Source organism: Geotrypetes seraphini, chromosome 8 (genome assembly GCF_902459505.1).
Source record: "Geotrypetes seraphini chromosome 8, aGeoSer1.1, whole genome shotgun sequence".
NCBI classification, from domain to species: Eukaryota; Metazoa; Chordata; class Amphibia; order Gymnophiona; family Dermophiidae; genus Geotrypetes; species Geotrypetes seraphini.
In genome coordinates, this window is record NC_047091.1 from 31722307 (window position 1) to 31794395 (window position 72089).

A 72089-nucleotide genomic window follows, 5' to 3' on the forward strand; every position below is an offset into this window, starting at 1 on the left:
ACGGAAGGAGTAGTGATGTTCTGCAGCCAGAGATATTCTTAGTGACTCAACAGTGTCGGCAGGGGCAACCTGGAGAAAGCAGCTGTAAAAAGGGCCTATGTGGTCTCCAAAGCTCCTATGCATTCAAGATCCTCTCTGAATAATTCTTAGGATCAGCCAGTGAAGGGTTTTGAACCCATACAAAGGTTAGCTTTATAACAGATTGCTTAGCTGGAGAGGCCAAAGGAACCACTGTTTTATATGGACACCCAGGTGCCTCAGTTGCTTTTATAAAACACCAGAACGTATACTGCAGAAGTCATACATAAGAAGGACTCAGGAGATGGTTTGGTTAGACTAGAATGAGCTAGTAGTTGGAACCTAAGGACAGGACTGGAGAAACTTCTGAGGTCTATGGCTCAGGAATAACAAAGAAAAAAGACTTTTAAATTCAATGATGAAATTGTAATACAGGGCAGACTGGATGGACCGTTCAGGACTTTATCTGCCATCATTTACTAAATTAGGTACATTTACACCCATTGTCCTTCCAAAATCCTTCCACAAATAATAATAACTTTATTCTTCTATACCGCCACAATCTTGCGACTTCTAGGCGGTTTACAATCAAGAGCTGGACATTCAGCGAAACACAATATGCAGATATACATAGGAAGTACAGATAGCATAGACTTTAAGAAAGCAAGAATATAGAAATACAATTTGCTTAGCAAGAGTATAAGATGTACATTTTGGTAGGTAATGTCCGAGAGGACCTGTTTGGAATAAGCCGCATGTTTTAGAAAATAACAACGAAAAATTACAATATTATAAAGATAATAGTTTATATGTATACAGTTCCGTGAGATTCAGGTGGACTAAGGAGGGGGGGATAAAGGTAGGGGGTGGTGGGAAGAGGTAAGGGGGGTAAAAGTAGGGGTAGGGGAGACCGTTCTTGGGGAGAAAGAGGGGAAAGCGGGTCAATTGTTTAGGTATTTCAGGAACAGGTATGTTTTTAGGCTCTTCCTAAATTCCCCTTAAGTAGTGGGCGAAAGCAGTTGATCTAGGTCTTTACCCCATAGGGCTGCTTGGTGAGAGAGGTGTTCGTGGTGTTTTTTCAGTTTGCAATTCATATATGAGTATGCCCATTTTTGTGTTCTTTTATGAGTGGGGGAGGGGCAGTTATATTATAAGCGAGATTTTACCTGTATATATAGGCCTTTATAAACTTGTCTCTTTAGGACTTAGACGCTGGAACTCTGGCTGCTCTGCACTAACCCCCTAATTCTAGATATAGCATACCCAGTGCCATACTGAGGGTAGGAGGCGTCCCTCTGCGTCTTCCTCTCTGACTCCCCCCCCATGCCACACGTGCACTCTCCCTTCCCCCATACCTCTTTAAATCTTCACCAGTGCAAGCAGCTTCTCTAGCCTACAACTCATGCCGTCATTGGCTTTCCCTCTGACATCACTTCCTGGTCCCGCAACCAGGAAGTGATTTCAGAGAGGAGCCAGGCCAGATAAGTTGCTTGTGCTGGCAAATATTAAAGAGGTACCGGGGGGGAGGGGGAGAGCACAAGCATGGTGTTGGATGGGAGCGGAGAGCTGCCAGCACCCCCCCAAGATGGCGAACGGGGCAGGCCACCCCACCCCCCTTACTATGCCACTGAGCACACCCAAATTGTGCATGCAATTTAATTGCCTAATGAGCCAATTAGTGATAATTGGGTGCTATCAATAATCACCGCTAATGGACAATAATCGGAATTTATGCACGCACCTTTATAGTCGCTGTTCTATAAAGATGGGTGCATAAATTTTTCCGCATGGATCTGACAAAGGGGAGTGACCATGGGAGGAAAATGGGCAGGTCGGGGGCATTTCTAAGATTCGGTGCAGTTTTATAGAATTTGGTGAATCTGCACCAGGGTTCGGCTGGCGTAAATGAGGGCGGATCCCAGTGCTCTCCTATAAACGATGCCCGACTCTGGAGCGCCTTTTATAAATTATTGTGCGCTTGCTCATTTACTTACAGCACTTATAACCTTGTTCTTGGCGGCTTACATAAAAACGCTCATAGAGACAAGCCAGACAATAAAAACAACAAAAAAATCTTAAAACTGTGCACATTATTTGGCTTCCAAATTTGGACAAACTGCACCACTACAAGCGGCAGGAAATCCCCATGGAAGTAATCAAATAAACAAAACAAAGTGGGAAAGTCGAGATGTTCCAGTCGGGGTTTTTATTTTCAGTGACATGAAAACATTCAATAACTCAGCACTGCATGTGTTTCACTACTCAGGGTACCTGCCTCAAGAGTCTTGAAAGTTGTTCCTACCATGGCTCAAACTCAGTGAAGCCCTCTACAACAGGGTGCCAGAAAATTTCATCGCACTGGGTTATTGAGAGCCAGTCTAAATCTTCTTTATAAGAGAGGGCAACCTTTTTTTCAAAACGTACCTTTAAAACATGACCGTTTGGGTAAGAACTCCAGCTTGATAAAGTTTGACGTGTTGATGTTAATTTTGCTTGATGTACATTTGGTTTGTCTTTATAATTTGTAGTCGCGTGACAAAATTAGGACACCCCATGAAATATTCAGTTCGTTCTTAAGAAATGTTCACATATCGATGTCAAATCTTTTTATTTATCTCTGGAAAAGAAAGTGATGTAATTGCAGGTATACAACAAAACTTTTCCTTGATTTACTCAAGAAAAAAGATATCCACAAAAGTGTGTATTCTGAGGAATAAATTAGGATACCCTACACTCTAATAACTGCCTGAAATAACTGCAGTGAGACGCTTCTTGTAGCCATCTACCAGTTTCCGACATCGGTCTGAGGAACGTTTGGCCCACTCCTCAATGCAGAATTATTTCAGCTATGAGATGTTTGAGCGGTTTCTTGCATGTACAGCCCGTTTCAAATCACCCCACAGTATCTCAATGGGATTAAGATTAGGGCTTTGACTCGGCCACTCCAGGACTCTCCATTTCTTAGTTTTCAGCCAGTCCTTGGTGGATTTACTGGAATGTTTTGGGTCATTGTCGTGTTGTAGGGTTCAGTTCTGTTTCAGATTTAATTTTCTTACAGATAGTCTCATATGTCCTCCACTTGTACACTATTTTCTGGACTATGGAATGGCTAATGTCAAATTCTTTCAAGATCTACAATCTTCTTTCTGAAGGCCTCAGACAGCTCTTTTGATCTCACCATGGTGTTCATTCTCACCGCAGCAGTCATGAGCACACCAAACTAAATGTCTGAGGTTTAAGTAGGGTAAGCCTCCTTCAAAATGCTGAGTAACAATGTGTTAAACATGCACCTGATGTGATACATGTGTATGATTTGAGCCACTTTAGTGGGAGGATATGTGGGGGGGGGGGGTCCTAATTTATTCCTCAGTTAGAATAGACATTTTTGTTTCATGAGTAAATCAAGGAAAAGTTTTGTTGTTTACCTGCAATTATATCATGGGGTGTCCTAATTTTTTCACACGACTGTGTGTTCTTTTATCTGTCAGTCCAGAGCCTGTCAAGTTACCTTAATCAGTTTTAACATGAACAAAATAATTCAGAAACTTCAACAGGTTACCTTCTTCCCCAGCAACCAAACCAAAGTACAGAAACTGGTTGGAAAGCAATTTCAGACGTTAGGGCCTCAATTCTGCAAAATTCCTGAGTCAAGCAAATGGGGAAGTAAGGCTTGACAAGTAACATGCTCTTGCTTATGCAATGGGTAAGGAGTTTGGGACCAGCCTGGAGGAGGGTAGATGATATTTGTTTCTGTTTTGCATTTCATATTAAATTTATAATTCCCATTGTGAGAGCATTTGGGAAATCTGCATGAGGGAATATGCAAAAAAAAAAAAATAAATAAGAATCAGAAGGTCTGTTGGCCTTAAGCCAACCAGGGACATTATCTTGGATTCTTAATTGTGGGGAACTGAAGATAAACCCAGAGCTAGGAAAATGGCCAAACATAGAATGGGAGGGGTGAAGATTGAAGAGCATCACTATAAGCTAGAGCTAAGTGATGTTTTGTTGGTTTTAAAATGACCATAAATATAAAAACAAAACAAAAATAAATAAAATTGAATAAATAAAGTTGGACTGACGAAAAGTATAACAGCCTGGGGTATGTACCCTATAGGTGGTCTGAAGGTCCATACAAAAGTATATAGGTTATACCATAATATTTTTATGCAACTTAGATCTATTTACTAGCACTATTTGAGCCATTTCTGTTTGATATCAAAGGTACAACTAAGGCACTAGTATTGTTTGGATCAAACACAGAATAGGACAGCTAGGACCTATTTCTTTTGGTGACCCGTCAAATGCGCACAGGACATTGGCATGCCGACAATCCCACCCTGACATTTGCATGCAGGACAAATGTGCACTGCCCCATTGCGCTCTGAGGGGGAGAACCCCCCAATATACTCACGCTCTCATTGAGGGGGGGTTGGGGGGAACCCCTCCTACACTTACAACTTGCGAACTCGCTTTCCCTTTTCCGCTTTGAGGAGGGGATGCCAACGCGCTCTCAATTACACCATTGCCGCAAACCCCTCCCCAATCCACTTACAATTTCGCCCTGGAAATGGGGCAGCGCACATTTGTCCTGCACGCAAATGTCAGGGCGGGATTTCGGTGTGCCAATGTCCTATGCGCTATTGATGTCGTACCATTTCTTTTATATACATGGACCAAGGAAGTGCTAAATGACTACACCATATTACTTTCCACGAGAATCATAAAGCAGCAGCACATGCCATCCGCATCAACCGAACATCGGGAACCACAATGAGCACTTCTTCAGCTTTTTAAAAGTGCTCATTGAGAACTGCTAGGGAGGAAAACCAAAGTGCTGGTTAGTAATACAATTCAATTAAAGGTAATTAGAAACTTCCTTTCAGACCGGCACTGCCTCAGGACTTTTTTTTTTTTTTTTTTTTAATAAAAGCTTTTAACACAAGATCAGAACCCACAGGCTCTCAAAACAATAGTCTTTGCCTGTTTGTGGCAAGGCATACACCTGAGACTCCCCTAAGAAAAAAATTGGAGAGGTGGGGGGAAATGGGGAAGGGGAACTTGGCTTCCCAAGTGTGGGACCCCCAAAAGGGTCCCCCAAGCTCTGTCCAGACAACAAAAACAGGGACAATAAGGCAACTAATAAGATCCAAGAGGCCCTAGCTAACCAAAGGAAAGACTGCACAGGCTTACCACCTCCACCTGGTGGAGACTGAGAACAGACTGGTTGTAGATGGCATGCACAGCCCACTTGTTCTACTGCCAAAAGTCAATGTGTTCTGTCTCCACCTGCTGGCAGAGGAGCATAAATCCATCCAAGTTTATTGTTCATTTGATGTACCATCTATCAATAATTTATCTAGACAGTTTACAATCATTAAAAAACACGTAAGAAGAAGAAAATAATTTCCACATGCAACTATTAAAATTTGCAGTTGGAGGGGGGCGGGTGGTTACAAGACTATTAAAATCAAACTGGACTGGAAGGAAAGGACAACAGGTGGTAAAAAAAATACATTGAGATTAAAAAAAAAAAAAAATTTAATGGGGGGGGAACCAATTGGGAGTGTTTCCCTTCGAAAGAAAGGCAAAGATAGAGGTTCAGTTATTAAGTGTTGTATGCGTCCTTAAATAGAAAAGTTTCAATTTTTGACCGGAATCATTTTGGGGATGACTCCTCTTTGATGTGGAGGGGAAGGGCATTCTAGAGTGAGGGTGCCATAACAGAGAAAATGGATTTTCTGATGGAAGGGACTACTAGTAAGTCTGTGCCAGCCTGGAGGGACAATAAAGACCAGCAGCTTTCTGCATTCTGATAGAAAAAGTTTCTCTAAACTCAACATAGGATCAACTGGCCAAAAAAAAAAAAAAGTTCAAAAAAACCGGTGTAAGGTTTTGACTTTTTAATACAAAAAGTATCTTTGCAACATAATGGTCAGCATTCACAGAAAGCAGATGCTGGGCCAACACTGAACATGGCATTTCCAGTGCAACCCTCACTTTGTTTCTAAAGAGCGGCTAAGAAATAAACCCACAGGACACCTGAACGACCCAAAGAAAAAAAGAACTATTTAGAGATGCCATTGGTCTAAAAATATTTGCTCCTTCTTCCACTTCACAGCAGCCCCTGTCGCTTCAGATCCTCGTATGTTTTTTTGTTGACAACGTTTCCACTGGAGTCTTCGTACTCCTCCTAAAATTAAATGCAAAAATTACATTTCGTGAAAATGGATTAGAGAGTCCCTTTGCAAATGCCAAGTGTAACACAGAATTTTGAGAAAACTGGTACAATGATTGTGATGAGTATTGGAGAACAGAGGGAACTAATGAACTAATGGCAGGAAGATAGCAATGGGTAAAGGAAAAGGATGTTTATTTGTTCCTGTCCCCGCAGTAAACCACGGGAAACCATCCTCTTATAATTCTTTAAGGAGAGGGTAAGAATCAGAGTCTGAATGGGCCCAGCCACTGACCCTCAAGCTTTGCATCGAAGAATACTGGTGCAGAAGGATTGAGGTTGACATAGACACTAAAGAATGACACGGGATGTTTTCCTGCGGTTATCTGCGGGGGCGGGGATAAATTCTGTCCCGTGTCATTCTCTATATGACTTCACATCATTCTCTTCTTGGTTGGGCTGAGAGCTTTTCAGCAGCCCCTAATATTGTGATATCATAATGCCTCATTCCACCAATGCCTAGGAGTCAAACTCATCAGTGATGTCACAATGGCTTGATTGTCCCTATACTTGACTTACATAAGAATTGCCATAGAGAATATCATGGGGACTGTTGTCCCCAAGGTTAACCACGGGAAACCATCCTCGTCTCATTCTTTAAGGAGACAGGGAAGACTCAGAGTATGAATGGACACAGTCACTGACCCTCAAAGCCATGCACTGAAAAATACTGGTGTATTTGAGACAGACACTAAAGAAGGACATGGGATGGTTTCCAGCCACTGACCCTCAAGTCTTGCGTTGAAGAATGCAGATGTAGAAGGACTGAGGTTCAGCTAGACCAGGGGTGCCCACACTTTTTGGGCTTGCGAGCTACATTTAAAATGACCAAGTCAAAATGATCTACCAACAATAAAAATGCTAAACATATATATATTTTTATATATATATATATATATATATATACACACCGAGTGTACTTTGTATTTATGTTCAAATATTTTTTTATTATACAGCCCCCCTCCCCCGAAGGCCTGACCCCCCCTGAAGGTCTGCACATTCCCCCTCAAAGGTTGACTCCCCCCCTGAAGGCCTGCACTACCCCTTGAAGGACTGCATTCCCCCCCCCCCCGAAGGCCTACCCTCCCCACATCCATTTCCCGAAGGCCTACCCTCCCCACATCCATTTACCTAATTCCAGCAGGGAGCAGTCTGCAGAGAGGATCGCTGGTACTTTATCGATCCTTGCAGGTTGCCATAGGCCTCAAGAGCTGTCTTCCCTCTGCCCCAAGCCTGTCTCTGACTTAGAGGAGGGGCAGGACCACGGCAGAGGGAAGACAGCTCCTGAGGCCTATGGCAACCTGTAAGAATTGCTAAAGTACCACCTGCCACCGGCCGTCTCCCATTCGTCCCCTTTGGAGATCCCCACAGGAATAAGGAAGTTAAATTAATAGAATACTTAGGCACAGAAAAACAAAGAAATACTTCCAAGAACTGCCCCATAAGAACTGCCTGTCACAATGCTCATTAATGGAACTGAACAAAAGACAAGTACAATGGATTTAGAAGGGGGACGATCCGCCCGGGTGCACGGCTTGGAGGGGTGCACAGCCGGCCAGGTCCGGGTCATCCTGCCTTTCTTTTCCCCCGGTCCGCACTCGAGGCTTGCGCCTGCCTGGTCCCGCGCTGACGCTCGAATGGTGCCGTCAACACCCGCGAGTCTCACGATAACCAACAGCACCATTTGGGCGGCGGGTGCGAGCCCCGTGCGCAGACCGGTGGAAAGGAAGGGCAGGATGACCCGGACCTGGCCGGCTGTGCACCCCTCCAAGCCATGCACCCGGGCGGATCGTCCCCCTTCTAAATCCATTGTACTTGTCTTTTATTCAGTTCCATTAATGAGCATTGTGACAGGCAGTTCTTATGGGGCAGTTCTTGGAAGTATTTCTTTGTTTTTCTGTGCCTAAGTATTCTATTAATTTAACTTCCTTATTCCTGTGGGGATCTCCAAAGGGGACGAATGGGTGACGGCTGTGCATCCCTCCAAGCCGTGCACCCGGGGCGGGGGCCGACTGCCCCACCTCGGTACGCCACTGATTGGGAGGCCGATTTTGGGGTTTTTAAAATTGTATATTGGGCAACATTAGGCCTCGCTCTTACCTCAATCATTACAGGCGCTTCTATTTCTTGTGATGCGCTGAGCTCCGTCCCCCACCGACCTTCACCCCGCCCTTCCAGCACTCTGATTGGCCAGCGTTCTTTAAGAGGCGGGCCAGTCAGGAGGGGGAAAAAAGAGAAGGGAAGAAGGGAACCTGCTGTGCGATCGACTGGGGTCGCCTGAGCGAACGACCTGTCGATCGCGATCGACGCGTTGGGCACCCCTGAGCTAGACACTAAAGGACACGGGATGGTTTCCCATAGTTATCTACTGGGATGCGGACAAATTCTGTCCCCGTGCCATTCTCTAATGGGAAGAAGCAAGATTCACTTTTAGAACAGGGAGCTGAGCAGTTTCACCTGGACAGACACTAAAGCTGTGAAGAAGTGAAACTGGAGGATCTGAAGGCAGGGACCTGATCAGGGGATGCCTAAGGCAGTCTTGGCCAGGTTTACTGGATCCTTTACTCTTAACCCACTACAGGCTGAGGGGTAAGGCAACAAAGAGACACAGTTGAATTTATCATCCAAGGGTAGTCCAAAAGGGCTGAAGGAGGAGCCTGATGATTGCTCCAATGACCATGATGATAAAAAATAAAACCAGAAGTTTACGATGAAAATTTCTAAACTTAAAAAAAAATAGAATGATAGATTTCACTTACAAGAGCATCTTCCCACAAAGAGCTCCTTCCTTTCAAAAAGAGATTCATGTTTCATCCCTTAAATGGGCAAGTTATTTTAAAAAAACATGTTACAATTCCTCATGCTGGTTTTCTTTTTTTTCTAATTTTGGGAGAATGTTTGAGAGCAAAGAAATGCAATAACTTACATAGCTCCAGTATAGAACTAAACCAAAAGCAGAAGCTAGCAAGAGCTAACAAGCCAGTAACCAAAACAGCAAATGACTCAGACACCAATACAGCACAAAATCTCCCATTTTTATCGAGTTTTGCATCTAGTTCTTTGAAATCACTTGTCAGACATTCTTCTACCGATAAGAGGTTTCTTTGCCCCCATGTGTCCTTTGGAAAACTGTGTTGTTCTAGGAGACTTTTGTAAGTTCCAAGTTTCTGACTGCTAACACGCTTTATTATGCTCAATTAAAATGAAACAACAGGGCACCAACCATTTCACTGTAACACTGCTCTCACCTCAGTGTCGGGCTGCCACCTCTCGGACGCCTTTTGCTGTTTCAGTTTCCCCCATACTGCAAAATAAACCCATATATTAACCGACTTTACTCTGAAAAGAAGATACATAAGAATGAATTACAGGAAATGCCTCAGGAAACCACATGACCTGCTGTTATTTCCTTGCATACCATCTCACGGCCCAATTGCAAACAGCATCTGACCTTGGTCTGAATTTAAAACAAGACAGAAACATTACTCACGTGAAACCGCATCTTCAATTTGAGTAACATTAGCAAAGTGAGCTGTGTTAGGAATGCCAAGACACCTCATTCCGTGAGCGTGACGCCACTCCTAGATGGGAAACACAAGCTTTGCATTAAAGAGCTGGTGGGGATACATGATGGAGCAGGACTCCCCTCTTCCATCTACCACCATCCCCAGCTACTCAGTGTACAGTTTTCTGTGTAGTGTAGAGGTCTGCACGGGAACGGGAATTGCGGGAATCCCGGGGGTCCCACGGGGATTCCCCCTAACCCAAGGGACTCCCACGGGGACCCCCCTCTAGCCAACGGAACTCCCACGGGGATGGAAGGCTTTAGAAGCAGAGTTCGTCCATATAATATAATGGACACGTCAGCCTTAGTAAAAGAGGGGGTTTATAAGTTAATTACCTGAACAGAAAACAAAAAAAGGGTTCCACCAAAGAGATTCAACAAGGAAAACAGCAGCGCAAACACAAAAGAAACTGTGGAATTGATGATCCTGTCAGAAGTAATTGCTGCTTTTTATGGGAACGGGCGGAGATGGAGGTAATTCCTTGCGGGGATGGGTGGGGACGGAGAGGATCCTGATGGGGATGGAGAGGATCCTGGCGGCAATGGGCGGGGACGGAGAGGATCCTGGCGGGGACGGGTGGGAATGGAGAGGATCCTGGCGGGAACGGGTGGGGATGGAGAGGATCCTGGCGGGGACGGGTGGGGATGGAGAGGATCCTGGCGGGGACAGGTGGGATTTCTGTCCCCGCGCAACTCTTTAGTGTAGTGCTGCTTGTCTCACTTTCAAGGCCACAATGCAGCTGGGTTTTCAGGATTTTCCCAATGAATATGCATGACATCTATATGCATACAGTGGAGACAGTGCATGCAAACAGATCTCATGCATGTTCATTGGGGAAATCCTGAAAGCCCAAATCAGTTGCCGCCCTCAAGGACTGAGGTTACCCACCCCCAATCTAGGCTGTAACTTGATGCTGGTGTTATCGCTTTTGCACTGAACACAGAACATTTTTTTTCAAGTGGATCTAAAATCCATCCCACACATACATAAATGCATCAAATTCTGTGTATGGAATCAGAATTTAGTGCACCTCCCGTTAAAATGAGTGGAAAGAAAATTACCCCTCTCTCGACCTGTGTTCGCTTTGCTCACTTTGTCTATTCATCTGCAGTTCACCAGCCCTTATTTCCAGCATGTGAACTTACGGAACGCTTCTTACCGCAAAGTGCCGCTGGAACGCTTTAGGTCCACGGTAGGTGTAATTCCCGCAGATCTCACAGTTGTAGTTGATGTTTAAGCCATGCAATTTATATAACCAGTAAGGAATAGGCTAAAAGAAACCCAGAGAGCATCAGCTGTGACATTCAAGTTTCATATAACTCATATGCAGATATATGCACAGTAATCATTTTCGCAGGAGTATCAACTACTGAATCTTGAATCAGAAATTTAAAAACAAAGCGCAGCAGAACTTTCAACTCAAGCCACGAGGTGATCCCTAGCAGAATGTTCAAATCCTTAAACTAAAGACGTAGACGTCAGTGAGGTTGTACTGCCTATGCTTGGAGCTTCTATTATTTGATTACAGAGCATTCTTCTACCGGTGCTCTGAAATGTTTTACTAAGACATGAGAAAACAGAAAACATTCAGCTAGTTTGGTGACAGTGGAAGAACCTGGGTTCAATTCCCAACTCTGATTTTCAGGTCAGCTGAGGCTCTGGTAGGGGGAATTGCCATACTGGGACAGACCGAAGGTCCATCAAGCCTAGTCTCCTGTTTCCAACAGTGGCCAACCCAGGTCCCAAGTACGTAGCTAGATCTCAAGTAGTAAAATAGATTTTATGCTGCTTATCCTAGGAATATGCAGTGGATTTTCCCAAGTCATTTAATAATGGCTTATGGACTTCTCTTTTAGGAAATCTTTTTTAAACCCCGCTAAGCTAACTGATTCCACCACATTCTCTGGCAACAAATTCCAGAGTTTAATTACACATTATGTGAAGAAATATTTTCTCCGGTTTGTTTTAAATCTACTACTAAGTAGCTTCATCGCATGCCCCCTAGCCCTAGCATTTTTGGAGAGTGAACAAGCGATTCACATCTACCCTTTCCACTCCACTCATTATGTTATAGACCTCTTATCACCTGAGCCCTCTCTTCACCAAGCTGATGAGCCCTAGCCGCTTTAGTCTTTCCTCTTAGGGAAGTCGATCCATCCCTTTTATAATTTTTGTCGCCCTTCTCTGTATCTTTTCTAATTCCGCTATATCTTTTTTGAGATATGGTGACCAGAACTGCACACAGTATTCAAGGTGCGATCATACCATAGAGCGATACAAGCAATTTTCAACTTTGTTTTCCATTCCTTTCCTGATAATTCCTAACATTCAATTTGCTTTCTTAGCAGCCGCCACACATTGAGCTGAGGGTTTCAACGTATCCTCAACAATGACACTTGAATCCTTTTCCTGGGCAGTGGTTATTGGTCAAAGGCGACAGCTAGTGGCCAGATTTCGGTCCCCATGATTGCAGGTTGTAGCAAAAGTCCTTGGCTGAGGGCTACACATGCGTGGTCTGTGGGAGCACATGTAAAATAAAAAGGAAAATTCTCATAGTGCAATTTCCCACAGGTGGAAACCCAAAAGAAAGAACCCGACAGGTCAAAAAAGAATCTTCAAAGGGGTTGAGACTGAGAACTTGACTGAACATGAAGTTTACACAGTAGTTCGAAAGTGTTTTTACACATTATGGAAACTGGGAAGTATTAGATCTTATTTTGACTTGATCTCTTTTACACCATTGGTTCAGTCTTTAATTCTAAGCACTCTGGACTATGTAACATTGATTACCTTGAAATACCAAAAAAACCTATACAGACTGCGTATTATTCAAAATGGAGAAATTAGGTTCTTACCTGCTAATTTACTTTCTTTTAGCTTCTCCAGACCAGTAGAGGTTAACTTTACGATTGGGTATATATCTAATCATGACCAGCAGGTGGAGACTGAAAACAAAACTTTGGGACAGTATATCCTAGCCCCTCCTCTCTATTTCCCTCAGTCTGCCGAATAGCCAAGCAGAACCAAGAACTGGAAAAACAACAGAGAGAAAAAACAATACTCCGAAAGGAGTAACAAATAACATACCCAAAAATGCTGTTGGAAAATGCAGAGGAGAAATTCCCGAAGGAAGAAGGTCCCCACAGCTCGCCAGCTAAGCCAGCCGAGCCACAGCCGCTGTTCTTCAATTCTCCCCGGCCCTAGAAAAATACTAGAACCCGCAGCAAAAACCAAAAACTGCCCGCGCAACAGCCCCAACAACAACAACAACAGACAGGGTGGGGACCTCTACTGGTCTGGAGAAGCTAAAAGAAAGTAAATTAGCAGGTAAGAACCTAATTTCTCCTTCTTTAGCACTCTCCAGACCAGTAGAGGTTAACTTTACGATTGGGACGTACCAAAGCAGTCCCTCTCACGGGCGGGACCCCCGAAGGGCCGATACCAGAACACGCTCACCGAACACCGCGTCCCGACGCGCCTGAACATCTACCCGATAATGCCGAACAAATGAATGCAAGGAGGACCAAACCGCAGCCTTACAAATATCCACCGGAGGCACGAGCGACGACTCAGCCCAAGAAGCCGCCTGACCCCTAGTGGAATGAGCCTTGAGAAACTCCGGAACCGGCTTCTGACTCAGAAGATAAGCGGAAGCAATCATCTCCTTGATCCAGCGCGCAATAGTAGCCTTAGAAGCGCCAGCCCCCCGACGAGGCCCTGCCAGAAGCACAAAGAGATGATCGGAGCTCCGAAAATCCCGGGTCCGCTGCACATAAGCATGGAGGACCCGACCGACATCCAACTTGCGCAGCTGACGTTGCTCAGAAGAACCCTCCCGACTACCCAAGACCGGGAGGACCACCGATTGATTGACATGAAAAGGAGAAACTACCTTCGGCAGAAAGGAAGGAACAGGCCGCAAAACAACCCGCTCCTTCGAAAACTCCAGGAAGGGAGCCCTACAAGAGAAAGCCTGTAGCTCCGACACCCGTCTAGCGGAAGTAATGGCCACCAAAAAGACCGACTTCAGCGTAAGGTCTTTTAACGAACAGCCATCCAACGGCTCGAAAGGAGGGCGCACTAGAACAGAGAGAACCAGATTGAGATCCCAAGAGGGAATCGAGGGCCTTATGGGAGGCCTGAGCAACTTGGCCGCCCTAAGAAAGCGAATCACATCAGGAATGGCTGACAAACGCTGACCTGTCACCAGCCCCCGAAAAGCCGACAGGGCCGCCAGATGAACCCGAAGAGAAGACCAGGCCAGGCCCCTATCCAGGCCATCCTGCAAAAACTCTAGAATGTTAGGCAGAGAAGCGCGAAAGGAGACCACTCCCCGCGCTCGGCACCATTCCTCAAAAAGACGCCAAACCCGTACATAAGCCCGAGAGGTAGAAAGCCTCCGGGACCCCAAAAGTGTAGAGATCACCTTGTCGGAATATCCCTTCTTACTCAGGCGGCCCCTTTCAAGAGCCAAGCCGTAAGACAAAAGGGAGACGGGTCGAACATGGGAATGGGACCCTGCGTCAGAAGATCGCACCCGAGAGGCAGAGGAAGAGGATCCGCCACCAGATGCCTCACCAGATCCGCATACCACGGACGACGAGGCCAATCCGGAGCCACCAAAACCACCAGCCCCGGATGGCGAACAACGCGAAGCAGTACTCTGCCCACTAATGGCCAAGGAGGGAACACATACAACAGCCCCTCCGTTGGCCACGGTTGGACCAGAGCATCCAGACCCTCGGCCAGACCGTCCCTGCGACGACTGAAGAAGCGGGGTACTTTGGCGTTGCCACTTGTAGCCATCAGATCCATCAGGGGCTGCCCCCAAGCACGCACTAGCAACTGAAACGCCTCGGCGCCGAGACACCACTCTCCCGGATCCAAGAAGTGACGACTGAGGAAGTCCGCCTGAACGTTTTCTACCCCGGCAATGTGAGAGGCCGAGAGGTCCAGAAGATGCGACTCCGCCCAAACCATGAGCCGAGCCGCCTCCTGCGCCACCAGAGTGCTCTTGGTGCCCCCCTGACGATTGACATAAGCCACCGCCGTGGCATTGTCCGACAGGACTCTGACCGACTTGCCCAACAAAAGGGAGTGGAAAGCCAACAGCGCCAGCCGGACCGCCCTGGTCTCCAACACGTTGATCGACCAGGAGGCCTCCTCCGTGGACCAGGTTCCCTGAGCTGAGTGACCCAGGCACTGGGCCCCCCAACCCAGGAGACTCGCATCCGTAAGGAGCACCGTCCACAGCGGAAGATCCAGACCCACCCCCTGAACTAGGTGAGGGGTCCGGAGCCACCAACGCAGACTGCAGCGCGCCAAGCCTCGCAGGGGAACCGGGACATCCATCCCGTGCCTCTGGGGAGACCACCTCCGGAGCAGAGCATACTGGAGAGGACGCATGTGGGCCCGCGCCCACCTCACCACGTCCAGGGACGCCGCCATCGACCCCAGGACCTGGAGGAAATCTCGCGCCCGAGGACACCGGGACGCCAAAAGCAGGCGAATCTGAGACTGCAATTTGCTCACCCGGGCCTCTGGGAGGAAGACCTTCCCCAAGGAGGTGTCGAACAGCACCCCGAGGTACTCCAGACGCTGAGCCGGAACCAACCGACTCTTGGAAAGGTTGACCACCCAGCCCAGCGACCGGAGAAACTCCACCACCCGAGCCGTAACCCGGGAGCTTTCCTGCAACGACTTGGCCCGAATTAACCAGTCGTCCAGGTAGGGGTGTACCAGGATGCCCTCCGCCCGCAAGGCTGCCGCGACGACCACCATCACCTTGGTGAACGTCCGGGGAGCCGTGGCCAGCCCAAAGGGAAGCGCACAGAACTGATAGTGCCGACCCAAGATCGCAAAGCGCAGGAAACGCTGATGAGAGGCCCGAATAGGAACATGCAAGTAGGCCTCCGTCAGATCGAGAGAAGTGAGAAACTCCCCCGGCTGAACCGCCAGAATGACCGACCGCAGCGTTTCCATACGGAAAGAGGGAACCTTGAGAGCCCTGTTGACCCCTTTCAAATCGAGGATGGGCCGAAAAGTCCCCTCCTTCTTGGGCACCACAAAGTAAATGGAGTACCTGCCCGTGCCCCACTCCGGGGGGGGCACCGGAACTACTGCCCTGAGATCTAGCAAGCGCTGAAGGGTCTGGCGAAACGCCAGCGTCTTCCCAGGAGTCTGACATGGAGAAGCGAGGAAAAAATCCGGCAGAGAGCGGGCGAACTCCAGGGCATAACCGTCCCGCACCACCTCCAGGACCCACTGATCGGACGTGATCTCGGCCCATTTGGGAAAAAAGTCACGCAGCCGGGCCCCCACCGGAACCAAGGGGGGCGCCGGCAAGGCGTCATTGTGCAGGACGGGAAGCGGGGGAACCGGCGGAGGGATTCCCTGCCCCCCGACGGGCCCCCCGAAAGGGCTGCATGCGCTGGAAGAACCGACCCCGGGAAAACCCCGGAGACTGGAAAGAAGCAGCCCCACGCCCAGGGCGATACTTGCGAAATTCCCGCAAACGCCCCCGGGCCGCACCACCCCGAGACGTCGGGCGGGCACGGTCCTCCGGCAAACGGGGAACTTTCGAGTCCGACAGAGTCTGAATCAACTTATCCAAGTCCTCTCCAAATAAAAACGACCCCCGAAAGGGAAATTTAGTAAGCTTAGCTTTGGACGCAGCATCCGCCGCCCAAGCGCGCAGCCACAACACACGCCTTGCGGCCACGCCAAAAGCCATGGACTTAGCCGAGATCCGCACCAAGTCATACAGAGCATCCGAGAGGAATGAGGCAGCCATCTCAATCTTCGCTACCTCCTGATCCACCAGAGACCAGTCGTCAGACTCTCGATCCAAGACCCGCTCCGCCCACCGAAACACGGCGCGAGCGACCAGTCCCCCACAAATAGCCGCCTGGACCCCAAAGGCAGAGACTTGAAAATTTTGCTTAAGGATGGTCTCCAATTTGCGCTCCTCAGAGTCCCGCAAGGCAGAACCGCCCTCAACAGGCACGGTATGCCGCTTGGAAATAGCCGAGACCACCGCATCCACGACTGGCGAAGCTAACGTAGCCCGATCCCCTTCAGGAATGGGATACAGGCGAGCCATGCTGCGCGCCAGCCGAAACGGCGTCTCCGGCGTTTTCCACTGCTCAAGAATAATATCCCGAATATCCTGATGCATAGGAAAAGAGCGGGAAACGGAACGGATCCCTCGTAACAGAGGGTCCCCCACACGCGGAGTCTCCGGCGGCGCGTCCTCAAAACGCAAAGCCGAAGAAACCTGTTGAATAAGGTCAGGCAGCTCATCTCTCTGAAAAAGGCGCACCACGGACGCCTCGTCACTGGAGAACGGGAAACCCGACAACCCGCCGCCAGCTTCCGTCCCCTCCAGAGGGTCCTGGAATTCCTCAGAAGGGTCCAGGTCCTCCTCCAGACCGACACGTTCCTCCGACCACAAATCCTCGTCCCACGACACCCGCGGACGCTTGGACAAGAGAGGCGGCGGAGGGGACGTCACGTCAGACGAGAGAGGCAAAGCCGCAGGGAGCGCGGAAGAAACCCCACCCCCCGAGACCCCCTGGGCGCAACCGGGACCCCCAGCCGCCTGAAAATAGGCTTTGCATAATGAAAAGAAAAAATCAGGGGAAAAACCCCCCGAGGGTCCCAAGGGACTCCCTGCCACAGCAGGGGACCCAGCAGAAACCTGCCCCTGCTTAGCCAAAACAGGGGGAAGGTCACCTGAGGTGGAAGACAAAATGGAGGGGCCAGACAGAGAAGATGGCGTCTTTCCCGCCAAAACAGCTCCCTCCATAGCCTGCAGCGGCTGAGAGACCTGAATAGTCTCAGCCGCTAAAACAGGCAAGCCGGCATCAGCTGTCAAAATATCAGCTGAGAGGGAATCCTCTAAAACCCGACCGTCGGCGGCTCGGGGAATCCCTCCGTGGGCGGACGGAGAAGACCGGGCTTCTCCACCGTTCCCTGCCGACTCGCGAGGCACCATCGGCGGGGAGCTCTGGGCGCCTGCAGCCGCTGCCGACGGAGCTCCTCCACCGCACCGGCCTGAACACCGCTTGCACAGGCCGGCCGCGAGTGCCTCGCGTCTGGAGCACAATGAGCACTTTTTCCCTTTAGAAGTGCTCATTGCTCCATACGCGACCTAGCTGTAAAAAAGTGCCGGTTAGTTGAAAAAAAAACAGTAAAATACAGTTTTCTTAAAGGGATACAACCCTCCAGACCAGCACTACCTCAGGATTTTTTTTTTTTTTTTTTTACAGAACAGACTCCACAGGCTCTCGAAGCAATATGCCTTGCTTGATTTAGGGGGCAAGGCTTACTGCTGAGGCTCCTCTAAAAAAATATGGGGAGGTGGAGGAAGTGGGGGGAGGGACCCCGCTCGTGACCCGCCGGGTTTGACACCCCCGAGGTCGGACGAACCCCCAAACAGAGTCCGTCCAAGCTCCGTCCGGCTAAAAACAGGGACAATAAACCCCTAAACAAATTCCAACAGCCCTACCAAGGGAGATGGGTACAGATCACTCAACACCTGCTGGAGACTGAAAGAAGACTGAGGGAAATAGAGAGGAGGGGCTAGGATATACTGTCCCAAAGTTTTGTTTTCAGTCTCCACCTGCTGGTCATGATTAGATATATACCCAATCGTAAAGTTAACCTCTACTGGTCTGGAGAGTGCTAAAGAAACAGCTATTTGCCGGATTTTTAAATTGAAGAAATCAGACCATATAACAGCTTCTCTTAGGTTACATTGGCTTCCTGTAGAGGCCAGAGTGGTCTTTAAATTTGAATGCATTTGTTACAAAGTACTGTATGGTCTCACTGTTAACTATTTTGTTGACCATTTTGCATTAGCTAATTCAGGATGCTCTGCGCTCTTTATGCATTGTTTACATATCTGACAAGGGCTGAACACATAAAAGATATTTTCAGGGCTTTTCTCATACCAAGCGGCAATTAGGGATAAAGATTAAGCGTCCAATTCTTGATTCTTTTAGGAAATCTTTGAAAATGTACTTATTTGCGTTCAATTCTGGTCTCCTTATCTCAAGAAAGATAAAGTGGCGCTAGAAATGGTTCAAAGAAGAGTGACCAAGATGATAAAGGGGGATGGAACTCTTCTCGTATGAAGTTAGGGCTCTTCAGCTTGGAAAAGAGATGGCTGAGGGGAGATAGGATTGAAGTCTACAAAATCCTGAGTGGAGTAGAATGGGTGCAAGTGGATCGATTTTTCACTCCGTCAAAAATTACAAAGACTAGGGGACACTCGAAGTTACAGGGAAATACTTTTAAAACCAATAGAAGGAAATTATTTTTCACTCAGAGAATAGTTAAGCTCTGGAACGCGTTGCCAGAGGTTGTAGTAAGAACGGATAGCGTAGCTGGTTTTAAGAAAGGTTTGGACAAGTTCCTGGAGGAAAGGTCCATAGCCTGTTATTGAGAAAGACATGGGGGAAGCCACTGCTTGCCCTGGATCGGAAGCATGGAATGTCATACTGTTTGGGCTTCCGGAATCTTGCCATTCCTTGGGAGTCTGTATGGAATGTTGCCACTCTTTGGGCTTCCGGAATCTTGCTATTCCTTGGAAGTCTTTATGGAATGTTGCCACTCTTTGGGCTTCCGGAATCTTGCTATTCCTTGGGAGTCTGTATGGAATGTTGCAACTCTTTGGGCTTCCGGAATCTTGCTATTCCTTGGGAGTCTGTATGGAATGTTGCTACTCTTTGGGCTTCCAGAATCTTGCTATTCCTTGGGAGTTTGTATGTAATGTTGCCACTCTTTGGGCTTCCGGAATCTTGCTATTCCTTGGGAGTCTGTATGGAATGTTGCTACTCTTTGGGCTTCCAGAATCTTGCTATTCCTTGGGAGTTTGTATGTAATGTTGCCACTCTTTGGGCTTCCGGAATCTTGCTATTCCTTGGGAGTCTGTATGGAATGTTGCCACTCTTTGGGTTTTGGCCAGGTACTAGGGACCTGGATTAGCTACTATGAGAGTGGGCTACTGGGGTTGATGAACATTGGTCTGACCAGTATGGCTATTCTTATTCTAATTTTTTGTAAACCACATAGATCTGTAAGGTGTTGTTATGTTATGTTAAGACTTCTAGGTGGAGTGTTAATTCATTTTATAATAATTACTGCCTTAAAAGTGCTGGTCCTGTTCAAAGGACTTTTCAGTTCTAAATACTCATTTTCAAGGAGGGAAGTGTGAACAGGAGTTTGGCAGCACCTTGCCATCCCACCCAAGGGGCAGATTTTTGGGGTTGTAAATGATTTCGTTTTCCTCGTCTTCACTCTCGCTCTCGCTAATCTGCTCCTCTTCCTCCTCTTCTCGCTCTTCTCCTGTGCGGGCCTGCTTTCGCTGCACGTTCTCATGTGTCAGGTGTCGCTGTTCCTGCAACCCAGACCAAAAACAAGCCGATCAAACTGGTAGAGAACATGCAGAAAACCACAGACGGAAGCATCTCGTGGGTCAAAAGCAGTTAGCTAACCTGACTACAATATCTAATATTGTCATGATTTGTGTGGAAATGGAAATTTGAAGTCACAAACTAGAGAATGACACAGGGGAAAAAAAAATCTTATCACTGTCCCCACCGTCCCCTTCACCACCCTGTCCCCGCAGCATCCTCTCGGCACTTCACTGCCCTTTGGCAACCCTCGCACGGTCCGTGGATCTCCTTCCCTCCCCCTTACCTTCGCGGTGCGTTTTTAAGGTTTCAGGTTTGTTAAAAGCCGCTGGAGTGTTCGTGCAGTCGCGTGCATGTGTGGGCGGAAGCTTCTCCTCTAACGCAACCGGAAGTTGCGTCAGAGGAGAAGCTTCCGTACGCTCTGGCAGCTTTCAAAAAGACTGAAACCTTAAAATGTGCCGCGAAGGTAACGGGGAGGGAGGGAGATAGATAGATTCGGTTGGGTAGGTAGGAAGGAGAGAGGGGGCCACGCACGATCGGTGACCGCATGCATTCCCTCCCTTAACTGCGTGGACAAGGCCATTCACTGCTCCATGAGGCGGTGGATGGCCTTGTCCCCGTACCTGCGGTGAGCACCTTTTCCCCCTCCACCGTTTTGGCGGGTTACCCGCAGCTACTTGCGGCTAGCCACAGGTAACATTCACCGTGTCATTCTCTATCACAAACCTATGTATGTATCCTTCATGTGGTTTAGACTAGCTATACTGCTCCAAGTTACTAACAAGACTACAGGAAAAGTACAGAACCCTAAAGAATTTGAACAGGAATAAAAACACTTACCCCGAGAATTTCAACATACTCGTATACCTGAGCCTCCAGAAAAGCAATATCTTTGTTCCGCTCTGTGTCCCTGAAAATACAAGAAAATCCCAGAGAGACCTAAGAATTACTCTGAACAATCGTATTAATTACTCTAGCAGGTACCGCTGTGAAAAGGGTGAAACAAAAGCGTTTGTGGATTACCTCTTGGTTCCTTTCGATTTGGGGTTCTTGGCAAACAGGGAGGGGTCAAGGGCTTCCAAGGATTTGCCTTTGGTGCTGAACAGTCTTTGAGCTCTTTCCTCAAGGGTCCTGTGAAACCAGGGTGAGCATACCAATCAGTCTGAGTTGCAGAAAAATATCTAGCTTGCTCAAAGAACATTTGGGCGTTGCTCTAGTCTTGTAAAATGAATGTTCGAGTCCGTTGGACAATTTGATCCCTGCTCTTACGTTTAACAATAAATAAATAAAGGTTGATTAATCATATGTGGTCAGGACATTTACTTCCTTAATAAGGGCAATAAATGGCGTAGGTCATTTCCTGGCACACAATGTCCTGATGTAGAAGTCTTACCCATCAACTCAAGGACTTCCTCAAACTGATAGTCCAGCAAATAATCAAGAAAAATAGGACAACTGTAATCGCAAAACCAATAGAGCAATCACAACTTTACCCTCCACATTTCAGGCCTAAAGCCATTAGAGCAGATTTCAGTCTGTCCAAGCCCAACGATGCCAATTCCTGGTGAGTAAATAAGAAGTAAATTAACCAGACTATCAGTCCGCATCGATCCATATTCTATGAGTATTCCTACAGCACAGAAAATGATACAGACCACCTGGCCTAGCCTGTCTGTCAATCCTTGCAAAATAATAAGTTCTACAATCCTCTCTCATGCTTTTTTGAGTTTAGGTACAGGGGCAAAAAGGTGGGGAACTCTGGATTCAGGCTGGGTAATGGCAAAAAGTGAATATTCAACAGATGGCAACCAGCACTGTTAACTTTTTGATTAGGAAAAGTAGACGATACATTTCCTAGATTAAAGCCAGGCAAATAAGAACATAAGAAGTTGCCACCACTGGGTCAGACCAGAGGTCCATCATGCCCAGCGGTCCGCTCCCGCGACGGCCCATCAGGTCTGTGACCTGTGAAGTGGTTCCTGACCATTTCTGTAACCTACCTCTACATCTACCTGTACCCCTCAATCCCCTTATCCTCTAGGAACCTATCCAAACCTTCTTTGAAGCCCTGTAACGTGCTCTGGCCTATCACGACCTCCGGAAGCGCGTTCCATGTGTCCACCACCCTCTGGGTAAAAAAGAACTTCCTAGCATTTGTTCTAAACCTGTCCCCTCTCAATTTCTCTGAGTGACCTCTTGTACTTGTGGTTCCCCATAGGGTGAAGAATCTGTCCCTGTCCACCTTCTCTATGCCCCTCAGGATTTTGAAGATTTCTATCATGTCTCCTCTAAGTCTCCGCTTTTCCAGGGAGAACAGCCCCAGCATTAAATCGATCGCAGAGCCTGGGTAGTCATAACATTAAAATACCCTGGAAAAATGGAATTCAATAAGGCAATCCAATAAAATAATAAACCATATAAAAATATGCATTGAACAAAGACCCCATAAAAAGAAAAAACAAAGCAGTCTAATTAACTGTGGATAGACGGTGAGAGTGTGAGCATGCACGCATACATATAGACACATCTGTTTTCCAAACAGATGTGTATATATGTTCATGCAAACACAGAACTGTGTGTATAGGTGCATGCATTTTTTATTAACAGATCAAAGCAAACGCACCTCCCAGGATGAGAACGCAGAGAGATCCAGGTGAGCTCCTGCATGAGTTAAAGCGCTACTTGTCTCTTTCTGCAAACATAAAAAGATATTTTTTCGTTGTTAGAAAATACTTTGATATATGCTTTACATATCCTCAAATATGTCTGTTGTTTTCAGGGATTCCCTGTCCTGGCATGTGGCGCAAACAGAGGAGGACTTTAGCTCCTGCATTAGAATTTGGATAGATTGCGTTTCTTTCTGTAAAAGGATTGGTGGGGTTTAGGTGAATTCTCTGAACCTTAAAGGATGAGCTCTGTAGCCAGGCCCAAATCGTTCTTCAAGCCCCTAGAAGTGAGACTGGCTATTGCAAAACTATCAAAGGAGGTGGTTAGACAGAAGAGCTCAAGTGTTTTCTACGATTCTGATCAACTGAACAATCTTCTTCTCGGCCAATGAGTAAAACCACAAAGGGGCCATTTTACGATTCTTCTGTATCTGTTGGCTTAGACAATATTCATGTTTTGTGGAGCAACTGTACCAGTGAGATTAAAGATAAAGCTAATTTCTTATGCCTCGTCAGCCTTGTATTTTCACTTTGGATAGCCTTCTTAGACCTCTTTCTTAAGAGGTAACATTCTTTAAATTTCTGTATTATTTGTTTCTATTATTATTACCCTGAGAGAATGGGAAGTTTCTAGTGATGAAAGGCTATTACAGGTACAATGAGGGATGCAAGTGTATTACATTACATTAGTGATTTCTATTCCGCCAATACCTTGTGGTTCAAGGCGGGTTACAAAAGAAGTTATCTGGCCATTTCCAGAAGAATTGAAGAGTAGAGCGGGTTGCTTCAGAGAATTGGGATGAGTCTTGCGGTGTTAGTTTGTCTTCAAGGATGTCTTGAATAGCAGGGTTTTTATTTCTTTTCTGAATGATTTGTAGTCTGGGGCCGTTATCAGTGAGTTGGAGAGCTGGCAGTCTAGTTTTGCTGCTTCTGTGGCTAGAAGGCCATCGTGGCTACGTGCAGCTAACAGAGAGGGTTAGCAGAGGGCAGAGCGGAGGAGACAGCAAGCCGGTGCAGCGAGGAAAACCAGAGAGAGAGCTAGCAGGGAGAGAGAGGAAAGAGCAGGCAGCGGAGGAGAGTGTAAAAGCAGAGCGGAGGAGGCAGTTAAAGCGGAGAGAGGGCGGAGAAGGCAGCGAGTGGAGTGGAAAGAGGAACGGAGTAACAGAGCAGACTGGGAGAGAGGCAGACGGTACACGGAAGGGGGAAGAGGCGAGAGTTAGCTCCGCCTACCCCTCGACGTCACCAGACTAACTCCCCCCATAAAAGGGGAGGAGCCAACGGCGCGCAGCCGTTCGGCGCGCGGCGAAGGCGAGCGGCAAAGGCGCTCGCCTTAGCGAGAGCGCCTTTGCGAAGGAGCCTTGCGAGGGAACCAGAAACGCCAAGTAATTCACTTTTCTCTTTTCTCGTTTCTCCTTTTTCTATTTTCTCTCTCTTACCCACAGCAGGAGCACACCAGCACTTCACGAGAGCAATGGAGGACCCAGGAACCCAGAGGTACTTTCCAGTATACTGCACAGAGTGTTATATGTACGACTACCTCCCCTTGGGAAGGCGGGAGTACATATGCAGTCGGTGTCAGGAACTGGAGAGCCTGAGGATGGAGGTCGGCAGATTGAGGGTCAAGGTCCAGGAACTCGAGGGACTAGAGGGACTGAGAAACACAGAGGAGACGAACTGGTCAACCAAGGACACAGACGGAGCAAACCCCATGGTGGACCAGGTGAGGGACCTCGAGAGATTCATCGAGGAGGCCTATAGGAGGAAGGTGGAGGAACAGGACCATCAGCTGCACGGACATATGTCGGCAGACGAGACCCAGGATCCACAAGGCGACACCGGGGAAGGACCTAGCGGAGGAATCACGCAAGAGGAGGAGATCGTGATCCACCGGGAACCCGAGGGAGAGACACCACATTACACTGAGGACACAGACCTGAGACAGAGGAGGTTGCTGAGGAAAGGGAAGTCTGCTATTGTGGTGGGAGACTCGATCTTGAGAGAGGTAGATAGTCACGTAGCTGGAGGAAGGGAGGACCGGCTAGTGACTTGTCTCCCAGGGGCCAAGACACGAGATGTCACTGATAGGATCGAGAGGATCCTGGACGGAGCAGAGACAGAGGAGACTGCGGTGATAATCCACATCGGAACGAATGATGTGAGCCGGAGGAACTTCAGCATGGCCACACTGACTGACCAGTTCAGGGCCCTGGGACGAAAGCTGAAGCGGAGTACCCGGAGGATAGCATTCTCAGAGATCCTGCCTGTACCGAGAGCAGATGCAAAGAGGCAGGCAGACCTCCAGGCTGTGAATGCATGGTTGAGGAGATGGTGCCAGGAGGAGGGCTTCCACTTTGTGAGGAACTGGACGTCCTTCTGGGGAAAGAGCCAGCTCTACCGGCGAGACGGCCTGCACCTGAGCACAGCGGGAACTAGACTACTGGCAGCAAATGTGAGGAAGGAGATCGAGAGGGCTTTAAACTGAGGAGAGGGGGAAAGCCGACAGCTGATCTGATGTTGACGCTTCGGACAACAGTATCCAGAACAGATGCTGAACGGGCTGACTGCAAGGAGGAAGTAGAGAGACCGGTGAATCTTATGATCAGACAGCGAGGGAAACACCAGGTAAAGGGAGCTTGCTGGGAGGAGACTAAGGGGCATAGAGACACAGGGGGACTGGGTGGCACGAGGGCGAAAACTGAGTGCAATATAGGGGTGCCACAAGGCGAGGGGGATCAAACAGAGACTCAAGGGATGATAGCCCAGGAGGAGACCGGTAGGGCTAGAAAACCCAGTGGAGAAGCTGGAGATAGGGGTGGCGGAAATGTGGGGAAACCGAAATCTGCGAGAGTAAAGGCTAAGGGTAAAGCAGAAGCACAGGGAACAGGAGAACTGCCCGAAATTCAAGGGGAGGCGGCCCAGGTAAATACGGAGGTGGAGGAAAAACGACGGGACCTGCGGTGCTTATACGCCAATGCAAGAAGCCTCATGGCCAAGATGGGTGAACTAGAGGTCGTAGCCAAGGGGGAGGACCTGGATATAATTGGAATTACAGAAACATGGTGGACAGAGGAGAATCAATGGGATGTGGCGCTGCCGGGGTACAAGCTCTACAGGAGGGACAGGACCCACAAGAAGGGGGGAGGCATAGCACTATATATAAAGGACTCTATCTACTCGGTCGGGATGGATATGGCAAAGAAGGCAGAGGGGCTGGAATCGCTATGGGTCAAATTGCCGGGAAACAAGGGTACAGGCATAAAACTGGGGCTGTACTATCGCCCACCTGGTACGCCGGAGGAAATCGGACACGACTTGGAAGCTGAACTGAGACAAGAATGCAGGACTGGAAGTGTAACAGTGATGGGGGACTTCAACTACCCGGGGATTGACTGGAGTACGGGTCACTCCAACTGCACCAAGGAAACAGGATTTGTAGAAGCTGTGAGGGACTGCTTCATGGAGCAACTAGTCAAGGAACCGACGCGAGGGAGTGCTACTCTTGACCTCATCTTAAACGGATTAGGGGGGCCTGCAAGAGGGGTAGAAGTGGGAGGACCACTAGGCAACAGTGACCACAACACGATCCGATTCACATTAGAAAGGGGGACACCCACAGTAAAGAGGACCGCAACAACTGCGTTCAACTTCAGGAAAGGGAACTATGTTGCTATGAGGGAAATGGTGGAGAGGAAGCTCAAAAACGTCCTTAGGATGGAGACTGTAGGAAGCGCCTGGACCCTATTCAGGGACACCCTGCAGGAAGCACAAAGAATGCACGTCCCAAGTTTCAGGAAAGGCGGCAAGAACAAGCGGTCAAAGGACCCGGTTTGGATCTCAACAGAAGTAAAGAGGGCATTAAACGACAAGAAAGTGTCCTTCCGGAGATGGAAAAAGGACCCAACGGAGGAAAATCACCAGGCGCACAGGAAATGCCAAAAGGAATGCAAAAGGGAAATATGAAGAGGGGCTGGCCAGGGAGGCGAAAAACTTCAAGGCATTCTTCAGTTACGTAAAGGGGAAGCGACCAGCGAGAGAGGAGGTGGGGCCGTTGGACGATGGGGATAGGAAGGGAGTGATCAAGGAGGATAAAGAGGTAGCTGAGAGGTTGAACACATTCTTCTCGTCGGTTTTCACGAGAGAAGACACATCTAACATACCAGACTCAGAGGAGCTCATGAGTGGGGAACAGGCTGAAAAATTAGAACACATAGAGGTAAGTAAGGAGGATGTCCTCAAGCAGATAGACAGGTTAAAATGCGGCAAATCGCCGGGCCCGGACGGGATCCACCCAAGGGTTCTGAAAGAACTAAGACAAGAAATAGCGGGCACAATCCAGCATGTTTGCAACCTATCCTTGAAAACTGGAGAGGTACCAGAGGACTGGAAATTGGCGAATGTCACACCTATCTTCAAGAAGGGATCGAGGGGTGACCCCGGAAACTACAGGCCGGTGAGCCTGACTTCAATTATAGGGAAGATGGTGGAAGCTATGATCAAGGATGGTATTTGCGAGCATATCGAGAGATATGGCCTACTGAGAACAAGCCAGCATGGATTCTGTAAGGGAAGATCATGCTTAACGAACCTTCTGTACTTCTTTGAGGGAATAAGCAGTCGGGTGGACAATGGGGAACCTATAGACATCATTTACCTTGATTTTCAAAAGGCTTTCGACAAGGTGCCACATGAAAGGCTGCTTAGGAAACTGTGGAACCACGGGGTGGGAGGGGATGTGCACAGATGGATCGAGCACTGGTTGTCGGGTAGACTGCAGAGGGTCGGAGTAAAGGGACAATACTCTGACTGGCAGGGAGTTACAAGCGGTGTGCCACAGGGATCGGTGCTAGGGCCGTTACTCTTCAACATATTTATCAATGACCTGGAAAAAGAGGCAAAGTGCGAGGTTATAAAATTTGCAGACGATACCAAATTGTGCGGCAGAGTCAGGTCTAGGGAGGAGTGTGAGGACCTGCAAAGGGACCTGGACAAGCTAGAAGACTGGGCAAACAAATGGCAAATGCGCTTTAATGTGGAAAAATGCAAGGTCATGCATATAGGGAAAAAGAACCCGTTGTTCAAATACAAATTGGGGGGGGCATTATTGGGAGACAGCAGTCTTGAGAGAGACTTGGGTGTGCTGGTGGATGCATCACTGAAGCCATCTGCACAGTGCGCAGCAGCCTCGAAAAAAGCCAACAGGATGCTGGGCATCATAAAGAGGGGCATAACAACCAGGACGCGGGAAGTCATCATGCCATTGTATCGAGCTATGGTGCGTCCACATCTGGAATACTGCGTTCAATATTGGTCGCCGTACCTCAAGAAGGACATGGCAGTGCTTGAGAGAGTCCAAAGGAGAGCAACGAAACTGGTAAGAGGGCTGGAACACTGCCCATACGCCGAGAGGTTGGATAGGCTGGGGCTCTTCTCTCTGGAAAAAAGGAGGCTCAGGGGAGATATGATAGAGACCTTCAAGATCATGAGGGGCATAGAGAGGGTGGATAGGGACAGATTCTTCAGGCTGAAGGGGTCAACAGGCACGAGGGGGCATTCGGAGAAACTGAAGGGAGATAGGTTCAGAACAAATGCAAGGAAGTTTTTCTTCACCCAAAGGGTCGTGGACACTTGGAATGCGCTACCGGAGGAAGTGATCAGGCAGAGTACGGTACAGGGATTCAAACAGGGATTGGACGGATTCCTGAGGGATAGGGGGATCGTGGGATACTGAGAGAGGTGCTGGGATGTAACACAGGTATAGAAAGCAAACCAAGTAATAAGTATAGAAATCCAACCAGGTCGTTCATGTGCAAGACCGGAGGGTTAGGACTTCGATGGGAAGATAAGACTCAATGGGAAACCAAGGTGGCAAGGGGGCCCCTTCTGGTGAATCAGACAGGCCGTGACCTGTTCGGGCCGCCGCGAGAGCGGACTGCTGGGCAAGATGGACCTGTGGTCTGACCCAGCGGAGGCACTGCTTATGTTCTTATGTTCTTATGTACAGTTTTTTTTCATTTGACGTCTCTGATTGGAGGATGCGTGAACGGTTCCGTGGGTTCTCCTGTGTCTGGCTGAAGTAGTTTGGATTAGGCGGGTGTTTCAGTAGGCTGGGCTGTCTCCGTTTATGGTTTTAAATAGTAGGCAGTAGAATTTGAATTGTACTCTTGCTTATATTGGGAGCCAGTGTGAGTCGAGGTATGCCGCCGTGATGTGGTCGTGTACTTGTGTAACCTAAGGGATGTTTATGTAAATTTCTTTAACATAAATTATCATCTTATCACACAACTACAAACTGGTTTGGGACAGAATTTGTTTTCCTTACAAAGAACTGAAGTCTTGAACGCTCCTCTTACCTTCAGCCCATTTTTTAAAATATTGCACATGTGCAACATATCACTTTTAGATTTTTACTGCCAAAGCGTTTGCGGTCGTAACGAGCACCAGGTTCACGAAAGAGAAAAACAAGTGTTTTGTTAACGTATATTTGTAATACTCATGACAAGTGTGCAGTATTCTGAGCTCTGTTTATGGCAGTAACAGCATTTTAACACTACAGAAAATGCAACACAAAGCTTTGCAACTCAGACTAGGAACCTAATTTACCAACTCCTATGATAAATACTGTTCTGTAATCCTCTCAGAATCGGTTCCTAAGGCATATCGGGGCTGATTCTATAAAAGGCATCTAACTTAATTGGCAAAATACCTTAACAGCCTCAATAATTGGTTAAAAAATAATTTAATTGGACTATAGGCACTTATCACAATGTGTTTAGCAGCGCCTAACGCCTAAATGGGCGTTTCTATGGGCGGAACGTGAGTTAGGCAGCGCTAAGCGCGATTCTCCAAAAACGAAGCCCTTTAAAACCCTCACCTACATTTCAGACACCTAAGTTTTTACATGGGCGCTGCTAGCCCAGATTCTGTAAACGGTGTCCAAGCGTGACTGACACGCAGCCAGCACCCTATTCTTAGGTGCCGTTTATACAATCAGCCCCACTGTTTTTCTGTTCCTTCAAGAACCGCAAAATGAAATGGATTTGTTATTTGGCTAGTCATAACAAGAAACAATTACCGGCCAGCCCGGAAATGTCCCAATCTCCCACTTCTTCTCAAAGTCAGTCTGTATCTTTCCAAACAATTCATTCTGATCCAGCAAAGGTTTCACCCTGTCCGTATAATCCTGTAGGTATTCTAGGAGCATCTCAAGGTACCTGAGGGTGTAACAAGCATCGAGAATAAACAAAGGGATTATACAGTTAAAGCTGTACTTTCATAGTAAAGTTTTAAAGGCAAGCACAGGATCCAGGAAGGCTGGTGCTTCCCGTGAGGTTCACCTGAATTCAGTGGTTAGAGCTACAGCCTTAGCACCCTGAGGTTGTGGGTTCAAATCCCTCACTGTTCCTTGTGACCCTCGGCAAGTCACTTAATCCCTTCCTTGCCCCAGGTTCACTAGAGTTCGAGCCCTCTGGGACAGATATGGAAATATGATAAAGTACCTGAATGTAAAACCACTTAAGATATAAGTAGTATATAAATAAATTAAATAGACAGAAATGTCTATTACTAACACATACTTCCCTCTTACTGCTACCACTATTGATCATTTCTATAGTAGCATACAATAGATGGGCCCTGATCAGAAGAGCTTACAATCTAATTTGGGCAGGCAGGGCATCTCAGATTGGGGAGTTTCTGGTAGAAGGAATGATACAATGGATAAAGGAACCTGACAGTGAGTGGGAGTTAAGAGTTGAAACCAGCTTCAAAAAAGTGGGCTTTTAGCTTGGATTTGAAGACTGCTAGAGACGCAGCATGATGTATTGACTCTGGCAGCCTGCTCCAGGCATACGGCGTGGCAAGAAAGAAGGGACAGAGTCTGGAGTTGGCAGTGGAGGTAAAGGAAACAGGTAAGAGGGACTTACCTGATGGACAGAGTTCACCAGGGGGGGAGGGGATGAGTGAGGAGAGATATTCAGTCAGTAAGAGGAGTTTGAACTGTATTCGGAAGCAGATGGGAAGCTAATGAAGTGACTTGAGGAGGGGGGTAATGTGAGCATGGCGGCATTTTGAACAGATTGAAGGCGTGAGAGATGGATGAGCGGGAGACCTCAGAGAAGTATGTAGCAGTAGTCTAAGTGAGAGGTGATGAAAGCATGCATGGGTGAGGGTTTTGGCAGTGTGCTCGGAGAAGTCGGATTTTGTTAATATTATAGAGGAGGAAGTGACAGGTTTTAGCGGTTTGTTGGATCCGAGCGGAAAAGTAGAGAAAGTAGTCAAAGATCACCCCAAGGTTGCGAGTTGACGAGACAGGGAGGAGAGAATTATCCACAGAAATCGAACTTTCAGGGTTTAGGATACCCCTAATAAATACACAAGAGAAAGATTTACACACAGAGGAGGCAACAGGCTTGCAAATATCTCCCTTGTACAATCATTAGGGCTATCCAGAAACCCCAACTGGTTTGTGACTCTGGGGGAGCGGAATTTCAGACCCTGTTTCTACCAACTGAAGGCTCTCAGCTCGGAGCCTCAGGGTACTGCAGTTCCATGCTCTGCCTGTGATCGTGACACTAACAGTCCATTCTATACCAAAGCACTTACCTCTTAAATTCTGCATTTTTTCTCTCCTTAGGAATATCAAACAGCTGATCAAATGTTGATAAATAAGTGATGTAATCAAGTTTCTAAAACAGTAAAAGAAATCATAGTTCAAACCTAACCCAGTGAACCTTCTGAAATGTAAGCACAAGGTAAAAATGAAAATCAGTCATTGTAGGCCTACAAACATACTTTGGTTTTGCTCTTCCTTGCATTTTATCTAGTTTCTAGCTTGCCTTTCATTGGGTTAGGTGAGGGAACCAGAGAAGGGGTCTCGGGGCTGGATTCTACATGAGAATTTGCAGTGAACATCTACCAAAATGTAGGAAAATGAGAAGACGACAATCCTCTATATAAGGCAACCACAGAAAAACAGCTGGAATTTGTTACCAAAATGGTTAACTACTGCTGGGCAGATAGGATGGGCCATTTCCGCCTTTATTTGCCATCTTGCATATTTTCTTCCACAATAATTCTTTTTCTTTTATTTTCCGCTAGTCAAACTCATTTTCTGATCATCTCTCTAGCTAGTATCACTGGAGAAGACAACCATGCACTCTCCCCACTCAACTTCAGCCTTACAGATGCTCACAAAAGCAGAGAACAGTAATAAAACTTTGTAGCATATGTCCAACCATCCAAAAATCTTGTCTTTCCAAATAAAAAGGAAAACGGAAACATGACGGCAGATAAAGGCCCATGCACGGTACGCATTATCTCTTTCTCTCTCTGACAGATCCCATTTGCCTATCCCAGGTCCTCTTGAATTCAGACACAGCTGGTAAAATGCACAAGCATGCGTGAAAGCAAACAGTGACTAACATCAGATCCCTTTAGGTTGATAAACTTGAGGTAACAATCGTGGAGATCCAAGTAGCGGCCGTATCCTTCTTCATCAGTGAATTCCACGAGATCTGGAAGTTGGAAGTACATTAAGACAAACATCAGACAAAATTTGCAACTGGGCTTTATACAGTCAAAGAAAGCTCTACACAGGGCGAGGTACAGTTCATTCTAGAAGTCACAATTGGAAATCACAAATATCAGGCTGGGTTAAGTGTTGCATACTAGGACGCTCGAATCCAGGTTGTGCCTTCTGTTTCTCAAGCCAGCTGTGGATACTAGAACCAATGTCCATGGTTCAAAGGTTCTGGCTGGGTAACTACATCAATGGAGCCAGGCTGACCTATGGCGCCTTTTGGAGCGTAATTAAAACCATACTGTTTGACAGATTCATCTCCTAAACAGAAGCCACACTAAATTTATAAACTTATATTTTCCTTCTGTCTATTTCTTGTGTAAAATGTTGTACCCTCACTTTTTGCATTCTGTAATTCGCCAATTGTCCAGCCCTCTTCGATGTGAACCGCCTAGAAGTTTTCCGACTATGGCAGTATAGAAGAATAAAGTTATTATTATAAAGTTATTAAAGTCAGTGGCCCAGGATAGTTCCAAAAATATCCTGAGTATGTTTGGAAGATGGTGGGGTGGGGAAGAGAGAGAGAAATAAAATAGAAGAAATATCCCCTAGTACTGCGAATGAAGGCGCCAAATCTTTGCCTGGTTCTGACTAAGCTGAAGAGAATAAAAGAACTCTCAAAAAGCAAGAGCTTTCCTAACTCCTAAAGCAGGCCTCTCTCTCTCTCTTGGACTAAAAACACACAAATGAAAGATAAGCAGGTACTCAAACGGTCATGCCAATTTCTCTCACATTCTGCTTCAGCTCTACAGACACATTTTCACTTACTTTGTGCCTCTTCACTGGAGTTCTCTCTTGCTTTCAGGAGTTCTTCAAACTCCAGCGACATCGGAACGCAAATCTTCATTATAGTAATAAAGAGGGAAAACACAGAACCTTAAATGTATTGAACATTTTAGAACAGAGACATGATAGAAGCAATAGCGATTTTCTAGCAATCCCCAAACTCTATTTTATACAGAAAAAACAGTCCATTGTCAGAGTAAATTATGCATGCCCAACCACACTTCAAAATAAACAACTGATGTCTAAGTGTTATGATGCACAATGCCGCAATGAAGACCTAAATTTGGATTTCCAGGCCAGGTTTGTACTCCTTTGACCAGTGTGCCTCCTGAGATTTCAGTTGTGCCAAGACACACTGGCAAGGAGGAGAGTCGATCACGCCAGCTGACTGGCGAGAGGCAGGTTCTGTAGGAGGTCAGCCAGTCCCCTCCACCGAAGCAGGTCATGGCCAGATGGGCCTTCGTGCCACACACTTCTGGGTGCCTTCCGGCCGGAACACTGAATTTAGTGTGCCGCCGGCCAGAAAGTTTGCGAGACACTGCCTTGGACCAACACAGGTACTGTTCACAGTCTTAGAGGTTAAAACGTCTCAGACATTATTTAACAACACCACCTACAGACTAGATAAGGGTGCATGGTATGCTGGGATCTAAAGCGGTGGTTCCCAAACTGTGGGTTGGAACCTCAAATAGGGTCACAGAAACAGGGCTGCTCCCCCTCTTTCTTTGCCTTCCACTGACCTATGCCCAGTAGCAACATTGAGCATGAGGCCTGTGAATCAATGAATATGCCCAGGCCTTACCCTTTTCTCTTCCCTCAGTGCCCTGAACTTCTCCCATGGTTTCCAGTATTACCTCTATGCTGATGACTCCCAGATCTACCTCTCTACACCTGAAATTTCACCTAAAGTCCAAGAAAAAGTCTCTGCTTATTTGGCTGACATTGCTGCCTGGATGTCCTACCATCATCTGAAACTAAGACTGAGCTGCTCCTCCTTCCTCCTATATCCTCTGCTCTTCCTCCTCCTCCTCCTTTCTCCATCTCGGTTACTAATACTGGCATTGTTCCAGTCTCCTCTGCTTGCAATCTTGGAGTCGTCTTCGATTCTGACCTCTCATTTTCTAAGTAAATCCAACCAGCTGCTAAGACCTGTCGCTTCTATCTTTTCAATATCACCAAAATCCGTCCCCTTCCTCTCTGAGTACACTACCCGGACCCTTGTCTAAGCTCTTATAACCTTACTAGATTACTGCAATCTACTCCTAACTGGTATCCCGCAGTGTCGCCTGTCCCCCTTGCAATCTGTGCAAAACTCTGCTGCACGACTCATCTACCAACTTCGCTACGCTCATGTCATCCCTCTCCTTAAGTCACTTCACTGGCTCCCTATCTGTCATCGCATAAAGTTCAAGCTCTTATTGCTGACCTACAAGTGTTTTCATTCTGCTGCCCCTCAATATCTCTCCTTATACACCTCCCAGAGTACTCCGTTCCTCAGATAAGCTGCTTTTAATGTTACCCTTCTCCTCCACTGCCAATTCCAGACTTCGTTCCTTTCATCTAGCTGCTCCCTATGCCTGGAATAAATAACCAGTTTGTCCGTCAAGCCCCTTGCCTTGTTTAAAAGCAGACTGAAATCCAACCTTTCTGATATAGTTTTCAAACTTTAACACTACTCCTCTACCCTCCAACCCAGCCCGTTGATTAACCGTTCCCCTTAACTGTATCCATGACATCCTGTTTGTCTGTCTTGTCTGTTTAGATTGCTTACTCTTTGTTACTCTGTGCAGCGCTTCGTGCGTCTGGTAGCACTATAGAAATAATTCATAGTAGAACACCTGGGTCTGTGAACACACCATGACAAATAAGGTCCAGTGCTAACTGCTGCCTTTGCTTTGGAGAAGCGGAGGTCTGATATTTTGTTCCATCATCATCTGGGGGGTCACTTGAATTTTTCAGTGTTTAAATAAGGTCAGACTAGATGGGCCATTTGGCCTTTATCTGCCGTCATGTTTCTATGTACTGGATAAAAGTAGAAAGTAGTGTTCTACAGAGAGCTATGGTTCGTGGGTCAGAGACGCACACTCTTGTTTTATTACTTAACTAGTATTTTAGCCTGTTACATTAACGGGTGCTAGAATATATGTCTGTGTATCTTTGTTTCTGTCTCTCTCCCTGACCCCCTTTGTCTGTCTGTCTTTCTGTGTTTCTCCCTGCCCCCGTGTCTTTCTTTTTTTCTTTCTATCTGTCTTTCTCCCTGCCTCCTATGCAGCAGCATTTCTCTCCCACCACTTCCCTGTGCAGCAGCCACAGCAGGATTCCCTCCCCCTCCATTTCCCTCCCCCCACACCACTTCCCTGTGCAGCAGCAGCGTTTCCCCTACCCCCCTTCCCTTCCCGTGGTCCCAACTAACCTTCCAATTCCAGCAGTGTCTGCAGCACTCTACACACTGCTGCTTCGGGGTCTTCTACTGCCCAGCAAATCAGGGCAGTAGAAGGCCCCGAAGCAGCGTGTGTAGAGTGCTGCAGACGCTGCTTGAATCGGAAGGTTTCAGGACCCGCAGCCCTTGCCGGACCTGAAGCGATCTCTGGGGGTTTTTTTTACGCGGGCCCAGCCGGAGCAGAAGCCTGGGAGGCAGCAATTAAAGTCCGTTCCAGCCCCCGCTGACATCACCCTGGCCAGTTCACATCCTTCAGACTGCAAGAGCCGCCGTGTCCGACAGTCTCCGCACCGCTGCACGCATTTGCACTCCTACCTTCGGCTCCCACCAGCTCACGGAAAACAGGAGCACGCAGGTGGGAGTGCGCATGCGCACTTAGGGCTTTATTATATTAGATTATTGTTACCCGCCTAGAGTTGCAAACAGCAAGGCTAAAACAGAGCTTTTCAACCCAGTCCTCAGGGCACACCACGTCCCATCGGGTTTTCAGGATATCCACAATGAATATGCATGAGACTGGCATAGCAAGGAGGAAGTGCAAGCCAATCTCTCTCATGCATGTTCATTGTGGATAGCAGCACAAGCAGCAGACCAAACAACATGGAAATACAAAGTTTATTAAATTGGAGCACCCGACGGGGCCATGTTTCGCCCTAAGGCTGTGTCAGGGGTCAAGACCAAGGGCTCCTTTTACTAAGCTACGCTAGAGGTTAGATGCTAACACCTCCATTGAGCTGGCGTTAGTTTTTCCGCGTAACGCGGGGGTTAGCGCACGCTACAAATGCTACCACAGTTTAGTAAAAGGAGCCCTAAAACAGGGCTCCAACAAACTTTCCCCTAAAAGCCGATTTCTCACACAAACACAGACAGCAAATTCCACAGAGTGGCAGCATGTTGAGGGGAAATGCCTTAGGGCGAAACGTGGCTACGTTGGCTGCTCAAATTTAATAAACTGCATTTTTCCATATCATAGTAACATAGTAGATGACAGCAGATAAAGACCCGAATGGTCCATCCAGTCTGCCCAACCTAATTCAATTTAAATTTTTTAATTTTTTCTTAGCTATTTCTGGGCAAGAATCCAAAGCTTTACCCGGTACTGTGCTTGGGTTCCAACTGCCGAAATCTCCGTCAAATCTCACTCCAGCCCATCTACACCCTCCCAGCCATTGAAGCCCTCCCCAGCCCATCCTCCACCAAATGGCCATATACAGACACAGACCGTGCAAGTCTGCCCAGTAACTGGCCTAGTTCAATATTTAATACTAGTGTTTAAGCCCGTTACATTAACGGGTGCTAGAATATATGGCTGGCTGTCTTTCTTTATTTATGTCTCTCTCCCTGCTCCTGTCTCTTTCTTCCTTTCTTTCTGTCTCTCTCCCTCCTGCAATTTTTCTCTCTCTCTCCCTGGCACCCTTTGTCTGTCTGTCTTTCTTTCTGTCTCTCTCTGGTCCCCTGTCTGTCTTTATTTCTATCTGTCTCTCTCCCTAGCCTCCTTTGTCTGTCTATATTTCTTTCTGTCTCTCTCCCCCCCCCTTTCCTTTGCAGAAGCAGCAGTGATATTTCCCTTCCCCTCCAGATCCCTGTGAAGTAGTAGCAGCATTTTTCCCCCCCCACCCCCCATTCCCTTCGCTCCCCCCCCACCACCACTTTCCTTTACAGAAGCAGCAGTGATATTTTCCTTCCCCTCCAGATCCCTGCTGAAGCAGTAGAATCATTTCCCCCACCTCCCATTCCCTTCTCTTACCGTGAGCTGCCCTGCTCCGTTCGGCCCCTCCCCCTTCCCTTCCCGCGTGCTGGCCTGCTGCAGGCTGAAGGTTTTTTTTTCGGCGGCTCTTCTCACGATCCCCATGGTGGCTGATCCTCCTGTTCAAAGCGGCCTGCTGAGGTTCGCGGCCGGCTGTAACGAACCTCGCAGGCCGCTCTCCAACTCAGTAGCATGTACGTGCTACCATGTGGAGAGCGACCTGTGAGGTTCGTTACAGCCGGCCGCGAACCTCAGCAGGCCGCTTTGAACAGGAGCGGTAGCGATTGTTGCGGGAAGGGGGGGAGTCGGCGACGTGCTGTGAACAGGAGCGCCAGCGGCGGCAGGACCATGAGCCCTCCTCCCGCCATCCGCTGCCAGCCGCGGGTTTAAAGTTAGCCGGTCAGGTATTCAGAGCGGCAGGGGGAGGCAACCGGGTAAAGCGCCGTGCCGAGTAGAGGAAGCAAACGCCGTGGCAGGAGAGCAGGGAGTGAGTTTTTCCTTTGCGTTTGTTGGGGGGGGGGGGGTTTGAACAGGAAGTAGAGCAGAGGCGTGAGTGAGCTGTTCAGCTTCCCCTATCTGGGCAAACCGCTCTGGCGAAAATGGAGTGAAGTGCCGCGTGGGGCCGTAGAAAGAGCGGGGCATGCTGCAGTCTTGGCGGCCACGGACATACGGCAGGGGGAGGCAACCTTTTATTCAATGTTTGCCGGGTAAAGCGCCGTGCCGAGTAGAGGAAGCATTGATTGAGTTTTTCCCTATGTGGAGAAACCGCCGTGGCAGGAGAGCAGGGAGTGAGTGAGTTTTTCCTATGCGGTTGTTTGGGGGGGGGTTGTGAACAGGAAGTCGAGCAGAGGCGGGAGTGAGCTGTTCAGCTTCCCCTATCTTGGCAAACCGCTCTGGCGAAAATGTAGTGAAGTGTCGCGTGGGGCCGTAGAAAGAGCGGGGCATGCTGCAGTCTTGGCGGCCACGGACATACGGATCACGGAAGCACGCTGATAAGACTGCGCATGCGCCGCCTACGGTTTTATTATATAGATTATTTTCTGATTCTAAATCTTCTGTGTTCATCCCACGCTTCTTTGAACTCAGTCACAGTTTTACTCTCCACCACCTCTCTCGGGAGCGCATTCCAGGCATCCACTACCCTCTCCGTAAAGTAGAATTTCCTAACATTGCTCCTGAATCTACCACCCCTCAACCTCAAATTATGTCCTCTGGTTTTACCATTTTCCTTTCTCTGGAAAAGATTTTGTTCTACATTAATACCCTTCAAGTATTTGAACGTCTGAATCATATCTCCTCTGTCCCTCCTTTCCTCTAGGGTATACATATTCAGGGCTTCCAGTCTCTCCTCATACGTCTTCTGGCGCAAGCCTCCTATCATTTTCGTCGCCCTCCTCTGGACCTCTTCAAGTCTTCTTATGTCCTTCGCCAGATATGGTCTCCAAAACTGAACACAATACTCCACGTGGGGCCTTACCAATGACCTGTACAGGGGCATCAACACCTTCTTCCTTCTACTGGTTACGCCTCTCTTTATCGTTTGGTCTGCTTCGTGTTCTGCTGAAAACCCAATGAGACTTGGTATGCCTAGATCACAGGCTAAGTCATCTTGTGGTAGTCTTCTCATTTGAGCATGGTAATCATTAACTATTTACTTTTTGGAGGGGGTGTGGCATCAAAGCATTATTCAGCTAGTGGGCCCAAATTGCCATGTGCTAACTAGTTAATGAAGGATTAATGCAGAAGCCTGTAGAATCTCCTAAACAGGAGGTGGTAAATACTCCTGAGTTATTTGCAGATGCCGTGTGCTAATGACATTAGTGCATGCCTTGCAAATTAAAAAATGTGAAAATGCCACATTTGATGGATGCACTTGAAATGGTCTTAGCGTGCAGTAAAGTCCTGCATTAGGACATGCCAAGCCCAATTCATTACATGGTTTAATTTTTATTATATAAGTAGGGTGGGATTGGGATATATGATATTTGTTTTAATTGGTTTATTAATAATGGATGGGATGGGTGGGGAGGGATTCTTTTTATGCTTTGATGATTATAAGTAAGAATGTCAAGTGATTTGTAAAATTTTTTTTGATTGAATATTATACACTTGTTGTAAGATATGAAAACGAATAAAGATTTAAAAAAATGGAAGACAAAAAAGTACTTGCAATGAAGGCTCATGGCATCAGATACCAGCCTTGATTTCACATGAGTCAGAGAAAATGAAAAACAACATCTAATACAATTTAGAAAACTCTGAAGAGCTGAATTACTAGGTTACTCTGATAGCAAGTGTGTACTCACCTCGTTGGGATGCTTTCTGTGAAACTCTTTTATCAGTTTAAGTCGATTATAAAACTCTCCAAACTCATTTGGTCCTGAAATGGCATTGAGCTCCTCTTTCCTTAACCTAAAATAAAATGAAAAATAAACAAACCAGTTAGAATTCTAGTCTCCTGTCTGTAGTTTTTCTTTTGTTTTATATGCTCAAGATGATGATATGCCCAGGAGTAATCTAAGAAATACCCTCACATTATCAGACCACCATACCTACGTCTGTGTCCGTGGAGCATGCTGTATTTGCCTTGAGGATCTCCATTCCTGAAAGAGAGGTTCCTCAACTGGAGTTTGATATTTCTTTCTAGAGCAGGGGTGTCAAAGTCCCTCTTCGAGGGCCGCAATCCAGTCGGGTTTTCAGGATTTCTCCAATGAATAAGCATGAGATCTATTAGCATACAATGAAAGCAGTGCATGTAAATAGATCTCATGCATATTCATTGGGGAAAACCTGACTGGATTGCGGCCCTCGAGGAGAGATTTTGACACCCGTGGCCTAGAGGATCTATAGTAGCATGGATAGTCAACTTCTGTGCTGTGTCTTAGAGCAATCTTTTTGGTTGGCATGGCTAAGGAAGGGACCTCATTAACAGTAACTTCCCCAATAGCCCAAGGATTAGAGAAGAGGCCTGAGATACATTAATGCATTCTTTCACTTCAAAATTTTTTCTAAATTTTTCATTAAATTGTATTTCTCCTAAAAATTATTTTATGGATTCCTATTCTGTTTCTGGAATACTGAAATAATAATAATAATTTAAAAAACGGGTTATGATTCAGAAGTGACCATGACCCAGATATATTTTAGTTTAAATTTATGATTTATTTTCTACATATAATCTCTTTTTATTTTTAATGTTGTTTTGGGTTGTTGTTTAACACTGTAAGTGGTTTTTATGCTCTATATGTTAATTGTAAGCCTGCATGAACCTTGGAGAGTGTGCTGTCCACAAATATTTGAAATAAAATATAAACAGAAAAAAATAAACCAGTCTTTATTTGGGTTAGAGAGTTGCGAGGGGACAGAAATGCCACCCATCCCTGCCAGTCCCCACCAGGATCCTCTCCGTCCCCACCCGTCTCCACCAGGATCCTCTCCGTCCCCACCCATCCCCATCAGGATCCTCTCCGTCCCCACCCGTCCCCGCCAGGATCCTCTTCGTCCCCACCCATCCCCGCCAGGATCCTCTCCGTCCCCACCCATCCCCGTCAGGATCCTCTCCGTCCCCACCCATCCCCGTAAGGAATTACCTCCATTCCCGCCTGTCCCCATAAAAAGCAGCAATTACTTCTGACAGGATCATCAATTCCACAGTTTCTTTTGTGTTTTCGTTGCTTTTTTCCTTGTGGAATCTCTTTGGTGGAACCCTTTTTTTGTTTTCTGTTCAAGTAATTAACTTATAACCCCCCTCTTTTACTAAGGCTGACGTGTCCATTATATTATATGGACGAATTCTGCTTCCAAAGCCTTCCATCCCTGTGGGAGTCCTGTTGGCTAGAGGGGGGGGTCCTCGTGGGAGTCCCGTGGGTTAGGGGGGATTCCCGCAGGACCCCCGCGGGATTCCCACGATCCCCGTTCCCGTGCAGACCTCTAGTTCAGATATCAGTGGGCTACTGCTGCTTGTAATTAAGATTTTACACACAGATTCATTTTCAAGCGTGTGGTATTCTCTTTGAAACCAAATTCTGAATTGAAATGTACAATACATTTTCTGATTTTCATTCCAGTCTTTAATCCCCCCTTTTATCAAGACTGCTGAGCAGCCCAAGTTAAATGCCAAGTCACTCATTCTAATCCTCTGGGTGGCTCAGCATTTAGCTCGTGATTCTTGGCAGCATGGCGTGATAGAAGGGGGGGGGTAAATTAGTAACTATCATAAGATGCCAATCCTTGTAGCATCATCTATTTATCTATAGGGCAGTACAAAATAGAAGAAAACTTTTGATTTGTTCCATCAATGCTGGGACAGTTATTTATTTATTTCTAAATTGAAAACAACAGAATGACACTGACTGTTCCAATTAATAGTCATCTTCTGGGTTGTATAACTAAAACCTACCCATCTTTGTCATCATAAAGATCTCTAAGGTTCCCACTCACTTCCATGTATCGCTGAAAAAGAAATCAAAATATTAAGAAATGAAAGATAGGAAGACAAATAAATATTCTCCACCTCTTCCCGCCCTGCTAAATCTAAACAGATATTTCAAATTTCACATGCTAGAGCAGACAAAGAATGTCAATGAGAAAGACGAAAGCTATAAATAGCTAGAGAAAAGTGAGCAGCAAGTGTGCGTTTTCTGAGCAAAACAAAGAATATGTGCTCTAGTTCTGTATTGTTCTTGCCACTTCTATTCTGCAGCTTGTATGAGCCCACCGCATACTTTAAAAATGGAAAAGAAGCCCTCTTGTCTATAAACCAATTTTAGTATTAGAAAATCCTGCAGAATTACAGATTCCCATTCATTTGTCAATAGCTGCACTGTGAGTGCTTCTCTTATGGCCCCTGGAACTGGACCATTTCACTTCACATAGGCCATCTTAGCTGGAAATTAAACCAGTGGCCTAGAGATGAAAAATGTTATAATTCTGTAAGCACTTCCTGGAGTCATCCAGTCCCCACTCCATATTTAACAAAAACATTTAAAGCTTCTTAAAAAGATAACCTAATTTATGCTTATATCTGAAAAAGGCTTATAATGTTACAACCACGTGAAAAAGAGGCTTAAGACAAAAATGGGGCAAAGCACAAGGACTTCCCAAAACACCTCTTACACCGTTTAACTATAGGAACTGATACAACTGTTGACTGCTTCCTCAAAATCCATTGTATGTTGCCTAAACAAAATATGTGATAATAATACAAGCTATAGTTTAGCATTTTGGTCCAACAAGGGCTACAATGTATTCTCAGACTAAGGGAAACAATTTCTCCCATTCCCTGCATACATTTGAATGCTTAAGAATATAAGAATAGCCATGCTGGGTCAGCCCAGTGGTCCATCTAGCCCGGTATCCTTTTCCAACAGCAGCTAATCCAGGTCACAAGAACCTGGCAGAAATCCAAATAGTAGCAACATTCCATGCTACCAATCCCAGGGCAAGTAGTGGCTTCCCCCCACGTCTTTCTCAATAACAGACTATGGACTTTTCCTCCAGGAACTTGTACAAACCTTTTTGAAACCCAGCTACACTAACACTGTTACCGCATGCTCTGGCAATGGGCTCCAGAGCTTAATTATTCTTTCAGTGAAAAAATATTTCCTCCTATTTGTTTAAAAGGCATTTCCATATTAACTTCCTTGTTAAGTATTACCACCACATCTAGCCCTCCCAGAAAAAAGGACAGAAGGAAGCTTACATCCTGCATGGCTCTTGTTCGGTGGTCAGAATTGATCTGGTCTCGCAACTGCAGAAAAGAAGGTAATCAGAGATAGGATTAGTTAGCAGAAATGCAATGGATTAAAGAACCACCCCCTGACAGATGCCACATGATTCCGTGGACTGTGCTAGGACTTCTCCTGCACCCTAATCGTATTAAAATCCATACACAGGGGTCAATACAATAAAATGCACAATTTTGTAGGTACCCAATTTAAAAATGAGCTTTGTGTGCAGGCTAACTGCACAAAATCTTAGGTAGACAAAATCCAGTGGTAATAAGGATATTAGCAATTCACTGCAAATGCAAAACATTCCAACCACAAGATCAAAAGCAGAAAAAAATGTTTTGCCAAGGAATCGATTTATGGTGATTATCAACTTAACGATCTGGCAGTGAGTCCAGTAATAATATTCCTCTGAGGCAGCCATTAAGCAAAACAAAGGACCAATTTCTGAGACATTATAATGAAGACCCTCATCTTAAATGCAAGTATGGCACAGAAGTTGTTGACGTCAGATAAGTACCTTTTTTTTTTAACTTTCAGAAAGTACAACTGGGATACCAGATAGTTTATTGTAGACAGAATGATCTACATTGCACCTTGCTTTTGATCATTTTGATTTTTCATATATATAATATAAACACTTTATAGAAATGTACCAGTTTTTTGATTGCAGCACATACGATAAAAAGTTTTTGGTAGTTTTTTTTATTTTTAATATAGGTACTGATGCTCCCTAACCCAGTGAGACTAAGGGCTCCTTTTACTAAGGTGCGCTAGCGTTTTTAGTGCACGCAGATTAGCACACGCTAATCCTGAGCTACGCGGCTAGAACTAACGCCAGCTCAATGCTATTCCGCACGTTAATGCCCTAACGCAGCTTAGGAAAAGGAGCCCTAAGGCTACCAATTTAGCTTAGCCTAGGTCAACAGAACCAGGTCATCGAGTTCTAGTTGTGGTTGGCTGGCATGCACAGGTAGTGTTTAAATTACTCAGTGAGCACCAGCGATACCACATTAGCATGTACTAACACACATTAACATGCTTCACACCAGACTAGTTTACTAATCACACATGCTAATGGCTGTGGAACACTTTAGAGAAAGTAGACCTTGCCTAATTCCCCTAAAAATATCAGAACTATGTCTTCATGCATGCAGCGGGTCGAACCCGGGACTGGACATTCCTGTGCAACCTCAGAGATGCAAAGTATTCCAGTTTCAGGCTGGAGATTTGGGGACAATCCTGGATTTCTGCCCTATGGGACCTGCAGCACTAATTTCAATGGGCAGGATCAGTTAGCACAGAACATAAGAACCATCATAGTGGTTCATCTAGCCCAGTCTCTTGTTTCCAATCGTGACCAATCCAGATCACAATCTAGATTACCTGGAGAAACTCAACAATAACAAAATTCCTCACTGTAAGAACAAATGCAAGTCTAAGAGGGAAACCACGTGACTGATCCAAAGATGGACACATGATCGAGCACCTCTAAACCAAACTAAAACTTAGGGCTCCTTTTACTAAGGTGCGCTAGCGGTTTTAGCGCGCGTTACAATGCCATGCGCTAGACGATAATACCTCCATAGAGCTTGAGTTAGTATTTTTTTTTAGTGTGGGGGAGCCCTTAGATTTGTAGACCGGGTCATCACCAGTCAGAGCTCGACTCAGTTAACAATAAGAAAAATAATACAAAAACGAACAAAGTAAAAAGGCAAAAGGATTAATATGACTAATTTCTATAGCTCCATTATCAACAGCAGTGTCACAAACAAAAGAAATAACATTATCATTTAAACTTATTTTAATATGGCACCCAAACCTTCAAAAAGCAATCACTCTTATACAGTACGATCCCGAAAGATCAGCCTTGCTGCCTGATTCACTGGGAAAAAAACTACTTCTATGGCTGATGATATGAAATGTCTTCGAGATTTGATGAAACAAAATTTAAAAGTGGCATCGGATATAAAACCCAATAAATGGAACGCACAAATGGAACTGGTAGAGGAATGCATGGCAATGGATGACGCACAATTCCTAGAAGTGCAAAGTCAACTTTAGAAAACTGATCTACCCAACATCCAAATTCTAGGGATTCCAGAAAATGCTCAAGGTAAAGATTCTGTTTCTTTTTTTTTTAAGTACTCCTACAACTGTTAGAATTTCAGCCTCCAGTGGAGACAGAAAGAGTGCAAAGGGTCTCCACTAAACACATAAGAGATGCAAAATATCCAAACCCCTTTATATTAAAATTGCTCAGATATAATCAAGCTTCACAAATTCTGCAGTCATCTGAATGAAGCTCGTGAAAAATAATTCCATAATCCATACCATACATTTTTCTTCTATACCGCAAGCTTTGACTAGGATTCAACGCGATTTACAATAAGCTTTTAGAGATCATGTACAATGATTAAAGCTTCTGTAAGACAGAGTAGAAGGGTTCAGGTTACTAGTTGAAGGAGAAAAGGTGGGTTTTTCAACTCTTCTTGAAGATATAGCATGTGCGTAGTTGCAGAAGGTGACATGGGAGATTACACCCCAAAACCCAGCAACATGGGGTCCTTTTATTAATGTGGCTAAAGATTAGCACGCGCTAAATGCTAAGATGCCCATAGGAATATAACGGATGTCTTAGCATATAGCGTGCGCTAAATCGGTTAGCACACCTTAATAAAAGGGCCCCATAGTAACATACAGTGTTTCCCCGAAAATAAGAGCTACCCTAAAAATAAGCCCTAGCATCATTTTCAGGGTAGGTCTTAATATAAGCCCTAGTCCTGGGATTTATAGCAACTCTTCAACCCCCACCCCCACCACGCAGCTGAACCCCTGCTGACCCTCCATCCTTCCCTCCTACCGCAAGTGAGCCCTACCTTCAACCGAAGTAGCGTCGGACCGGCAGCGCTCAAGCTGCTTGGTCTTGTCCGTCAGGGATTTCACTGATGATGTCATCAGTAACGTGGCAGAGTGAAATCCCCGCCGGACAAGGCCAAGCAGCCTGTTCAGAGCGCTGCCGGCCCGACGCTGCTTCGGATCAAGGTAGGGCTCGTTCGCGGTCGGCGGGAAGGATGGCGGGTCAGCAGGGGTTCAGCTGCGCGGTGGGGGCAGAGGGGTGCTCAAGGGTTTTGCTGCACAGGGGGAGGGGAGGAAAGATGCCGCACGTGTGGGGGGAGAGGAAGGAAAGAGGGAGGGAGAGATGATCATGTGCATATGCATACCCCGAAAATAAGACCTAGTGCCTTTTGGGGGCCCCAAATGAAAGACCTAAACCAGGGGTAGGGAACTCCGGTCCTCGAGAGCCGTATTCCAGTCGGGTTTTCAGGATTTCCCCAATGAATATGCATTGAAAGCAGTGCATGCAAATAGATCGCATGCATATTCATTGGGGAAATCTTGAAAACCCGACTGGAATAGGGCTCTCGAGGACCGGAGTTCCCTACCCCTGACCTAAAGGGTCCATCCAGTCTGCCCATTAGTTTTGCACATAGATGAGCAATTCAGGATTAAATAAACTTGTCCTTTTTGGTTTTTCTTTGCTATTTCTGAGCTATAGAGGCGACCCCCCCCCCAAAGTAAATCAGGAGGGGGCCCCAGGTCTCGCCCCCCACCGTGGATTTCTTGCCCAACATCTCCTTGGTCATGACGTCCATCAGCCGCTCCTTCTCCTCGTGGTAGCGCCGCTGCTGCTCCAGGATCGTCTCCATGGCCTCAACGGCGGCAGAAGACGCCGCGACCCAGAAGCGCTCGGCTCTTCCGGGGCGAACCGGAAGCGAAAACTCATTCTGCTCGTTGTCGTCGGCAAAAGGCCAGCCCCTCACCGGAAACCCGCCCCTCGGACCGACGCGCCTTCCTAAGGCTTCCGGGCCGACAAGCGCGGCTCGACACCAACGTTCCGCCTTCTTTCCGGTCCTTCTTTCCAATTCTGCAGAGCTACGCCCCCCCCATCCAATTCCCATCGCATGCTCACACCAGAAAAGACTCTCATGTGCATGCATTTTTTTGTTGCAATCGTCTTGAATACCACCAATCATTTCTAGAGCGGGATACATGAAAATGCAGAAGAGACCGTCCCTGCTCAGAAGAGCTTACAGACTAGTCAATACAGACAAACTGGGTGGGGGAACTATAGAGGAATATTGGTGCATAGAAGGTGGGTTGGAGACAGGATTTGAAGACTGCCAGAGACGGATCCTGAGGCATTGAGTCAGGATTCGGGAATGCTGCTATTATTTGGAAGCACAACGGCACTGCGGGGTGCTCTACGTCAGTGGTTCCCAACCCTGTCCTGTAGGGCCACCAGGCCAATCGGGTTATCAGGCTAGCCCTAATGAATATGCATGAGAGAGATTTGCATATAATGGAAGTGACAGGCATGCAAATCTGCTTCATGCATATTCATTAGAGCTATCCTGAAAACCTGATTGGCCTGGTGGTCCTCCAGGACAGGGTTGGGAACCACTGGTCTACGTCACCAGGACGGTCCTACCAACCACAGGAATGGGCCTAGGTACCACAAAAATCGGGTTGTACAAAAGGAATCCCCAAAGAGGAGCGACATTCCATGCTACTACTAATCATTTCTAGACCGCTACTAGACACGAATACGGGATGTCCGATGCGGTACTCGGAGAGACACCCCCAGGAAAGAGGCTTGGGAGTACTGGTTGACAAGTCGATGAAGCCATCCGCACAATGCGCTGCGGCAAGGGCAAACAGAATGCTTGAAATGATTAAGAAGGTTATCATGCTGCCCTCACCTGGAGTACTGCGTCCAGCACTGGTTGCCGTACTTGAAGAAGGACACAGTACTCCAAAGGGTCCAGAGAAAAGCGACTAAAATGGTTAAGGGGCTGGAGGAGTTGCCGTACAGTGAGAGGTTAGAGAAACTGGGCCTCTTCTCCCTTGAAAAGAGGAGACAGAGGGGACGTGATCAAAATATTCAAGATAATGAAGAGAATAGACTTAGTAGATAAAGACAGGTTGTTCACCCTCTCCAAGGTAGGGAGAACGAGAGGGCACTCTCTAAAGTTGAAAGGGGATAGATTCCGTACAAACATAAGGAAGTTCTTCTTCACCGAGAGAGTGGTGGAAAACTGGAACGCTCTTCCTAAGGCTGTTATAGGGGAAAACACCCTCCAGTGATTCAAAACAAAGTTAGATAACTTCCTGTTGAACCGGAACGTACGCAAGTAAGGCTAGACTCAGTTAGGGCTGTCACAGGAGCGGACTGCTGGGCACGATGGACCACTGGTATGACCCAGCAGCGCAATTCTTATGTTCTTATATGCAGTGCTACACATCAAAACACAGAAGGCACATTCCCTACTCAAAAGAGCTTACAATCTAGTCAAGACAGACAAACTGGACAAGAAGGTGCATCAGTACACTCTGCTCAGGTGGGGGAATTACAGAGGGAATGAGAAGGCAGATATTGGTGCTTAGAAGGTGGGTTGGAGTTTGGAATTGAAAGCAGCTTCCAGGAAGTGGGCTTTGAGTTTGGATTTGAATACTGCCAGAGAGGAAGCCTGACCTATCAAGTCAGGATTCCAGAATGTTATTGTTCTTTGAGATTCTGGAATGTTGCTATTATTTGGAATCCCCAAAGAGTAGCAACATTCCATAAAGAATCTCTAAAGAGTAGCAACTCGTCTCCATCCCTTTCTCCTTGCTGCGTGACTCGATACGTCAGGCTCCATCTCTGGCAGCATTCAAATCCAGACCAGGGGGCGTTTTGAGGCGTATTTCTACCTGGGAGCGGAAGAATCTGGCATGTACAGAGGAAGCTTAGTTGTCATGTAACCTGGTGCCATGTCGTGTAAGGGTTTGAGTGCTAGCATCAGGCCCTTGAAGACAGTGTTTAGCTACAGGCGATAGAGCTTGGGAGACAGGGTTGCAGGCATGGAGAGTTTTTAGAAGTCCGATTGCCACATTTTGTACACACTGGAGATGTTGTATGTTCTTCGCTGTGAGACCGTTGAATAGGGTGTTGCAGTATTCCATGCAGGAGAGGACTAAGGCATAGAGTAGTTGGGTGAAATCAGACTCAGAAAAGTAGATCCTTATTTTTCAGAATTGTAGGTAGTAAAATGAGGAAGATACCATCTGAGAGATATGGCTGGAAAGCGATAGGTTGGAGTCAAGGAGTATTCCTAGGCTGTGTGCTTGGTCATTTGCAGTTACAGTAGTTGAGTCCCAGTATAGTGAGGGACGGGTGCAGTTGCAGTGTTCTTTGCAGATCCAAAGGAGTTCCATTTTGGAGGCATTTAGTTTTAATTTCTTGACGGACATCCAGTTTTTTTTATTTCCGAATGGAATCTTGCTAATCGTTGAGATTCTGGAATGTTGCCAGGTACTTGTGACCTGGGTTGGCTACTGTTGGAAACAGGGTACTGGGCTATATTAGGGCTACCAGAAATCTGGATTTATCCGGATAGCTTTTCAAAACCCGGAACTTTATCCGGGTTTTGAAAAGCTTCCCGTCAAAGTTGCGTCGGGAAGGGGCATCCGCGCATATGCGGGAACAAAACGGTGATGACATTGCATCGCATCCGTGCATCCATGGATGCCATCTAGGGGTGGAGTTGGGGGACAGAATAGGATGTGACACAGGTGGAACTGGGTGGCCATGGGAACGTGGCCATCGGTCTGGATTTTCCTTCAGGAAAATCTGGTAACCCTATGCTAGATAGACCATTGAATTGACCCAGCATGGCTTTTCTTAGGGGGGGGGGGGGGTGTTGTTTGATTTTTTGCAGCTGCATTTGGTGATTAAATTGAGGGCTTTGCTTAAGCCACTAAATGTGCCTGCAAAGAAACACTATTTATTAGTGTGTTTTTCAGTGATGTGATTGTTTCAGTCTTTCCTATCTGCAAGTAGTGGTCCTTTCTCTCTAGATATTTTTTATGCATTGCCTAGACCAGGTTGGATTGTTTGGTCAAATCCTATTAAACTTAAACTTACTTCTACAGTGGAAAACTCAGTGAATGGCCTACTTTTGGGGACAGGATTTGGGTTGGTAGCGAAAGGATAGTCTGCACGAATGGAAAAGTATAGCAGGGAGAGTGAAATGGGGACTTTTTGCCATCATTTGGCAGCTTTTAAGGTATGAAGGAGGGAATTCAATGAAAGGTGCTCAACGTTCTATGCCCCCAAAAACCGGCACTTGGCAAGATGTAGGAAGGGCGCGCACATTTTCTAGAATCATGCTTAGGAGTGGATCAGCACCTAATGACCTATGTCTGCTAAAAGCAAGTGTAAATGCCGGCATCTAATTTAGGCGATCGACCTTATTCTACAGTTCTGTGTGCAAATTTGGGGACACCTCTAACACACCCCTGGCCACACCCTTTTCCATATACGCATTATAAAGTTGCGCTGGATCTATACAAAATAGCGTGCAGCAAGGCGTGCACACAACTACCAATAACCTCAATAATTGGTTAGGTTCAAACTGTTTTTTATTATCAAAAACAAACCATACACCAACAGAGTCATAAAGCCAGACATGAATGAAAGGAAGGAAGACTAGGCACTCCCCCTCCACCCCCCCCCCCAAAGAGGACTGGACTCTGATGTCCTCTCAGGTTACAAGATGCCTCAAATCCTCCGACCCCCCCCCCCCCAACAACCCCCCTCCCATACCACCCCTCCCCCCAACCCCTCCAGCCCCCATCCCCCCAAATCAGACAGGCAGAGTAGGATATAACTGCAATTTGTTCAGAATGCAACTACGAGTCCGGGGAGACAGACTGTCCAAATAAGGAGACCAAATACAAACAAAGTCTCTGCTCCTGCGTCGAGAGGAATAAGCCAAGTTGGCCTCCCACCCTAAAAGTTCATGTAATTTATTCTTCCAATACCAGAAAGAGGGAGGAACATCAGCCAGCCAGAAATTCAAAATACAATTTTTCCCCAGAATATAACATTTGCTCAAAAACAATTTCTCAGCAGAGGTATAAACAGAAAACAGAGAAAAATGAGCAAACAACATGTGAAATACAGAGACAGGGACAGGAACCCGTAACAGACCCTGAAGAAAGGAAGCCAAAGCCCCCCAAAAGTTCTGAATGCCCTCACAGCCCCAAAGGCCATGAAAGTAGGAATTCACTCGGTGTCGACACAGCCCATATGGTAGGCCCGACTCTGGGAGGTATATGCTCTCAACAGGGTCCGGAAGTGGCACTCTCGGAGCTCAGCACTATGCACCAGAGCAGGGATATGTTGAAGCACCTGAAGCAAAAAGTCTGCCCCAAATCCTTCTGCCAAGCCTCCAAGTCAAAGGAGAAATCCCGAGGGGATCCAAGAGTACCAAGCTGTTTATGAAAAAAGGAAACCGAGACCCGAGGCTCACGATCCTCCCCTCCCTCCAAAAAGGCACGAAAACGAAGCCCAAACTCCAGGGAAAGGGAACCCCCAGGAAGGGACGCCACATAATGCCTTAATTGACAATGAGCAAAGGCAAGGCCCGGAGAGGGCAGTTCTTCGCAGGAGAGGAGCATCCATTCATCCCGCATGACATGGAAAAGGAGTTCAAAACCCTGAGCCCGCCAGCGTCCAAAGACCGAGGGAAGCAACCCTGGGGGGAAAGAAAGATTACCAGTCAAAGGTAATAGAACACTAACATGGGGATCCTGCCGCCAAAGGGGCAGCAACCGCCTCCACACCTCCCAAAGCGGGCAAAACAAAATACTACGCCTACACGAAGTCGGCACCGTCACCAACCGAGCATGGAGAAGGGAAAGGAGGTGAGCGGGATAAAAATAATCACACTCCATGGAGATATCGGTATAAAGATCAGTACCCAAGACCCAGTCCCGGATATGCTGTAAAAGACACGCCTCATTATAAAGAGCAATATCCGGCACTCTGATAACTCCCTGATCCCAAGAGCCCACCAGCAACTGCCACAGCAGCTTAGGCTTCTGGCCCGCCCAACAAAACTCGGATAACAAAGAATAAAGGGCCCAGATGTCTTTACGTAAGAGACACAGCTAGTTAAGGGCTCGTTAATCAATTCCTGCATCTTGCCCAACTTTTAGCGCGATATATAGAATCCAGGGGAAGGTTACCAACAAGATGTTCTGATTTTGCATGGTTAAAATCTATTTCTTAATTTTTTATTTTTATTTTTTGGTCCATAGGTGGCAATCTCTGCACAGACAGGAACCAGTTTGGTATAGGAGCTGGGGTGAATGCAAAGGGAAAGGAGGCTGGAAGGATTAAGCAAGGGCTGAGATTCCATTCGGAGTGTGTGAGAAGTCTGGATTTCATTTGGAGATAGTACACAAATATAGATTAAAAGCCTCCATTGCACCTATGTGGCAGCAGCTTGTGCTCCCCTGTTACTGCTTCTTCACGTCCAGAAGTATTATTCCCAATTTACCGCATTGAAGGGTACAATTGAGTTCCAGGGGTGTGTGCATCAAGTGTAAATATTGAGGTCTGATGCTCATTCAGTCTACCCAGTGGGATTTGAACTGACTAGATTGTGATTGGAGATCAAAGACTATGACAATTTGCAGCTGGTGCACCCCTCATGAAGACTCAGTGAGAAACCTGTACTGTGGAACTCCTTTCATATGAGGAAAGACTAAATAGGTTAGGACTCTTCAGCTTGGAATAGAGACGGCTGAGGGGAGATGTGATTGAAGTCTACAAAATCCGGAGTGGAGTAGAACGGGTACAAGTGGATTGATTTTTCACTCCGTCAGAAATAACAAGGACTAGGGGACACTTGATGAAGTTACAGGGAAATACTTTTAAAACCAATAGGAGGAAATATTTTTTTTCACTCAGAGAATAGATAAGCTCTGGAACGCGTTGCCAGAGGATGTGGTAAGAACAGATAGTGTAGCTGGTTTTAAGAAAGGTTTGGACAAGTTCCTGGAGGAAAAGTCCATAGTCTGTTATTGAGAAAGACATGGGGGAAGCCACTGCTTGCCCTGGACCGGTAGCATGGAATGTTGCCACTCTTTGGGTTTTGGCCAGGTACTAGGGACCTGGACTGGCCACCATGAGAACGGGCTACAGGGTTTGATGGACCTTTGGTCTGACCCAGTAAGACTATTCTTATGCTCTCTTATGTTCTTATACCATGTGCCCTGTGCCAAGCAATGAAGAGTGAGTCCATGCAGTTTCTGTATTCACAATATCACATCTGCAGCACTATAGCTTGGCACTCAATTCAACAACTATTAGCTTGACATTAGTTTCTAAATCTGCTGAAAAATGTTATGATTCCTGAACTGATCTTACAGAAAAGCTCTGTCTATGGCTCAGTGCTTCACCCTTTCACATAGTATTATTTGCATTTTTTTAAAGTTTTCTACTCAATCATCTTATTCCACATCAAGGAATCTGTTGTCTCATATTGTAGAAAAAAAGGTAACTTCCAAGCTTTAAGGGGGGGGGGGGGGAATGAAAATGAGAGATCACTGTGTTCCTTTCAGGAATGTTCACTTTGGAAATTTAAGGACGCTGATTACTGTAAATGATGAGCCAATATTTCCCAACAGCTGTGGAATCAGAATGACTGCAATGGGAATATTTATTGCAGTGATCACTGGACAACTCTCCGCCACACGTTGCTCTTCTCACCACTGAAAAGGGATTCAGCGCTCTCGCAGAATGTGTGTCTCCCTCCAGACAGACCCCCACCTCATTATTTCTTTCTTTTAAAATATCTGTCTTCTCCTTTCCCTAATTTTGGTTCTGCTGGGAACACATACGCCCTTGCTCAGTATAAATCCAAAGTGAGATGATCTGCCAAAGCCTTAGGGCTGCCAACTTGGTTCTGTGCCATAGACAGAAGGGTGATCCAACCTAGATTTACTCCGGCATCTTGCAGGGACTTGAGTTCCATATGGAAATGAGAATACAGTGGGCAAAATCAGAACTATAAGTGGTAAAACCAGGTCTGGCTTGGTTTGTTCTTTATGACCTGGGGCCTTTGTTGCTCTGGACAACTGGAGTGTTGTCGAGTTGCACAAGAAATTCACAGGTTCTCACTTCACAGGCAAACTCCTTATTCCCCTGTCTTAGCCACTAAAGAAAAAGCAGGGGCAGACACCTAGTGGCTGAGAGGCAGAAAAGAAATTAGAATTTTTACTTAACATATTCTTCACTGGTAACCAGATTCTCAGTTCATGAAAAGTGTTGAAGACTAACATATGGCTCTACACTTTTGCAAGTGTTTATGATCATTCTCCATTCAGATGCAATCAGCACTCTGCCTAAGAGAAGCATTTGGATTAGGAGCTACATAGGAATGGGGATTATGGGAATCCTGCAGGTATGATTTATGGGTGTGTGGGATTCCCTTGTGGGATGGAAGAAGTGGAATTCCTGTGGAAGTGAGGCTTTGAATGCATTGGGAGAGGCTATTGGAGCAGCAGAATGAGGCTTGGAACAGTCACTGATGGAATAAAAGTCATTTCCAGGAACACAAATTAAAATCTGCATGATGACCATCTTTTTCTCCCAGCTCATCCTGGACTTCCAGTAAGGAATCTGCTTTCTGTGTTATCACAGTCCTTCCCTATGGAACTCACTTCTGTGGACGCTCTTATCTGGAGGTTTCTTTCCGCAGGTTTAAATCCAACCTCAAAACTCATCTGTTCTTCAGGTCTTTCCTTCTGCAGCTGGTGGTGAGCAATTCTCCCAAAACATAACATCTCTCTGTTACTGCTGTTCTCCCTTTCCTGTACGACAATGGTGTTCTTTGCTTCGTGATGTTTGTTTTATAAACCACTTTTCTGCATGTGACGAGGAAAAGCATCAAAATCATAGCATGAAAGCTCAATGCCAGAAGAGAATTTACCAAAACAATAAGTAAAATAAAAAGCTTTAAAGTTAAAAAAACAACAACAAAACCCAGCTGTGGAAGGAAAATTTGGCTGAGGATTTGCACGGGCCACAGCCCTGCATGTGCCACAGTAGAATGAAAGGAACTATTGCCAGTCTGTCAGCTGAAATTCCAGTCCTGTTAGCAAACATTTGTGGCTATATTTCTTTCCTTCAGTTGCTGGAAAAGGAGACTGACTGCAGTGTGGCTCAGGAATTTTATTTTGGTTTTTACAAGGCAGCTCCTGGTTTTATATCCATTATAATGTTAGACTGGCAATATCCTGATCCCTTCTTTTTGTTTACTATTCTTATTACCGTGTTTCCCCGAAACTAAGACAGTGTCAAATATTAATTTGGGATCTAAAAAACGCATTAGGGCTTATTTTCAGGGATAACATAGTAACATAGTAGATGACGGCAGATAAAGACCCGAATGGTCCATCCAGTCTGCCCAACCTGATTCAATTTAAATTTTTTAATTTTTTCTTCTTAGCCATTTCTGGGCAAGAATCCAAAGCTCTACCCGGAATTGTGCTTGGGTTCCAACTGCCAAAATCTCTGTTAAGACTTACTCCAGCCCATCTACACCCTCCCAGCCATTGAAGCCCTCCCCAGCCCATCTTCCACCAAACGGCCTTATACAGACACAGACCATGCAATTCTGCCCAGTACTGGCCTTAGTTCAATATTTAATCTTATTTTCTGATTCTAGATCCTTTGTGTTCATCCCACGCTTCTTTGAACTCAGTCACAGTTTTACTCTCCACCACCTCTCTCGGGAGCGCATTCCAGGCATCCACCACCCTCTCCGTAAAGTAGAATTTCCTAACATTGCCTTTGAATCTACCACCCCTCAACCTCAAATTATGTCAAGTTTCAAGTTCAAGTTTATTAGGTTTCTTGATTAATCGCTTAATCAGACTTCTAAGCGATGTACATATTAAAATTTACATTGGTTGGGAGACAATACAATACATAAAATACTTAAAAGGACAAACTTACACTCAATTTTACATATTCTTAACATTAGGTAAGGAGGGATGAAATACAATTCATAAAAGTAAAGAAAAGACATTAAGGGAAAATACAAAAGGGTAACAAATTAAGAAATATAAAAAAATAGAGTAATAAGATAATAAAGGCATCCTTAAAAAGAAATGTTTTTAAGTTACTTTTAAATTTCCAAAGTCCTTCTCATCCCTTAAAAAAATTGGGAGGGCATTCCAAGTTTGCGGAGCAGTATAAGAAAAAATAAATTGTCGTCTAGTGTTTATAATTTTCAACGAAGGAATAGACAATAAGTTTTGTTCGTTGGATCTTAATATTCTCCTAGTAGTATATGGAATTAATAACTTAAATAAAAAAGCAGGGGTCATATTATAGAGGGTTTTGAAAGTAATTATACATAGTTTATAGTTATTCTATGAATAACTGGAAGCCAGTGAGCGTTTTTAAGAAGAGGTGTTACATAATCAAACTTTCTGGATTTAGTTATTAATTTAATTGAAGCATTTTGTATTATTTGAAGACGTTTTATTTCATGTAATGCAATTCCTTTAAAAAGAGAGTTGCAATAGTCAATTTTAGACATCACCAAAGAGTGAATCAGCATGTTTAGTGATTTGGGACATAGAAATTTAGAAATAGATCGAATTTTACGTAACCTGTAAAAGGTAGTTTTCATGATGTTACTGATATGGTCGTGAAAATTAAGTTTGTTGTCAAAAATTACCCCTAATATTTTAGTATTTTTAACTGATTGCAGGGGGACATTTTGAATAGAAATAGGAGTAACAAGAGGGAAACTATCCTTCCACGGAAAAAGCATGACATTAGTTTTTTTGATGTTAAGTGCCAATCTGTTTGAATCCAGCCAATGATAAATTTGATCAAGTTTTTCATTGATCGCTGAGATTTCAATTGAATTGTTATTATTTAAAGGGTGCAGTAGCTGTATATCGTCAGCATAGGCAAAAACATGAAAGCCTACAGATTGGCATAAGGTCATTAGTGGTGCAAGAAAAATATTGAAAAGTAAAGGTGAGAGAATAGATCCTTGGGGGACCCCATGTGCAATCTGTGTAGGTTTGGAGGAAGATTCCTTTAAAAGAACAGTAGATGTGCGATCAGCGAAATAAGATGTGAACCAAGCCAGTACTTCATCTGTAACCCCAATAGATTGGAGTCTGCTAAGGAGAAGTTGATGATCAATCGTATCAAATGCTGCTGAAAGATCAATGGAGATTAACAGCACCGATTGATGATGATCTAAGAAATATTGAATAGAAGTAGTCATGCCGATTAGTGAGTGTTCCGTGCTATGGTGCTGTCTGAAACCAGTTTGATTCGGATGTAACACGTTAGTTTTCTCTACAAACTCTGAAATTTGGTTGAAGACAATTTTTTCTGTTCATTTTGCAAAGAAGGGGATGTTAGATATTGGTCTATAATTAGATAGATCATCGTGACCAATATTTTTATCTTTAATAATGGGACGGATATATGATTTTTTCCAATCCAAGGGCACAGTATGTTGGCTTAAGCTTTCAGTAACTAATCTATGAATCAAAGGTCCAAAGATGTCAAAATGTTGTTTAAGAATTAGTGGTGGAATTTGATCAGCTTTAGAACATTTGATATTCAGAGTTTTTAGAGTGGCTTCAATCTCATTTAAACTAGGTATTTTGAATTTTGAACATTTAGAGGATAGTGAGTCTAGATTAACCTGTTCAAGATCTTTTGTAAGTTGTATGTTATTTTTAAATGTCCTCTGGTTTTACCATTTTCCTTTCTCTGCAAAAGATTTTGTTCTACGTTAATACCCTTCAAGTATTTGAACGTCTGAATCATATCTCCCCTGTCTCTCCTTTCCTCCAGGGCTTCCAGTCTCTCCTCATACGTCTTCTGGCGCAAGCCTCCTATCATTTTCTTCGCCCTCCTCTGGACCGCCTCAAGTCTTCTTACGTCCTTCGCCAGATACGGTCTCCAAAACTGAACACAATACTCCAAGTGGGGCCTTACCAATGACCTGTACAGGGGCATCAACACCTTCTTCCTTCTACTGACTACGCCTCTCTTTATACAGCCCAGCATCCTTCTGGCAGCAGCCACTGTCTTGTCACACTGTTTTTATGCCTTTAGATCTTCAGACACTATAACCCCAAGGTCCCTCTCCCCGTCCGTGCATATCAGCTTCTCTCCTCCCAGCATATACGGTTCCTTCCTATTATTAATCCCCAAATGCATTACTCTGCATTTCTTTGCATTGAATTTTAGTTGCCAGGCATTAGACCATTCCTCTAACTTTTGCAGATCCTTTTTCATATTTTCCACTCCCTCTTCGGTGTCTACTCTGTTACAAATCTTGGTATCATCTGCAAAAAGGCACACTTTTCCTTCTAACCCTTCAGCAATGTCACTCACAAACATATTGAACAGGATTGGCCCCAGCACTGATCCCTGAGGGACTCCACTACTCACCTTTCCTTCCTTCGAGCGACTTCCATTAACCACCACCCTCTGGCGTCTGTCCGACAGCCAGTTTCTGACCCAGTTCACCACTTTGGGTCCTAACTTCAGCCCTTCAAGTTTGTTCAACAGCCTCCTATGAGGAACTGTATCAAAGGCTTTGCTGAAATCCAAGTAAATTACATCTAGCATATGTCCTCGAACCAGCTCTCTGGTCACCCAATCAAAAAATTCAATCAGGTTCGTTTGGCACGATTTACCTTTTGTAAAGCCATGTTGCCTCGGATCCTGTAACCCATTAGATTCAAGGAAGTACACTATCCTTTCTTTCAGCAAAACTTCCATTATTTTTCCAACAACTGAAGTGAGGCTCACCGGCCTGTAGTTTCCTGCTTCATCCCTGTGACCACTTTTATGAATAGGGACCACATCCGCTCTCCTCCAATCCCCAGGAATCACTCCCGTCTCCAGAGATTTGTTGAACAAGTCTTTAATAGGACTCGCCAGAACCTCTCTGAGCTCCCTTAGTATCCTGGGATGGATCCCGTCTGGTCCCATCGCTTTGTCCACCTTCAGTTTTTCAAGTTGCTCATAAACACCCTCCTCCGTGAACGGCGCAGAATCTACTCCATTTTCTCGTGTAACTTTGCTAGACAATCTCGGTCCTTCTCCAGGATTTTCTTCCGTGAACACAGAATAGAAGTATTTGTTTAGCATATTCGCTTTCTCCTCATCACTTTCCACATATTGGTTCCCAGCATCTTTTAGCCTAGCAATTCCATTTTTCATCTTCCTCCTTTCACTAATATATCTGAAAAAATTTTTGTCTCCCTTTTTTACATTTTTAGCCATTTGTTCTTCCGCCTGTGCTTTCACCAGACGTATCTCTCTCTTGGCTTCTTTCAGTTTCACCCTGTAGTCCTTTCTGCTCTCCTCTTCTTGGTTTTTTTTATATTTCACGAACGCCAACTTTTTCGCCTTTATTTTCTCAGCCACTAGGTTGGAGAACCATATCGGCTTCCCTTTTCTCTTGTTTTTATTGATTTTCTTCACATAAAGGTCCGTAGCCATTTTTATCGCTCCTTTCAGCTTAGACCACTGTCTTTCCACTTCTCTTATGTCCTCCCATCCTAACAGCTCTTTCTTCAGGTACTCTCCCATAGCATTAAAGTCTGTACGTTTGAAATCTAGGACTTTAAATATCGTGCGGCCGCTCTCCACTTTAGCTGTTATATCAAACCAAACCGTTTGATGATTGCTACTTCCCAGGTGAGCACCCTCTCGAACATTAGAGATACTCTCTCCATTTGTGAGGACCAGATCCTATATTGCTTTTTCCCTTGTGGGTTCCGTCACCATTTGTCTGAGCAGAGCCTCTTGAAAGGCATCCACAATCTCCCTACTTCTTTCCGATTCTGCAGACGGAACATTCCAGTCCGCATCCGGCAGGTTGAAATCTCTCAACAGCAGAACCTCCTCTTTCCTTCCAAACTTTTGGATATCCACAATCAGATCCTTATCAATTTGCTGCGATTGAGTCGGAGGTCTGTAGACTACACCCACATAAATAGAAGTTCCATCTTCTCTTTTCAGAGCAATCCATATCGCTTCTTCCTCTCACCAGGTCCCTTGCATTTCGGTCGCTTGGCTTTTTGACCATCTCTGTCCTTCCTAAAAAGATTATATCCCGGTATGTTTGCATCCCACCCATGTGATTCACTGAACCATGTCTCTGTGATAGCGACAATATCTAGATCTGCCTCTAACATCAGGGCTTGCAGATTATGAACTTTGTTGCTTAGACTGCGAGCATTTGTGGTCATCGCTTTCCAGCTATTTTTCAGCGATAATCTCCTTTTTCGTATGGATTTTTGTTTCATTTCACTTTCCATTGCAATACTAAGAAATGAGTTGCTGATATTGCTTATGTTGCAGTCTTTACTACTATCACATCTTTTCTTTTGCTGGGGGTGGTCTCTATAATTGTCTTTCGTACATACACCACCCCCACCTTCTAGTTTAAATGCCTAGAAAAATATTGTCTAAATTTCTCTGCAAGGTTTCTAATCTAAGGCTTGGCTTTACATACCGAGACTCGGTTTACAATAGTTAACTTAACAAATACAAACAATAAAGAGTAAGACTAAGTTTCGGAAGACTAATTTTCAAAATGTTTGGCAAATAAAATGGTTTTTAAAGATTTACAAAAAAGTTGAAGTGAACCGGAACTCCTTAAAAGAAGTGGAAGATCATTCCAAAGTACAAATCTTTACTCCTTTTATCCCTTCCTCTTCTCCACCCCCAATTCATCCTCTTTCCTTTCTCCCCCCCTCCCCCCATGTGCAGCATCTTTCCTCCCTTCTCACCCATCCCCTTGTGCAGCATCTTTCTATCCTTCCCTACCATCCCCCTGTGCATCAGAAATAGAATCCCATCAACCCTCGCACCGTGAGACTGACATATCTCCGCTCTGAGGCCTCCAAAAACAGCGGTGGCGGCAGAGCTCTGAACAGGCTGCTTTGTGGCTTTCTTCACTGGGGCCTTCCCTCTGCCGCATCACTGATGATGTCAGTCAGTCAGTCAGCCTTAAATGGGTGGGATGTGAATGTAGCCAGAAAGTATGAAGCATCAACCTAGGAAGGGGATTCTAAACATAGGGTGCAGCTGGGTGGAACAAAGGGAGAAAACAAGTGGGGAAGTGGGATTGAACACATCAACCTTGGAACCAACAGATTTTATTCATATAAACTCAAGTCAAAATGAAATACATGTATAAAATACATGAATATAGAGTTCTATGCCTTTAGTGACCCAACACGGTCCGTGTTTCGGCTTCCAATCGGAAGCTTGCCTCAAGGGCTTGGGAGTCAGTCCACTAGATGGCGGTATTGTGCTAGAAATACAAACTCCAAACTTGTACATAGAGCAGGGTAGAAAGCATGAAGCCTGGATGGGGCAATGGAGAAGGAGCAGCTTGCCTGAAAAATGTAAGTCCTTCAGGGGAAAATATGAAAGCGGTGATAACGGTAAGAGAAACTTGAAGTGTAGTGGATGGGATATACTGCAGAATATCCAAAATGGCATCACAGCGATTTACATCAAAAGCAGTAGTATACTTCAACACATGCAACCTCAATTTGCATCAAGAGCAATAAATTACAATAAACAACCAGCAGTATACATCAAAGCAAACGACGTAACTAGCAATAAGCAATGGTGTCAAGTCAACTAGGAGGGACTGAATACGTAAATTATCCAGAAAAAGATAAATGTGTTTTGAGTGATTTCTTCAATTCCAATAAATTGGAGAAGTTCCTGATGTGTGGTGGGAGATTATTCCAGACTTTTGCACCTATATAATGGAAAACAGATTGTTGTGACTCAAGGAGAGGGGTGGAACTGAGTTTTAAACAGACTGTAGTGAAGAGAGATGGTTCACTAGTGATCTTTAAGGAGCAGGTTACAATGGTCTAAGTAGGAGCTGATGAGAGAACTGAAAAGGGTTTTGGTAACAAATTCATAAAGTAGTAAGGGGTGAATTTTGATGGTGTTGCACAGGAACAGAAAGTGTCTGAGTGCGCGTAGAGAAAAGAGAGATGACCTTGAGGTTGTGCATTGAAGATACCGGTTAATGGAAGGATAACAGTGTTATCTACTAGAGAATGTCCCTGTCTATGCCCCATTCCTGTAAGATTTTAGTGTTTGAGGCTTGTGCAGATGAGGACGGAGCTTAGGCATTGGTAGAATGAGGCATTATGACATCACAATCTCTGCTCTAGAATTTTGCTACTTAGGATTTTAAAGCGTTTGAGGCTTGTGCGGATGAGGGCGGAGCTTAGGCATTGGTGGAATGAGGCATTATGACATCACAATCTGAGCTCTAAAATGTTGCTACTTATGATTTTAAAGTGAGGCTTGCGCAGATGAGGACGGAGCTTAGGCATTGGTGGAATGAGGCATTATGACATCACAATCTGAGCTCTAGAATGTTGCTACTTATGATTTTAAAGTGAGGCTTGCGCAGATGAGGACAGAGCTTAGGCATTGGTGGAATGAGGCATTATGACATCACAATCTGAGCTCTAGAATGTTGCTACTTAGGATTTTCAAGTGTTTGAGGCTTGTGCAGATGAGGACAGAGCTTAGGCATTGGTGGAATGAAGCATTATGACATCACAATCGGAGCTCTAGAATGTTGCTACTTAGGATTTTAAAGTGTTTGAGGCTTGTACAGATGAGGACGGAGCTTAGGCATTGGTGGAATGAGGCATTATGACATCACAACCTGAACTCTAGAATGTTACTACATAGGATTTTAAAGTGTTTGAGGCTTGTGCAGATGAGGACGGAGCTTAGGCATTGGTGGAATGAGGCATTATGACATCACAATCCGAGTTCTAGAATGTTGCTACTTAGGATTTTAAAGAGTTTGAGGCTTGTGCAGATGAGGACAGAGCTTGTAGGAATGGGGCAGAGACAGGAAAAGAACTCGCTGGGACGGGAAAATGAGTTCCCACGGGGAAAAATTTGTCCCCGTGTCATTCTCTATTATCTACATATACAGAAAGAAGATAAAGGAGGGGAGGGGGAGGGAGTAGGTTTGTAAGGAATGATTGAAAATTCTATCTTGGTCAAGTTAAGTTTAAAGTGAGGCTGAGATGTGAAAGTTCTGGTGCAGAGGTAGATTGGGGAATTGTCGATATACTGAAAGTTGGAGAACATCGGAGAGAGAGGGACCAGATCAGAAGGAGGGTTGCCCACTGGATCCCGATTCTTCCAAAGGTGTGATCCAGTCCCGATTTTATTCCACTGCGCATAGGGGCATTAGTTCTGATTTCTCCATTGCAGTCCCTAAGAAAAGCAAAAATACATGCAATAGGGTAAACCCAGGACTGGATCAACTCCACAGGGTAAATCTTGGTCCAGTTGGCAACCTTAGTTCTAGGGCATTCTGACTGATCATGAATGGGTATCCTTGGGTTTTCAGGATTTCTCCAATGAATATGCATGAGGTCTGATTGCATACACTACCTCCATTGCATGCATATGCATTGAAGAAATCCTGAAAACCTGACTAGGTTGCGGCCTTCGAGGACCAAGATTGCCCATCCCTAATCTAGAAGAAGCATTAGAAGTGCAATGAGGGAGATTAGAGGAAAGCCAAGTCTGAACAGCATGAGTCTGGAGCACCGGGATCAGAAGATGAGAAATGGAATCAGTCTCAACTATTTCTGGACCCAACAGACTGGACAGTCCTGCTTAACTGAAGCTGCGGTGTTGCATCTCTTTCTTAGGGCTGGTAAAAGGCATTGACTGAGAGTACCCAAGAAAGGGACTTGGGGGTAATGGTGGACATGACAATGAAGCCGTCGGCACAGTGCGCAGCGGCCGCTAAGAGAGCGAATAGAATGCTAGGTATAATCAAGAAGGGTATTACAACCAGAACGAAAGAAGTTATCCTGCCACTATACCGGGCAATGGTGCATCCGCATCTTGAATACTGCGTCCAGTATTGGTCACCGTACCTTAAGAAAGATATGGCGTTACTCGAGAGAGAGTTCAGAGGAGAGCGATAAGACTGATTAAGGGGATGGAAAGCCTTTCATACGCTGAGAGATTGGAGAAACTGGGACTCTTTTCCCTGGAGGAGACTTAGAGGGGATATGATAGAGACTTTCAAGATCATGAAGGGCATAGAGAGAGTAGAGAGGGACAGATTCTTCAAACTTTCGAAGAATAAAAGAACAAGAGGGCATTCGGAAAAGTTGAAAGGGGACAGATTCAAAACGAATGCTAGAAAGTTCTTCTCTACCCAACGTGTGGTGGACACCTGGAATGCACTTCCGGAGGAAGTTATAGGGCAGAGTACAGTTCTGGGGTTTAAGAAAGGATTGGACAATTTCCTGATGGAGAAGGGGATAGAGGGGTATAGATAGAGGATTACTGCACAGGTCCTGGACCTGTTGGGCCGCCGCGTGAGCGGACTGCTGGGCGCGATGGACCTCAGGTCTGACCCAGCGGAGGCATTGCTTATGTTCTTATGTTCTAACACCATTACGCAGAAACATAAGACGGGATGATAATAGTCTGGCCGTAAAGTTTCAATTTCACACAAACAGGATGCAGCAAGGACTCTGTTGATCTCCCTGACTTTTTCCTTGCCTCTTTCCCAGTGAGCCTGTCATAGAAAGTAGAGGCCACTGCCGGCTGAGTCACCCCTCTCTAATTTATTAAGACGCTCGTGGGTTTAGCGTGGTTTAGGAGCTGAAAAGCAGGGCTTGATGGATTGAGAGAACCCAGCTGCTAGGGAAAGAACAAACAGGCCTATTTCAGTGGACTTTCAGCACAGCTGAATTTTGCCAGCAGGATCGGCGCACACAGCCAAAGAGCATTGATACATGTCCAGTTCCTTCTTTATATTTTAATGTATTGCATCAGAGCACCAGGCACAGAGAGATTCCTGTAAACCACATGTTGGTAGCATTCAGAAGATCTTAAAAATGAGATTCGGAAGAGACGAAATCGAGTGACATATTCATTTACCATTTGAATAACTAAAAGCATCAGGCTATGCTTTGGGATCCTGAGGAATTGATCCAGAGGTCTTGATCTAAGCAGACTCTTGGATTACACAGATCACTTGATATTCAAACCACGAGTTTACTTTGTAAATTGGGATTTTCCCATATGACGCATCCCGCCAGGTCCTGCAGCTAGAGAAGGTATGATGAGTGCTGAAGGCTTTTCCTTGCAGGACACCTAGATTCTTTGTCTGACTGTCTTGTCTCGTACCAAAGCTTGCACTTTATATAAGTGGACAGGGTATATGTCCATCAGCTAAACTGGATTATATGAACTGGTTTACTTTAATGGTTCACAACATGTCACCAAAACTTGAGTTTTCTTCAGAGTTACAGGAGTGGTTGAGCTGCTAACCCCTTGCTGAGTTCTGCATTTTAAAAATTTGGTTACAAGTCACTGATTTCAGGGCTTCACGTTTTGCTCCACTTTACTCATTTATTGAATTTACCTGTAAACCGTGCCGAGCTCTATCTTTATGGAGATGATGCGGTATACAAACTTAAGGTTTGGTTTAGTTTAGTTTTACCTGTGAACTGTGAACATCGCTACCCGTATTATCTAGAGCAGGGTGTCAAAATTCCTCCTCGAGGGCCGCAATCCAGTTGGGTTTTCAGGATTTCCCCAATGAATATGCATGAGATCTATTTGCATGTACTGCTTTCATTGTATATTCTCAAATATGGAGAGATATCTAATAATCTTCTGTGATTTTATAATACCTATAATTCACCTCAATAATCACAGCTCTAAATGATATATAATATATAATAAATATTATTGTGAAAAACTCAGACCCTGAACCCGTGAACTGGTGATAACACCAACTGAGGTTCAATGGGGGACCATCGTTTCCACCGTCCCCTATTACCATCCAATTATTGCTACCATAAAGAAAGAAAAAAACTTATCTGATCTGGATGGAATAAAGCTGATGTTGAACCCCAGCGGCGTTGAAAGTGACTTGTGCAGTTTAAAACATTGTCTTTATTGATTGTTGTTTACTCCATTCTAATGACCCTGTCCCCTATTCTAATGACCCTGCTTTCATTTTATGCTAATAGATCTCCAGCATATTCATTGGGGAAATCCTGAAAACCCGACTGGATTGTGAACCTCGAGGAGGGACTTTGACATCCCTGATCTAGAGGCAATCTAAGCGAGTCACAAACAAACAAAAAATACAAAATTTGAAACACAACAATAAATCATTCTATAATAAACAGAAGTAACTTAAATAAAAAAGACTAAAATTATGAAATGAAGATAATTTAACTGCCATAACAAAGTCATCAAGTGAAATAAGGAAGCTCAGCTCATTCACCTAAGCAACCTAGACTAATTGACTCGTAGCGGCCATTCGGCCAGTGGCTCAGTGCTGGGCAGGAACACAAAAGCTCGCTTATGCCCGGTACACCGCTGGATCCGAGAACTCGAGGCGGCCATTCAGGGAGGGAGTACAGCACGGGACAAGAGTGCGGAAAACCCACTCCTGTCCGGTACACCGTTGGACCACCAGGGATTCAAAAAGGTATGCGTGGGGGGGGAGGCGGGAAGGAGGTAAAAAAAAACTGTCAGAGTTGGTTGGGACAGGAGAGGGGAGGGATCCCTCCTGTCCCAGCCCACCCCACCAGGTCATACGGTAGGCCCGATGGAGGCCTGCAATAAGTCTGGAAGGGGGGTGGATGGGCAGTGACCCGAATATAAGCCAAGACCCCCATTTTTGGGCTATTTTTTTTGGCCCACAAATCTCAGCTTACGGTATATTCGAGTATATACGGTATATCCCCTCCAATTCCACCTATGCTCACAGCCCGTGAACTCCATCGGGTAAGACCCTTCTCCTCCACTGCCAACTACAGACTCCATCCCTTCTGTCTTGCTGCACCATATGCCTGGAACAGACTGTCTGAGTCAATACATCAAGCTCCGTCTCTAGCAGTATTCATATCCAAGTGAAAAGGCCACTTTTTCAAGGCTGTTTTCAACTCCTACTCACTGTAAGATACCCATATCCACCCTATCATTCTCTCTGTAAAACACTCTCCAGCCCTTCTCTGTCCTAATTAGATTGTAAGCTCTTCGGATCAGGGACCATCTATTACTTGTTGAAAGTACAGCGCTGCGTATGCCTTTCAGCGCTATAAGAAATAATAAATACAGTAGTAGTAGTACAGTTCACATGTCTTAAATATGTCTTCCAAATGCCAATCCCTGCCCCACCCACCCCACTGGCTGTGAATACTGCCTCTGTGGCATTCCCAACCCTGGTCAACCTGGGAAGTGGGCGACTGGCCTGATTCAGGAATGAAAATCAGGTCCTCGGCAGAGCCACAGAGCTACCAAACCTACCCCCGAGGCTGTTTTTAAAGTGATTCAGACTGGTTTGCACAGAGATAAATAAATCAAGCCCTTGTTTTCAAGCTGCGGTGCAGTGTTTGTTTACTACTGGAATATTTTGATGGCTGGCACCCCGAGAGTTTGGTTTTCCGGGGGGGCTTTCATTCTATGCTCTCCTCTTTTCTCTTCCCAGAGTGGCCAGAACAGTTTGTTTATTTATTTTCAATGTGAATTGCCAAGGCTAAGCTCTCTGGCCTGGATGGGCTCCAAACCACCTACAGACCCCTTTGGATGAACTCTCCCCCCCCCCCCAGCCTTGTCCATTTGTGGTGCAACTGACTGCAGGGATCGATGCCAAGATCAAGGCTGATCCAACCCCTCCCCCTCTGTGTTTGACCTTTCTCAAGGAACAAAGGCTAGCAAAAAAGCAAAACCAAAGGAAAGGATAAGTCTTACAGGCATAACAGTGTGTGTGTGTATATGTAAAACATAATGGCTTTCATTTATTTTAGGCAGCTAACTGAAATGCAAAGGGTTGAGAAAGAGGCCGTGGCTCTGGGACCTGCTCTCCAGCCACCATGTTGGTTGAATTTGCATCCTGGTGCACCATGGGACCTATCCATACTTCACTATGAAAACACTGCTGCAGGTTCTGAAATGCACTGGTTGACTTGCCTTCTGCGCAGGGTTTCCCCACAGCCTGTTTTTTTTTTTCTGCTGCTGATACATAGACAGAGCCATTGTAAGGAGCAGGTGAGACATATGCCTGCCAGGTTGGGGGGTGAGGGTGAAGATGCCACTGCACCAGGCTACCACTATCGTTTCAGCAAGAAAAGATCTGTATAACTACTCCCCCCCCCCCCCTTTGCAGGGCATGTCTCGGAGACAGCATGACACTGTGACAGAATTTGTCACCCTCCCTGTAGATAGGGTTACCAGATTTCCTGTTTGGAATATCCGGACCCGCCTCCCCCCAGTTTCACCCATCCCCGCCCTGTGGCGCTCCATCCCCGCTCCCCCACTGCCTGCTCTCGTCGGGCAGGACATGCGCGAATGCCCTCCTGCCCGACGCGATGTGGAGGAAAGCTTTTCAAAACCTAGACAAAGTCCCGGTTTTTGAAAAGCTATCCGGACCCCCCGGATCCGTCCTCAAAACGACATGTCCGGGGAAATCCTGTGGATAACTAGGGAGGGGCCTAAGGCTCTAATTGGCCCAGGTTGCTTAAGGCCCCTTTTATGGGAGGGCCCTTAGGCATCTGGGTTAATCAGAGTCTAAGGCCCCTCCCCAGCACATCCAGTGGCCTGGAGGACTGGGTTTGATCCCTGCTGCAGCTCCTTGTGGCCTTGGGTAAGTCACTTAACCCTCCATTGCTCCAGGTACAAAATAAGTTACCTGTATATAAAATATAAACTGCTTTGACTATAAGCAGAGAAAGGTAGTGCTTGCATATCAAATCCATCCCCTTTCCCCCCCACACATTTCACACAGGTATTTGTAGGTATTGTGTAAGGGGGCAGATGTCCCCTTTCCATCCGTTTTTCTTCAATAACATTTATTTATACAAACCATGTTCTTACTGTCAGCCCCTGACAAGGCCTCCCCGCTCGACAGTGGGTTGCATTGTATGCTTCCTAGGTCAGATGGAGGACAGCAGGGTCACCCTGCTCAGGCTGAGTCACCAGATTTTCGAGCAATTTTGGCTCATGCCTTGCAACTGCTCATTTATGATTCCTTCCCTGTCATCTTTTCCTGCTGAATTAGACAGAAAAGGATTCTGGAGGCGATGGTTATACAGAGTACACGGGGCCAGCTCAGCCAATATGCAGACTAGGCGGTTGCCTAGGGCAGAAGATTCTGGGGGGTTGGGGTGGCAAAGAGCAGCTGCAGTCAAAGATCGACAATAGGTCCTGACATCTGGACAAACTCAGGGGCCAGTGCAGGAAAGTACACTAAGCTTTACACAATGATTAGTTCAGCTTTTTGTCTCCACCACCTCTACTGGGAGTCTATGTTATGGATCTACCATCCTTTCTGTAAAAAAGCATCTCCTTATACAATATATATAAGATTAGTCATCAGGAAGAAAAGTGCCCCCTAATTTTTGAAATTATAATTTAGAGGTGTCTATAACCATGTATACAATAACTGCAAAATCTATTGGCAACTGGATTGAGGCCAACTCAGATTTTTTTTTTCCTAAATTGAAGTCAAATCTGACCCAGACCAGAGAACCTTCCATTTCTCCAATGAATGTTAGAAGTACAGAGAGAGAGTTTTGGCTGATATGATTAACTGTGCACCTCCAGCCTCACCCCACACTCACACGGAACAGGCGGCCTTCACATATCATTGGAATGACATTAGGTTGAACAATAACCTCTAGAGCATAGCTGAACTGCTTGTAATAAATGAGTCACCAGAATATGTCCTGTTTGGGTTGATCTTGCAACAGAAATAGAGAGGTTGGGAAATCACGGAGAAGAGAAAGAGGCTGGTGAAGCAGTCATTTCGGCAACAAGAGGAAGACAGAGAGAACATGTAAAACTCTCAGGAGTCCATTTTGCAAGACAAAGCCTTTTATGTCTCCTTGCGTGAAAGGTACATGAACCTTTAATGACCCAAGGTTTGGCTACTCCAAGTTTAGGTTTCTCCAAGTCACAAACCAGGACCACATTGGATTTTTTTTTTATTTTTATTTTTTGCAAGGATAGAATGAAGTCATTAACAGCACGAGGGCGACAGGAACAGATTCCATGGAAATAAAAGCAATGGGTTTTTTAAAATTTTATTTTTTTACAAAAATACATATTTTATTCACCCAATATTAATGATGTTAATTACCCAGTTCCATGTTGGACATAAGTCTGGCCAGTCCTTGTTTTAAATTTACCTCCCACAGCAGATTTCTAGTGCCTGATCCTACCGTGTAGTGCTGCAAGTCCCATCATGCATCAGGGCGGGATGCTCAGAAATCCAGGACTGTCCCAAAATCTCCAGCCTAGGATTGGGTAATTTGGCATCACTGCAGTGTAACTGTGCTGTTCCTTTCTACCCTGCAACCTCAGCTCGTGACCTTTAAGTTCTACCACTTACCTGCCTCTGAAAAAGATTAGTTTGCACATTGATACCTAATGAAAACTTGCATCAAAAGAAAATAAATCCAACACTTGTACCGTAACTTTGTAAAATTGTAACCTGTTAACTCAGGGGTCTCAAAGTCCCTCCTCGAGGGCCGCAATCCAGTCGGGTTTTCAGGATTTCCCCAATGAATATGCATGCGATCTATTTGCATGCACTGCTTTCATTGTATGCTAATAGATCTCATGCATATTCATTGCGGAAATCCTGAAAACCCGACTGGATTGCGGCCCTCGAGGAGGGACTTTGAGACCCCTTGGTTAACTGCATATTATGTATTGTATGTCAGTGTTTTTCAACCTTTTTACACCTATGGACCGGCAGAAATAAAAGAATTATTCTGTGGACCGGCATCGGTCCGTGGACCAGCGGTTGAAGAACACGGGGCTAAGTTGTGGGCCAGACCCTGCCCATTTCTACCCCATGTCCACCCCAGACCTCACCCACATAATAGTACTAATTGCACCTTGCACGTCCCTTGCCTCATCTAGAAGCCTTCCCTCTGACGTTGCAACATCAGAGAGAAGGCTTCCGGTTCAGGCGCAGGATGCCCGTAGGAGCCACTGCCCGTGGCTTTGTGCACTGAATCAGATAGGAAGAGGGAGCTGGCTCGAAGATAACGCCGCATCATTTGCACCGTGGATCGGCGGTTGAAGAAAACTGTTTTGCGCCTGATGCACGTGCTGGCCCTGTGGACCGGCAGGAAATTTCTGTGGACCGGCACTGGTCCATGGACCAGTGGTTGAAGAACACTGTTCTATGTCAACCTGTTACCCATTCTGAGCTCTTTGGGGAGAACGGAATAGGAAACAAATTAATTAAATAAATAAATATACCTCCTGCAATTTTACTCACTCCCTTGGTCATGGCATCTAAGCACCAAACAACCCCCCTCCCCTGCGCCCCCATTAGTGACTCTAGTTCAGGGGTGGGCAACGAGGGCCGCAATCCAGTCGGGTTTTTAGGATTTTCCCAATGAATATGCATGCGATCTATTTGCATGTGCTGCCTCCATTGTATGCAAATGGTTTTCATGCATATTCTTTGGGGAAATCCTAAAAACCCAACTGGATTGTGGCCCTCATTGCCCACCCCTGCTCTAGTTATAGTGCCATTTTTCCCAATGTGGTCTATCACTATTAATTTGACACCCCTGTTCCATATTATCTGGGTAGGTAAAAAGAGTGGGGATTGGAGACGATGGCATAGCAAGGGGGGGGGGGCGAGGGGGGTGGTCCACACGTACGCCCCCTTCCCTTCCCCCATACCTCTAGCGCAGGGGTGTCAAAGTCCCTCCTCGAGGGCCGCAATCCAGTCAGGTTTTCAGGATGTCCCCAATGAATATGCATGAGATCTATTTGCATTCAATGAAAGCAGTGCATGCAAATAGATCTCAGGCATATTCATTGGGGAAATCCTGAAAACCCGACTGGATTGCGGCCCTCGAGGAGGACTTTTGACACCCCAGCTCTAGTGGAAGTTGTCGTTCGCGGCGGTCAACCACGTGCTCTTCGTGACCCCCGTAGC

At 45.8% G+C, this 72089-nt stretch overlaps 1 protein-coding gene across 1 annotated transcript; it reads right to left on the reverse strand.

The window, feature by feature from the left end:
• Window positions 1-5906: 5906 nt before the first annotated feature.
• Window positions 5907-46968, reverse strand: SF3A3 (splicing factor 3a subunit 3). The gene is made up of 17 exons (XM_033956108.1): window positions 46800-46968; window positions 43158-43205; window positions 41856-41908; window positions 39763-39868; window positions 33252-33324; window positions 32327-32418; window positions 31508-31590; window positions 29979-30117; window positions 22864-22932; window positions 21734-21801; window positions 21264-21371; window positions 21081-21150; window positions 20060-20224; window positions 10982-11092; window positions 9747-9837; window positions 9505-9560; window positions 5907-6211 (listed from the first exon to the last, which is right to left on the reverse strand). The coding sequence occupies exons 1-17, from the start codon at window positions 46893-46895 to the stop codon at window positions 6134-6136; spliced, it is 1506 nt and encodes a 501-aa protein (XP_033811999.1). The 5' UTR covers window positions 46896-46968; the 3' UTR covers window positions 5907-6133.
• Window positions 46969-72089: the final 25121 nt, after the last annotated feature.

Bases quoted from the DNA above. Each gene is read 5' to 3' on its own strand.
- SF3A3 (XM_033956108.1), bottom strand. From the start codon at position 46,895: ATGGAGACGATCCTGGAGCAGCAGCGGCGCTACCACGAGGAGAAGGAG. The intron at 41,909-43,157 runs GTAAGCTTCCTT...TTTCTTTTTCAG, and splicing joins GAACAAGAGCCATGCAGGAT to CGATACATGGAAGTGAGTGG. The intron at 30,118-31,507 runs GTAAGTGCTTTG...TTACACCCTCAG, and splicing joins AAAAATGCAGAATTTAAGAG to GTACCTTGAGATGCTCCTAG.